General features: G+C 42.6%; 3 protein-coding genes across 5 annotated transcripts in view; 2 read left to right on the forward strand and 1 right to left on the reverse strand.

Annotated features, from left to right (window-relative positions):
* Positions 1 to 9,667: 9,667 nt before the first annotated feature.
* Positions 9,668 to 34,616, forward strand: LOC112260919 (myosin heavy chain, fast skeletal muscle). The gene is made up of 40 exons (XM_042329150.1): positions 9,668 to 9,682; positions 9,815 to 10,042; positions 10,420 to 10,566; positions 11,847 to 12,003; positions 13,121 to 13,148; positions 13,351 to 13,459; positions 13,579 to 13,671; positions 13,819 to 13,879; positions 13,978 to 14,076; positions 14,786 to 14,889; positions 15,260 to 15,398; positions 17,234 to 17,352; positions 17,521 to 17,670; positions 17,765 to 17,935; positions 18,137 to 18,440; positions 21,188 to 21,252; positions 21,346 to 21,433; positions 21,545 to 21,662; positions 21,982 to 22,105; positions 22,355 to 22,491; positions 23,205 to 23,460; positions 23,662 to 23,904; positions 24,960 to 25,136; positions 25,229 to 25,374; positions 25,550 to 25,640; positions 25,892 to 26,281; positions 26,404 to 26,530; positions 26,740 to 26,858; positions 26,988 to 27,184; positions 27,281 to 27,464; positions 27,592 to 27,757; positions 28,064 to 28,188; positions 28,361 to 28,669; positions 28,876 to 29,079; positions 29,182 to 29,307; positions 29,456 to 29,626; positions 31,582 to 31,686; positions 31,892 to 31,987; positions 33,720 to 33,851; positions 34,503 to 34,616. The coding sequence occupies exons 2-40, from the start codon at positions 9,827 to 9,829 to the stop codon at positions 34,521 to 34,523; spliced, it is 5,814 nt and encodes a 1,937-aa protein (XP_042185084.1). The 5' UTR covers positions 9,668 to 9,682; positions 9,815 to 9,826; the 3' UTR covers positions 34,524 to 34,616.
* Positions 34,617 to 45,904: 11,288 nt separating this feature from the next.
* Positions 45,905 to 55,374, reverse strand: LOC112260918 (crystallin J1A). The gene is made up of 10 exons (XM_042329151.1): positions 55,216 to 55,374; positions 54,796 to 54,862; positions 54,154 to 54,330; positions 53,892 to 53,990; positions 53,495 to 53,587; positions 53,228 to 53,384; positions 47,906 to 48,021; positions 47,633 to 47,710; positions 47,280 to 47,419; positions 45,905 to 46,258 (listed from the first exon to the last, which is right to left on the reverse strand). The coding sequence occupies exons 2-10, from the start codon at positions 54,860 to 54,862 to the stop codon at positions 46,154 to 46,156; spliced, it is 1,032 nt and encodes a 343-aa protein (XP_042185085.1). The 5' UTR covers positions 55,216 to 55,374; the 3' UTR covers positions 45,905 to 46,153.
* A 2,426-nt stretch (positions 55,375 to 57,800) lies between these two features.
* LOC112259668 (guanine nucleotide exchange factor VAV3-like) overlaps positions 57,801 to 72,089 on the forward strand; it is a 120,034-nt gene continuing 105,745 nt past the window's right edge. For 2 of the 3 annotated variants that reach the window (XM_042329152.1, XM_042329153.1), the window contains exons 1-2: positions 57,801 to 58,221; positions 66,225 to 66,341. In XM_042329152.1, coding sequence (XP_042185086.1) covers positions 58,018 to 58,221; positions 66,225 to 66,341 — 321 coding nt within the window. In that variant the 5' untranslated portion in view covers positions 57,801 to 58,017. Of the gene's footprint in view, positions 58,222 to 66,224; positions 66,342 to 68,113; positions 69,802 to 72,089 lie in introns of those variants that run through there. The other variant, XM_042329154.1, reaches the window with a different exon arrangement.

The raw sequence follows: 72,089 nt of genomic DNA on the forward strand, positions 1-72,089 counted from the left end.
TACGGCCTCTGATCTGGAGGACTCACTAAACAGAGAACATCCCTGGTCATCCCTTCTAGCCTCTGATCTGGAGGACTCACTAAAGAGAGAACATCCCTGGTCATCCCTTCTAGCCTCTGATCTGGAGGACTCACTAAACAGAGAACATCCCTGGTCATCCCTACGGCCTCTGATCTGGAGGACTCACTAAACAGAGAACATCCCTGGTCATCCCTACTGCCTCTGATCTGGAGGACTCACTAAAAACAAATGCGTTGTTTTTAAATTAATGTCAGAGTGTTGTAGTGTGCCTCTGGCTATCTGTAAATTACAAAAAAACAAGAAATTGTGCTGTCTGGCTTGAATAATACAATGATTTTTTAATTATTAATATTTGTACTTTTACTTTTGATACTTAAGTACATTTTAGCAATTCCATTTACTTTTTATACTTAAGTTTATTTAAAACCAAATACTTTTAGACATTTACTCAAGTAGTATTTAACTGGGTGACTTTCACTTTTACTTGAGTCATTTTCTAGTAAGGTATCTCTACTTTTACAACAGTATGACTTTTGACTACTTTTCCCACCACTGCCTAATATTGGCACCCGGCCGCAGGACCCACTAATTTGTACAGTTTGTAACACTCATCTCCTGTCCGAATGCTTGAAAAAAACCAATACCACAAGGTAACAAAATATGATATAACTTCACATTAAAGTGAAATACTTAGGCTTTAGGAAATGCAACCAACTACAGAGATTGATGGGGAGGGGAGCGGGAATGCAAGGGGGCCCATGTACCCCACTTCAATCAAGCAGACTTCACTCACCCACTTGGCCTCAGTCAGCCACTTGGCCTCAGTCACCCACTTGGCCTCAGTCAGCCACTTGGCCTCAGTCACCCACTTGGCTTCAGTCACCCACTTGGCCTCAGTCAGCCACTTGGCCTCAGTCACCCACTTGGCTTCAGTCAAATCGAATCAAATCAAATGGTATTTGTCACATGCGCCTTACAGTGAAATGCTTACTTACAAGCCCTTAACCAACAATGCAGTTTCAACAAAAATAAGAGTTACGAAAATATTTACTAAATAAACTCAAGTAAGAAAAGAAAAAAGTAAAAACAAATAATTTAAAATAACGAGGATTCATTAAGGGGGTACCAGTACCGAGTCAATGTGTGGGGGTACAGGTTGGTCGAGGTAATTGAGGTAGTATGTACGTAAATGTAGGCACAGTATGGGTGAATAGAGTGAATAGATAATAAACAGCGAGTAGCAGCAGTGTAAAAAAGGGGGGGGGGTCAATGCAAATAGTCCGTTTGATTAACGTTCAGAAGTCTTATGGCTTGTTAAGGAGCCTTCTGGACCTAGACTTGGTGCTCCGGTACCATTTGCCATGTGGTAGCAGACAGAACAGTTGGGGGGAGCCTTCTGGACCTAGACTTGGTGCTCCGGTACCATTTGCCATGCGGTAGCAGACAGAACAGTTGCTAGGATTGCTGGAGTCATTGACAATTTTTAGGGACTTCCTCTGACACCGCTTGGTACAGAGGTCCTGGGTGGCAGGAAGCTTGACCGCAGTGATGCACTGGGCCGTACGCACTACCCTCTCTTGTGCCTTGCGGTCAAACGCCGAGTAGTTGCCATACCAGGCGGTGATACAACCAGTCACGATGGTGCATCTATAGGACTTTTTGAGGATCTGAGTACCCATGCCAAATATTTCAGTCTCCTGGGGGGATTAGGCGTTATCGTGCCCTCTTCATGAATGTCTTGGTGTGCTTGGACCATGTTAGTTTGTTGGTGATGTGGACACCAAGGAACTTGAAGCTCTCAAATTGCTCCACTACAGCCCTGTTGATGTGAATGGTGCTGTGCTCTGCCCTCCTTTTACTGTAGTCCACGATTTGCTCCTTTGTCTTGATCACGTTGAGAGAGAGGTTGTTGTCCTGACACTACACTGCTAGGTCTCTGACCTCCTATGGTCAGCGTTTACAAGATCCACTAACCCACTGTCAATGATGGTACATCATCCTTATTCAGGATTAGCCTCCTGGCAACACCTATCGAATGTTCTCCCTAATTGACAAAGCAACTTCACTTGAAATGTGCACTGCACACTGCACAATTTTCGGTGCACCCTGTCCACCCAAAATGAGAAGCAGCCACTTCTGTCAGATGTCTTCATTCTTCGTAAAATAGTATAAAGTTAATATTACACTTTGACATCCAGGCACAACACAGTGTGCTTTTGCCAGCATGCTGGTAAGTAGCTTGCTAGCTAACAGTCAAACCACAGATGAAAGGTTACCAGTGTCTTTGGTCGTAGGCACACATGTGATGATGGTTTTAAGGTGGTACATATTTCAATTAATTAAAATGATAAGACGCTACCGTTGGTGTATAACATTTCTGGCTTTATGTGACATTGCTTAAACCAGGAAGTAAATCCTTGGTAATGACTTCCTCCTGAATCCACAAGGGGGAGGGGCACCACTAACTTTATGATCAAACTTTATCAATGTAGCAGCTACAGTCATTTTTCATACCTGGATCACCCCACAGTACTTTGAACTGGTTTCATACAAATATCATCCAATTTTGATTTACAAGGTGTTATAACCATATCATAATGCATATAACCACTTAATTATAACCACTTCATAATAAATTATACGTCAGCTTCAAGTGTTTGAAAAACTGTGATGTCATATTTTCAGATTCAGCTAATATGGAGTGTTCAGCTTGGAAATATGAGGTAAAAAAATTATATACGTTTAAAAAAAAAGGAAGTATATAATCGATAACTTGAACTGCTTAACAAAGGATGTAGATAGTCATAGTGCATTGTAACCCACAGTATTATAGCCACTACACTATGACAACCTTACAGTGATGCCAAGCCAAATAATGCAGCAAATCTGATTCCAACCCAACAAAATGAACATTACTTCAATTTCACAGTCAATTCCATACAGCATTATTAACATGATCACTAAATTACGTTGACGGATATTATGACAGTTTTGACAGCTATTACAGTGAGTCTCTCAGAATATGTCACTGTTCATGGGGTGGATGTCAGGGCCAGATAGATCCTTTCATCACGTCTTCAGTCAGACTGCTATCCTCAGTGTCCAACAGAAACAACAGCTGCCATAGAGGTCAGGGCTATGAAGCAAGTGCTACAGACACTAAACAGTCAGGGACAACTTTATTTTCTCATTCATGCACAGACAGGAACACAATCAGTCAAGTGTGCGACTGGTGGGGAAATTGCAAATGACTGGACTGTGCTGTACCTTACTCTTACTTAGATCAGACTGGACCCCTGCTCCTCTAGTTACTGGTCCTCTAAACCCTAACCATTGGAACTGACCGGACCCCTGCTCCTCTTGTCCTTGTTACTCCAAACCATAACCCTAACCCTTAGAGCTGACTGGACCCCTGCACCTCTACTTCCTGGCCCTCCAAACCCTAACCCTTAGAGCTGACTGGACCCCTGCACCTCTACTTCCTGGTACTCCAAACCCTAACCCTAACACTTAGAACCTACTGGTTCCCTGTTCCTCTAAACCCTAACCGTTAGAGCTGACTGGACGCCTGCTCCTCCAGTTCCTGGTCCTCTAAACCCTAACCCTTAGAGCTCACTGGACCCCTGCTCTCTAGTCCCTGGTCCACGTTACAAACGGCATATCACATTCAACAAACCAAACATTCAAATACCTGTTATGGAAGGTAAAGTAAAACACAAACTGGTTTGTGCATCAATACCGGTATATTGTAAAATACGCTATACCACCCAGCCCTGGTTTCAATGCTCCAGCACCCTCCCCTTGCGAGGATAACGGCGCTGAGCCTTTTTATAAAATGTTTTCTGAGATGGGAGAACACATTGGAAAGGATCTTAGACAATTCCTCCATACAGAATCTTTCCCAGATCCTTGATATCATTTGTCTGCGCTTGTGGACTACTCTCATCAATTCAAACCACATGATTTCATTGGGATTCAAGTCCGGAGACTGAGATGGCCATTGCAAAAATGTTCATGATGCCGTTGTGCTTAACAAAGGACCCAGGACCAGTGGAAGCCAAATAGTCCCATAACATTAAAGATCCACCACCATATTTTACAGTAGGTACAAGGTTCGTTTCTGCATATGCATCCATTTTTCGACACCAAACCCTCTACTGGTGTGCGTGGCTGAAAATGTAGCTCAGTATTTGTATAATTTATTTTATACAGTCTTTTCTGCTCATCTTTATCAAAGGGTGCCAATAATTTTGTCTGACTGTATATTTCTCCCATCTGCAACACAGCAAAGCAGAGATAGACGACAGACATTTACGTTAACGGTCTGTCACAAGAGACTATACTCTAGAGGACTGTGATGTCACTCTTTCCTAAGGCTGGTCTGGATGAGTCGCCCCTGCTACCCAAGATGCTTGTTCTGCCAACAGCTGCAGGACAAGCGACCTTGAAGGAAGGGAGGGGGTGGGATTACCGCTTTCATCAATGTCCTCTTTTGTATTTCACACTGGTCTGTATTTGGCCTTGTCTGGTCTGTATTTGGACATAACACGCTGGAGCGCAGCTCAAATTGCAGCAGATGTGGTTTGATACTCATTACTATGGCGGGGGGGTAATAAAGCCATCGTGCTATGGTGGCTGCATTTACTTCTAACACCCAGTTTGTGAACATGTTGAAGACAAGGTCATTGATAAGGCTTGTAAATAATGCTGTTTTGGTCTACTGTGTGTACCTCTGTCTTTGACTTCCTGACATTGAACCTTATTAAGTCCAAAGGTTTAACAGATCTGTTTGATTGGGTGGTTATGGGGGATGTAAATCTTGCTAAAAGACACAATAACTCACCTTTGGATTCATTTATTTATACTTTTAAGAAATATGTTAAATTATACATTTCAGACTTGCTGTAAAAGTAAAGCCAAGGACAACCTACACTGTAGAGCAGAGGGATCCGGTGCAGGACAGCACAATATTTTGACCATATTAGTAGACCCTGTCTTCACATTGCTGACATTGGGTACTGTAATAGATTTTACCACGGAGATATGGCCTGGAAAAAAACAAGCTCTGAATGAGCTGAGCCTTGCACTGGCCTCTCCAAGTCTTTCAAAGGGGACCAGGAGTGTTATGTGGATCCCTGCCACCGCATGTGACATTACACATCCCAAAATAGACCTTTTACCGTGGGGACATTGTTATGGATTAAATCATGTTATAAAAGAAATTCTGCTGTTGTGAGCCAACGGCTCATGTCTGTTGTAATGAAAACTACTTTGTGAGTGTAGATGTAGTTTAAAAACACCATTAAAGTGTACTGGATCAAGAGTTTACTTAGCAACCACATAAAGGCTCCGCAGTCAAAAAAGATCAGACTTTTAGAATGACAGTAATGACAGTTTAGCATACTTATCGACAGCTGACGGTCAACAATACCATCGGGGTTTGGCAATGGTTCTGACAGCTGCAAGGTGTGCAGACTTATGTTCCATCCCAGCCGTATCCCAGCAACACCCTATCACAGCTTATTGCGAAATAGACAAATTAGCCTACTCATTCCAAATTCATTGTTTGTTGTGTATTATACACCATTTTTTTCATAACATAATCGTGTACATTACACCATTTTCTTACGAATTCCAATTTATTGTAGCTAAAATAAGCTAGGTCAACTCTGTGGCTAACGTTACCTAGGCTAAAATAAGCTAGGTCAACTAAGTGGCTAACGTTAGCTAGGCTAAAATAACCATTTGCTAGCATGTTAAGGTTAGGGTTTAGTTAACATGCTAGCTAATTAGTAAGTAGTTGCACAGTTGCTAATTAGCTAAAGTTGTCAATGATGTGATTCTAACACGCAACATTTGGTTTGCTAGACCTTTGCGTTATCCGTCCTGACCACCACCCTCCTATTGTTTCTGTCTTAAGTAACCTACTGTCTTTATCTGATTGAAATGCACTGTATATTAGTGTACTGTACACACACAAAAAAAACGAATTTCCAATAAATAATTTGGATGTTTTTCACAATAATCTGTGATAGTGGGTTGATCACAGCTCATAGTTTTCATTTAGATGAGCCAGGTGTGTTGATGCTGGGACTGGTTTAATAAAGCATGTGCACAGCAGCTCTCCAGTCAGGTGGATCGAATCCTGAGCTGACAAGGTCAAAATCTGTTGTTCTTCCCCTGAGCAAGGCAGTTAACCCACTGTTTCCCCGGGCACCGATGACATGGATGTCGATTAAGGCAGCCCCCCTCCCCCCGCATCTCTCCGATTTAATTCTACTTTCTTTTTTTATGCGGAAGACACATTTCAGTTGCATGCATTCAGTTGTACAGACTAGGTATCCACCTTTCCCCTTCCTGTCCAGGGCTTTGGTCCACAGCATTCATCGTCAGCACACCTTTACTCCTTCCTGTCCAGGGCATTCATCGTCAGCACACCTTTACCCCTTCCTGTCCACAGCATTCATCGTCAGCACACCTTTACCCCATCCTGTCCACAGCATTCATCGTCAGCACACCTTTACCCCTTCCTGTCCACAGCATTCATCGTCAGCACACCTTTACCCCTTCCTGTCCACAGCATTCATCGTCAGCACACCTTTACTCCTTCCTGTCCACAGCATTCATCGTCAGCACACCTTTACCCCTTCCTGTCCACAGCATTCATCGTCAGCACACCTTTACTCCTTCCTGTCCAGGTACCGTTTTAACACTCCTTTACACTGCTCATTCCATTATGAGAGTCCTCCCTTGGCTGTGAAGTCAGTTTTGACCTTTGTGGCCTACTGTACAGGTGTGCCCTCTGGCTTGGAGTGAAATGTAGATAATTACTTTTACATTGATCTTTGTAAATCCCCCTCCACCTGTAATGGTTAAATTGAAGATTTGGTAAACTGATGTTAAGGGAAGCTTCTAACCAACTGTTTACCTTAGAGAAACATGCCCCTCAGGTGTCAAATATCAAGTATGCTACATCTCTTCCCATTCAAATATCTTTCATGTCATGAACTCCATTGAAATAATCTTCACGTGCGAAGGCTCTCGCTATCCACAAACGAGTCCAAGAAAATATGTTGTGTCTCTGTGTGGCATCAGTGGCCAAACTTAGCTGTGTGCAAGTGTTGGCTGATAATCACTTCAAAGGTGTTAAACAATAAGCCTTGAATGCAGAGATGAGAATAGCATAGCCCAAGAAATGTAAAGATTGTTTGCCTTGCCTACTCAACATATGTCCTCCTGCAACGCCCCCAATGGCGTTTCCAACTTTATTAACATTGTGACATTGTCACATCGTTGCACAGGTTTGGAGAATGTTGTTATCAGTTTACTAGTAGGGGATAGGATGAGACATCTAACATAAACAGAATGCCACATTAATTTAGCTGAACCAATTGGAAATAACTCCCTTTTATTGAACAACAGCTGATTGCAGAAGTTTGACAGAAAAGATTCACTGGATATTAAAAGCTGTGAAATTATTGACTTAAACATTTAAAAAATAAAATAAAAATTATACCATGAACAAACACATCTCTTAAGAACTACATACCGCAGCGGTAGTATATCAAATCTTAAGGATCTCAGATCTCCAATTTGGAAAAACAAATGAATTGTTTTGACCACAGGATCGGTGGTTTCTTTTGGTATCATTTGAAAAGGTTACACATGAAGCTTCGACCATACCTTGGTGAAACAATTTAAACAAGTGTTGTTAGTACCATTCATAGCAGCGTTCAAAACACATGTTCAACATCATTCATATTTATCAATTTCACAATGAAAATGTGTATTTTTACTGTCGCAATCCCTAAGCACCCTGACACACTGTTCACTCAAAAGGCTAGTGGGCAGTGTAACAGGGGTGTTTATGCCAATTCAGTAATCTAATGTTTATGATCGGTTGGTTGAATTTGCATGCCAATGAGACGTATTGCCGTTTGCCACGCTTGTTGATAGCGGGAGATCGAATGTCAATTCTTCCCAGTCTAATATTTACATACAAGCGGTAGGCCATGTTCTAAACTAAATCTCTGTATTCTATTCATGTAAATTAACATGTGTAGAAGTTTAGTACGTACAGCAGCAGAGGGTCAGTCACAGCGCTTTACTCTTGTCGCACGTTAGGGGTGTAATCCCTTGCTCAAGGTCGACCTAGGTTTAAATTGTACATTTCACATTTTTGAGCTAGATTAGCTTGATTTCACTTTCCAGACGCAATGAAACCAACGGAATAGTCCCAAAAGTGCAAACCCACTCAAGGCAGGTTCAAGCAAATTCGATTTGAACACAGGTGTGGAAGGCACCTGAGCAATTTGATGCTATTGTAACGTGTTAATTAAACTTACCGGAGACTAGCATTACTGCCACAACCCTATGGATATAGGCTTTCGTAAAGGATGAATTGACATGAAATGTAAATTAATAGGAATAAATGACTTTATTGTAACTATTCCGTATAAATGTTATGTCAGTTTTATTGAAGGCAGCTCAGCTGCTATGCGGTTTACCGCAGAGTGTAAAAAGTTTGAGGCAGCTATATTGCAGTCAGCAATATGAGTGGATAACATTATTGGGTATCATTTTACAATAACACCTTATAATAAAGCACATATAATGGATTATAAATAGTTTACCTATCATTTATTAATCATTACTCCCACATTTGTACATGTTAATAAGCTACTTGTTCACGCATTTATAAACACTTAACTTTTACAGTATGTCATAATGATTCGTAAGATGTTTAATATAGGTCCTTATAAAACCATTTACTAATCATTAGTTAAGAATTTTTTGCATAACCTAAAGTGAGGGCTATTTATACTTTACAAACGTTTCGAATGACCAGTGTAATTGCGCGCAAAAAGACATTCCATTTGTGGACATTCCTGCAGTAGGCTACCTGACGCTCCTTAATGTATGTCTCAGAATAGCCTAGAACATATCAATGGTAAAAGAATAAGGAGTGTGATGCTCCTTGGTGTGGGAGGGGCTAGTGAAACACAGACACACAGAGATCTCTCATCCAATCCATTTCCTTCACCATGGTGGTCCATAATTAACTTTTGCTTGGTTGGCACTTTCAACCAGATATAAGGAGGCTGAGGCCCTAGCATCTATAAGTCAGATACCTTCTTCTTCTGTGGTAAGACTCTCTCTCTGTACCTCCTAAGATTGGTTTATTTGTCTCATCTTTGCGCTCATCGTCTGAGGTAGTAGCTAACTGCACTGTCTGAATTGAGTTTTACATAAAGAAATGTTTTGCCTGTCTCTTGTAATATTGACAAAATGCAAAAAAATATGTTTTACTTAAAATCTGGTACTTTAATTCACAGTCAAAAGTGGTGCTTCTGCACTTGTTTGTAAATTGAGGGGGTGGTCTCGAATGTAACTGGGTTTTCAGAGGTATTTATTTAAATTCTTGACAGAATGTCTAGTAACGTAAGTTGCTAAAAAATTTTAAATAATAAGTTAAAAAGTTACCAGTTGAACCTGTAGTTGAATTGGACATGGCTGTAATGATTTGGGTTGAATGTTGGCATTCAAAATGTTTTCTAGACCTTCGGGGGCTAAATGATAAGGCTTCAGAATTCACAACACCCTAATGTTTCACAGGCTCAACCAAGAAGTACAACTTCATCTGTAGGAGGGGAAAAAGAAGGTGAGACATTGTTTGAGTCTTCATAAAAAAACGATGAAAATATACTGTGAGGGATATCGTTCATCTAACTCTGTTGAATGTGGAGGAAGCACCACAGAGTCACTCTAGTTTCTTGTTTCATCTCTTTCCTAGTAATCCGGCACCATGAGTACGGACGCGGAGATGCAAATCTACGGCAAGGCTGCCTTGTACCTTCGTAAGCCTGAGAGGGAGAGGATGGAGGCACAAGCAGCTCCTTTTGATTCAAAGAACGCCTGCTATGTGACAGATGTCAAGGAGCTGTATCTAAAGGGTTTGGTCACTGCCAGGGCCGATGGCAAGTGTACTGTGACAGTCACCAAACCTGACGGCAGTAAGGAGGTAAGTCTGATCTGAAAAGTATTCAAGTTCAAGTTTGTGCCATTACTCTATTTCTTGAAAAAAAAAAAAAATATCATAAAAATGATAAAAAAACAAACGATATGAAAATCAGTAACAAAAGACAGATTAGTATTGTTTTTGTATAAACAGAATATAACCTTCAAGCACACCATTTTTCTTACTGCTATTTAAAAATGGCATGAATTATTGATATTGATTAGTCAAGAATAACCATGTATGTGTCAATGGGTGATAACAGAGTAGTTGGATTCAACTGGGGTATGCATTTAAAAAAAGATTGAACTAAATATTGAGCAAAACGCATTCAGTCATGTCCAGTTTGATCTGTGTGTAATGTAGATTTCTGACTGTTTCAGGAAGGAAAAGAGTTCAAAGAAGCAGACATCTATCAGATGAACCCCCCTAAGTACGACAAGATTGAGGACATGGCCATGATGACCTACCTGAATGAAGCCTCTGTGTTGTATAACCTCAAAGAGCGTTATGCAGCATGGATGATCTATGTAAGAAACCTGCATAAACATACACACACATACGTCAACATAAGAAATACACACTTCCAGTACTACACATACATCAACATAAGAAATACACACTTCCAGGACTACACATACGTCAACATAAGAAATACACACTTCCAGGACTACACATACGTCAACATAAGAAATACACACTTCCAGTACTACACATACGTCAACATAAGAAATACACACTTCCAGTACTACACATACGTCAACATAAGAAATACACACTTCCAGTACTACACATACGTCAACATAAGAAATACACACTTCCAGTACTACACATACATGAGCAGTGAGCTCCAAAAGTATTGACACATTTTGGGGATTTGAAATGATACAATGACTATGACGTTAAAGTGCAGACTGTCCGCTTTAATTTGAGGGTATTTTCATGAATATTACCATTTGGAAATTACAGCACTTTTTTCGACATAGTCCTCCCATTTTAGTGGACCAAAAGTATTGGGATACTTATGTATATTAAAGTAGTAAAAAAGTTAAGTATCTGGTCCCATATTCTTAGCGTGCTATGATTAAATCAACATTGTTGTTGTTTATTTTGTATTTTGTGTATTTTGTGGCCCAAGAAAATGAATGGTAAATAATGTATTGTATCATTTTGGAGTCACCTATTGTAAATAAGATTTGAATATGTTTCTAAATACTTATACATTAACGTGGCTCCTACTATAATTACGGATAATCTTGAATAAATCGTGAAAAATGATGAGTGAGAAAGTTACAGACGCACAAATATCACCCCCAAAAATGCTAACCTCCCCTGTTATTGTAATGGTGAGAGGTTAGCATGTCTTGGGGGTATGATATAAAATGCTAACCTCCCCTGTTATTGTAATGGTGAGAGGTTAGCATGTCTTGGGGGTATGATATAAAATGCTATCCTCCCGTTATTGTAATGGTGAGAGGTTAGCATGTCTTGGGGGTATGATATAAAATGCTAACCTCCCCTGTTATTGTAATGGTGAGAGGTTAGCATGTCTTGGGGGTATGATAAATTGACAGTCTGCTCTTTAACCTCATTGTCATTGTATCATTTCAAATCCAGTGCTGGAGTACAGAGACAAAACAACTAAATATTTGTCCCAATACTTTTGGAACTGTAAATTAAATGGTAGAATACATGCCAATACAGTAGACCAACATAAGTATACCAAAGTACACCCACATCCTCACATAAAATCCAGGTAAAAGTCATTCTGATTTACTAATCCCCGAACTCAAATGAATCCTTCATCCAGACCTACTCTGGGCTCTTCTGTGCCACGGTGAACCCCTACAAGTGGCTCCCCGTGTACGACGAAGAGGTTGTCAACGCCTACAGAGGGAAGAAGAGGATGGAGGCTCCACCCCATATCTTCTCCGTCTCTGACAACGCCTTTCAGTTCATGATGATTGGTAAGAGCTCTCATGGATGGATGGATGGATGGATGGATGGATGGATGGATGGATGGTTGGATGGAACGATGGATGGATGAATAGACGGATGGATGGACAGATGGGGGTAGGGAGGGAATCTACTGTTTTCTCATGTATGTTAGTTTCATTAGTCTCCAATTGTAAAATATTGCTGTTACATTGTACAACCTTCAATGTTATGTCATAATTATGTGCAATTCTGGCAAATGATTTACGGTCTTTGTTAGGAAGAAATGGTCTTCACACAGTTCGCAACGAGCCAGGTGGCCCAAACTGCTGCATATACTGATTGCACGGAACGCAAGTGACAAAATTTCACTCGTTAAAAGAAAGTCATGTTAGCAGGAAATATTAACTAAATATACAGGTTTAAAAATATATACTTCTATATTGATTTTAAAGAAAGGCATTGATGTTTATGGTTAGGTACACATTGGTGCAATGACAGTGCATTTCGCGAACGTGCTTGTTAAATCATCACCCGTTTTTGAGAAGTAGGCTGTGATTCGATGAGAAATCAACAAGCACCCCATCGATTATATGCAACGCAGGTCACGCTAGATAATATCATCAACCATGTGTAGTTTACTAGGGATTATGTTAAGGTTGATTGTTTTTTTATAAGATAAGTTTTATGCTAGCTAGCAACTTACCTTGGCTTCTTGCTGCACTCGCGTAACAGGTAGTCAGCCTGCCACGCAGGCTCCTCGTGGAGTGCAATGTAAGGCAGGTGGTTAGAGCGTTGGACTAGTAGCCGGAAGGTTGCAAGATCGAATCCCCGAGCTGACAAGGTAAAAATCTGTCGTTCTGCCCCTGAACAAGGCAGTTAACCCACTGTTCCCAGGCCGACATTGAAAATAAGAATTTGTTCTTAACTGACTTGCCTTGTTAAATAAAGGTAAACAAAATAAATTATGATGAATAAATAAAAATCGTCCACAATCGGTGTCCAAAAATGCCAGCTAATATGAAAACTTGAAATCGGCCCTAATTAATCGGCCATTCCGATTAATCGGTCGACCTCTACTATGAATGCAATAATGTACCCATAATGTTGCAGGAGTATGATAAGCAAAATGTTTTTTTTGGGTTACAGATAAGGAGAACCAGTCTGTCCTGATTACGTAAGTTTTTATAAAATACATGACATTAAGAATGACCCATGGATCAATGTGCAATAATACATCAATGAGTGGGAATATTTGTTAATTATTTACTTGTGTTAGAAAACAGGTCAACAGTGTATATTCTAATGCTATTTCTTAGTGAAAGCCAATCTGACGCAATCTGTGACTAAAGCCCCTCTTTCTCTGTCATATTAACCAGTGGAGAATCCGGTGCAGGAAAGACTGTCAATACCAAGCGTGTCATCCAGTACTTCGCCACCATTGCGGTATCTGGTGCCAAGAAGGAAGTAGACCCCAGCAAAATGCAGGTAGGTTGTGCCTTTTTAACACATTTCAGTTTGGTGTAAACGTTTTTCTCCAGCAGTGAATCTTGTTTCAAGAAAGGGTTTACCAGTTTCTAAGCAACTTGTGTGTTTTTCTCAATCAGGGGTCTCTTGAGGATCAGATCATTGCAGCTAACCCTCTGCTGGAGTCTTACGGTAATGCCAAGACAGTGAGGAACGACAACTCGTCTCGCTTTGTAAGTTTGAAGGACATACTGTGGAAGTGATATTATATGTGGGAAAAAAACATTTCAGTAGTTCCTTATAGTTATAACAGTCCAACAAACTAACATGTCAAGGGGTCCTATCAAATACCTATTTCTAACCCCCATGCTCTACTACAGGGTAAATTCATCAGGATTCACTTCCAAGCAGGCAAACTGGCTAAAGCTGACATTGAGACCTGTGAGTTGGATTTGATTGTTTCTCAATGCTTTCTTTTATTCACATGGAATATTTTAGGAGATACATTCATCACATGTAATTCTCTCTCTCTCTCTCAGACCTGCTGGAGAAGTCCAGAGTGTCCTTCCAGCTGCCCGATGAGAGAGGCTACCACATCTTCTACCAGATGATGACAGGCCACAAACCTGAGCTAGTTGGTAAGGAAAAGTAGAGGTTAGGGGGAAACTATCCCCAGCTGGGAAATTTTCTCTAGCATCACCCCAACATCAACATTATGTGAAAATGGTGCATTTCTGTGTTTTGTAGTAAAAAATATAGAGGAAGTGTTTCCAATGACATCATCAACCAATTAGTAGACAAGTAGTAGATTCAAATCACTTGATGCACATTGATGATGTCATTGGAGACGCTTGTCTTCCTCCTTTTTAACTACAAAACAAACACGCCAATTTCATTTTTGTTGATGTTGTGGTGGTGCTTTATTTTATGTTGAGATGATGAGGAAGGAAGATACTGAGATGATGAATATTTTAGACATTTTTGTATTAAAATAATCATAGTCCATCTATTATTAATACTATTACAATGAGAACATCCAAGATAACAAGGCATCTAGACATGTTTCAGGTCTTGATAGATCTTTCATTGGAAAGACCTATCAAGTAATGCACTGTGATGCACTACTCTAGGAGCCTCAGGAGCCTCAGTCCAGTTTTTTAATGCTATTTATTATGTACAACAAATATCTTTGAGGTCCTGAAAAGGGGACGTTTCTTTTTTTGCTGAGTTTATCCTTGAGTTCATCCTTGAGTCCATCTACTGACTAAAGGAGGGTGAGATACTGTAAAGGTGGGACAGTGGAATTCTACGAGATTTAACTGAGAAGCCGTTTTCCGTTGTCCACAGAAATGACGCTCATCACTACCAACCCCTACGACTATCCCATGATCAGCCAGGGTCAGATCACTGTGGCCAGCATCAACGACAAGGAAGAGCTAGATGCCACAGACGTGAGTTATACAAAGGGCTAACCAAACTCTAGACATGGAACGGGTAGGAACATTGTGCAATTCCAACTTGGTGTCAGATGGGCACCTTTGTGTTAGTTGACATGTGTCTCAAACCACTTGTCATGCCTCCACACTTCACCTTTAAGTACATGTAAGACAAGAGAGTGCCACTAAATGTCCTGTGGAACTGTGTAAAACTGCTCTTGTGCTGCCACATAATAGTGTTGGCCACAAGTAATCATGTGAAACAGAGAAGCCAGTCAATTCTATCCATCCCGTTTGTTCTGGAGTGAGCACAGAACTGTAGTGTTCTGTAACAGAGCAACCTACTGTTGAGTTCATCACTGTTGTACTTCCTCTCTAATTCCAGGATGCCATTACGATCCTGGGCTTCACTAATGATGAGAAGATGGCCATCTACAAGTTGACAGGTGCTGTAATGCATCATGGCAACTTGAAATTCAAGCAGAAGCAGCGTGAGGAGCAGGCCGAGCCAGAAGGCACAGAGGGTGAGTCCCACTCATAGATATACAGTTTGATTTTATTTTATTAGTTGAAGTCGGAAGTTTACATACACTTAGGGTGGAGTCATTAAAACCTGTTTTTCAACCACTCCACAAATTTCTTGTTAACAAATTATAGTTTTGGCAAGTCGGTTAGGACATCTACTTTGTGCATGACACAAGTCATTTTTCCAACAATTGTTTACAGACAGATTATTTCACTTATAATTCACTGTATCACAATTCCAGTGGGTCAGAAGTTTACATACACTAAGTTGACTGTGCCTTTAAACAGCTTGGAAAATTCCAGAACATGATGTCATGGCTTTAGAAGCTTCTGATTGGCAAATTGACATCATTTGAGTCAATTGGAGTTGTACCTGTGGATGTATTTCAAGGCCTACCTTCAAACTCAGTGCCTCTTTGCTTGACATCATAGGAAAATCAAAACAAATGTAGACCTCCACAAGTCTGGTTTATCCTTGGGAGCAATTTCCAAATGCCTGAAGGTACCACGTTCATCTGAACAAACAATAGTGGGTATTAACACCATGGGACCACGCAGCCGTCATACCGCTCAGCAAGGAGACGCTTTCTGTCTCCTAGAGATGACCGTACTTTGGTGCGAAAAGTGCAAATCAATCCCAGAACAATAACAAATGACCTTGTGAAAATTCTGAAGGAAACAGGTACAAAAGTATCTATATCCACAGTAAAACAAGTCTTATATCGACATAACCTGAAAGGCCGCTCAGCAAGGAAGAAGCCACTGCTCCAAAACCGCCATAAAAAAGCCAGACTACGGTTTGCAACTGCACATAGGGACAAAGATCAAACTTTTTAGAGAAATGTCCTCTGGTCTGATGAAACAGAAATAAAACTGTTTGGCCATAATGACCATTGTTATGTTAGGAGGAAAAGGGGGAGGCTTGCAAGCCGAAGAACACCATCCCAGCTGTGAAGCATGGGGGTGGCAGCATCATGTTGTGGGGGTGCTTTGCTGCAGGAGGGACTTGTGTACTTCACAAAATAGATAGCATCGTGAGGATGGAAAATTATGTGGATATATTGAAGCAACATCTCAAGACATCAGTCAGGAAGTTAAAGCTTGGTCGCAAATGGGTCTTCTAAATGGACAATGACCCCAAGCATACTTCCAAGTTGTGGCAAAATGGCTTAAGGGCAATGAAGTCAAGGTATTGGAGTGGCCATCACAAAGCCCTGACCTCAATCCAATAGAAAATGTATGGGCAGAACTGAAAAAGCATGTTCGAGCAAGGAGGCCTACAAATCTGACCCAGTTACACCAGCTCTGTCGGGAGGAATGGGCCAAAATTCACCCAACATATTGTGGGAAGCATTTGGAAGGCTACCCGAAACATTTGACCCAAGTTAAACAATTTAAAGGCAATGCTACCAAATACTAATTGAGTGTATGTAAACTTCTGACCCACTGGGAATGTGATGAAGGAATTAAGAGCTGAAATAAATCATTCTCTCTACTATTATTCTGACATTTCACATTCTGAAAATAAAGTGGTGATCCTAACTGACCTAAAACAGGGAATTTTTCCATGGATTAAATGTCAGGAAATGTGAAAAACTGAGTTTAAATGTATTTGGAAATAGAAACGGTAAGACAGACAGTACCGCATGAAAGTCAGTTAGGAGATAAACGATGCAGACTAAATTCCAACCTCCACAAATGATTTGAAGCAATGGTTGAGGATGAAATTCAAAACTTATCCCACAAAAGAGTTTGATAAACTATGTTGTCAGTGTAACATCAGAAACAAGCGATGTTGAGTGCCTGAGTCTGTTGATGTTGGTTCTCTCTCCAGTGGCTGATAAAATCGGTTACCTGCTGGGCCTGAACTCAGCGGAGTTGCTGAAATGTTTGTGCTACCCCAGAGTGAAGGTTGGCAATGAGTATGTGACCAAGGGACAGACTGTGCCTCAGGTAAGGTGGTCAAACCAGTGTCAAACACTTTCTGAGCACCGTAATTCTGTTGGGGACGAGTGCATAGCTTTTTTGTTTTACAGTACTTTGGTTTTTCCAAACGCTTATCACTTAATCACTAGACATGGTCAATATCTCCTGTATTAATTTGAGGTATTATCTTTGCAGGTTTATAATGCAGTCATGGCTCTGGCCAAGTCCATCTATGAGAGGATGTTCTTGTGGATGGTCATCCGTATCAACGAGATGTTGGACACCAAGAATCCAAGGCAGTTCTATATCGGTGTGCTCGACATTGCCGGATTTGAGATCTTTGATGTGAGTATGAGACCAGAACAAGACAATTAGTTGTGATTGAGAGGGATTACAGCCTTTTACAATGAAATGGTCCCTTTTGAAATTGCTTCAACAGTACAACAGTATGGAGCAACTGTGCATCAACTTCACCAATGAGAAACTGCAACAGTTTTTTAACCACACCATGTTCGTCCTGGAGCAAGAGGAGTACAAGAAGGAGGGAATTGTCTGGGCCTTCATTGACTTCGGCATGGACTTGGCTGCCTGCATTGAGCTTATTGAGAAGGTAAACTGTCTGTGAAGATTATAATGGACCACAACAGCAAAGCTCATAGCGAGTGATGTGTGTTATATTATCACAGAGGTACAATGTATCTGACGGTTGAGAACTCAATATGTCTCCATATATGTGACCCTAAAGGAATAGAATCCTATAATAGCATGTTTACTAAAGGAATAAATGTTTCTTAAATCTGTTTTCTTAAAGCCATTGGGCATCTTCTCCATCCTTGAAGAGGAGTGCATGTTCCCCAAGGCTTCAGACACTACCTTCAAGAACAAGTTGAACGACCAGCATCTTGGCAAAACCAAGGCATATGAGAAGCCCAAACCTGCCAAAGGCAAGGCAGAGGCCCACTTCTCTCTGGTACACTACGCCGGCACTGTGGACTACAACATCACTGGCTGGCTGGAGAAGAACAAGGACCCCCTGAACGAATCAGTTCTTCTGATGTATGGGAAGGCCTCAGTCAAACTGTTGGCTGCCCTGTACCCTGCTGCCCCACCTGAGGGTAAGACTAGCATCACATCAAAAGATTTAACTAAGCACCAGTTAAAACTCAGACCCACATTTTCCTTAAAGGAATATTTCAGGATTTTGGCAATGATACCCTTTATATACTTCCCCAAAGTCAGATGAACTTGTGGATACCATTTCTATGTCTCTGTGTCCAGTAAGAAGGAAGTTAGTTATGTTTATTATCTATCCTGCTGCCATAACTATAGACCCAGACGGTATTAGATAGAACGTCACCACCCTACCCGCCTGTGGGGAAAACAGCATATGGTTACCTAGGTTACCCCATTGGCTCAGAGTAAATACTTGGCCTTTTTCAAACAAAATGTACTTTTTGTCTGCTTATTTTAGTCAATTACAAAATGACATTTATGCAAAGTACAACATGTGTAAAGATTTATTTTCAACATTGTGTTCTCACTACTTAAAATAATATAATATTGTAGGGCTTCCCTCATGCCCCTTTTCATGACGTTGCTAGCAGCCACATGAGTGAGTGGATGCTAGTTAGCTATCAACCTAGACCAACAATACAAACAGACTATACAGCCTTTGGTAGTGAGTGGATGCTAGTTAGCTATCAACCTAGACCAACAATACAAACAGACTATACAGCCTCTGGTAGTGAGTGGATGCTAGTTAGCTATCAACCTAGACCAACAATACAAACAGACTATACAGCCTCTGGTAGTGAGTGGATGCTAGTTAGCTATCAACCTAGACCAACAATACAAACAGACTATACAGCCTCTGGTAGTGAGTGGATGCTAGTTAGCTATCAACCTAGACCAACAATACAAACAGAATATACAGCCTTTGGTAGTGAGTGGATGCTAGTTAGCTATCAACCTAGACCAACAATACAAACAGACTATACAGCCTCTGGTAGTGAGTGGATGCTAGTTAGCTATCAACCTAGACCAACAATACAAACAGACTATACAGCCTCTGGTAGTGAGTGGATGCTAGTTAGCTATCAACCTAGACCAACAATACAAACAGACTATACAGCCTTTGGTAGTGAGTGGATGCTAGTTAGCTATCAACCTAGACCAACAATACAAACAGACTATACAGCATCTGGTAGTGAGTGGATGCTAGTTAGCTATCAACCTAGACCAACAATACAAACAGAATATACAGCCTTTGGTAGTGAGTGGATGCTAGTTAGCTATCAACCTAGACCAACAATACAAACAGACTATACAGCCTCTGGTAGTGAGTGGATGCTAGTTAGCTATCAACCTAGACCAACAATACAAACAGACTATACAGCCTCTGGTAGTGAGTGGATGCTAGTTAGCTATCAACCTAGACCAACAATACAAACAGACTATACAGCCTCTGGTAGTGAGTGGATGCTAGTTAGCTATCAACCTAGACCAACAATACAAACAGACTATACAGCCTCTGGTAGTGAGTGGATGCTAGTTAGCTATCAACCTAGACCAACAATACAAACAGACTATACAGCCTCTGGTAGTGAGTGGATGCTAGTTAGCTATCAACCTAGACCAACAATACAAACAGACTATACAGCCTCTGGTAGTGAGTGGATGCTAGTTAGCTATCAACCTAGACCAAGAATACAAACAGACTATACAGCCTTTGGTAGTGAGTGGATGCTAGTTAGCTATCAACCTAGACCAACAATACAAACAGACTATACAGCCTCTGTTAGTGAGTGGATGCTAGTTAGCTATCAACCTAGACCAACAATACAAACAGACTATACAGCCTCTGGTAGTGAGTGGATGCTAGTTAGCTATCAACCTAGACCAACAATACAAACAGACTATACAGCCTCTGGTAGTGAGTGGATGCTAGTTAGCTATCAACCTAGACCAACAATACAAACAGAATATACAGCCTCTGGTAGTGAGTGGATGCTAGTTAGCTATCAACCTAGACCAACAATACAAACAGAATATACAGCCTCTGGTAGTGAGTGGATGCTAGTTAGCTATCAACCTAGACCAACAATACAAACAGAATATACAGCCTTTGGTAGTGAGTGGATGCTAGTTAGCTATCAACCTAGACCAACAATACAAACAGACTATACAGCCTCTGGTAGTGAGTGGAAATACAAAACAGACTTTACTAGTGAAATGTCTTATGGGTGATGAAATGTTTTCCACACATAAATGCTACGTGTAGCCTAATTGGACACCAGGTCCCCACATTTCCGTACAGCCAGAAACAACAAAGGCTCTCCTTGCAGGATCTATTTCCCTATGGGAGCATTGTGAACTGGGTCTGGATTTTTGACCTGGTTACAACACGGGAAGCTTTTTGGGATGTTTTGTTATTTCTGTTTAACAAAAGATTTTACACCAGATTATTATTATTATTATTATTATTTATTTTTTTTTTAAATCTCCACAATTTGTGAGTGTGGTCGAGGGGGAATTCAGTATTATTACGTTTATATTGACTGACTATATGTGCATATCTACCTCAATGACCTTGTACCCCTGCACATGGACTCAGTACTGGAACCCCGTGTATATAGCCAAGTTATTGTTACTCATTGTGTATTTTTACACGCTATTTTTTTTCTATATTTTTCTCTCTGCATTGTTGGGAAGGGTTCACTGTTGGTCTACAACTGTTGTTTAAGAAGCATGTGACAAATACAATTTGATTTGACTTTGAATGTATCACTATTTCTCAGGGTTATTCAGATAAGAGTGTTTATGGAGTTTATAGTTATATTTTACTTTCCCCTCATTTGAACAGATACAACCAAGAAAGGAGGCAAGAAGAAGGGTGGCTCCATGCAGACTGTGTCGTCCCAGTTCAGGGTGAGCTTCTGAAATGTGTCTATTCAGTCCTTCAAAAGGAGCCTTGACGATGATCAATTATTTCTGAGAAAATGGTTTGTAACCCTCTTACAGGAGAACTTGGGCAAGCTGATGACCAACTTGAGGAGCACTCATCCTCACTTTGTGCGCTGCCTGATCCCCAACGAGTCAAAGACTCCAGGTGTATATTGAGTTAAATAGGACATCTTATCAGTACAATTTCACCACCCTTAACCATCTGAATCTTTAACCTGTTTATGAGTATTAAAAGAGACTTGGTTTGTGTTTCCAGGTCTGATGGAGAACTTCCTGGTTATCCACCAGCTCAGGTGTAATGGTGTTCTGGAGGGGATCAGGATCTGCAGAAAGGGCTTCCCCAGCAGAATCATCTATGCTGACTTCAAGCAGAGGTACATGCATATAAACACTAATGTACACACAGAATTTCTGCTCCAAGGGTTTCCCGGCATCAGAATAGGCTCAGGGATTGACATAAGTTTTTAGCAACTTATCCGCACCCGGAGGACACTTCAATCTAATTCTTCTGAGTAGTCTAAATGCTTGATATTGTGATATTTTTTAATTCTCCATTCTGACAACTTAAATCTATAATCTGCTTGTCCCCCAAAAAATGTACTTGCCCCGGACAAGTGCCCTGAGGCTTACCTTTTACGTCATTTAACCAAGCTATTGCAACTTGGCATATGTTAAAAATGTCTCCTCATTCAGGTATAAAGTACTGAATGCCAGTGTCATCCCCGAGGGCCAGTTCATGGACAACAAGAAGGCTTCTGAGAAGCTACTTGGGTCCATTGATATAAATCACGAGGATTATAAATTTGGACACACCAAGGTCAGTCAAATACAACTCAGCCATGGCTGACAACAAAACACAACTACAAAAATGTTAACCACAATGTAACTAATGGAGTATAAAGTTGGAAAAACATTGTACTGTTTTTGTTTTGTTTTTCAAAGTCAAACATTACTAATAATATAGAAGATAAACTCAATCAGTCTACTGGTGTTGTTCCCCTCTTTTGATTCAACCCTTTCTATGTGTTACCACTGTGCATCCATTGACCATGTTAACCTGTGTCAGGTGTTCTTCAAAGCCGGTCTGCTGGGTGTCCTGGAGGAGATGAGAGATGAGAAGCTAGCAGCTCTGGTCGGCATGGTCCAGGCTCTCAGCCGTGGATTCCTCATGAGGAAAGAGTTCACCAAGATGATGGAGAGGAGGTGAGAAAGAGTAGACATCTTGGCAAAGCGTTCTGTCAACCACCTGTATGTAATTCATCATGATTATATACTGTATATGATGCGAGTTGATCATAATGAGAAAGTAAGTTTGGAAAGCTGTTCAGATTTCCTTTAAATTTGTGCCTCATGAACTTAGCATAACCTGTCAGTCCTTGCATCAAGAACGCTGTCTATGAATTTACGAGGGGGGTTGGGCAATTCCATGGAAACGGAAACACCCGACTTTTCACTTTAAAATGTATGCCAAACAAAGAAACGTTCTCAACATTTAACAAGCCATTCAAATCTAAGCACAATGATGTCACAATGCTTTCAATAATGTAAATACAGCAAATACAAAATGTAAAATGTGCTGGAAAAACTGTGCCTTTGCAAATTTTGGTAATAGAACTATGGTAAAATCTCCTTTCGATTGATTCTGTTAACTAACTTTGTATTTGCACAGTTCTTCCTGTGAAAGTGTTTTTGTAAAATATGTCCTTGTGCATAGAGTTGTATGGTTTGTTCAACTTTGAAATCAATGGTTTTTGTTTAGTAAATATTTTAAAGTGAAAAACCTTTCATTATCATGCCTGGTTACAACTGTATACCAAAAGTGGGACAGGGCTCCAAATTGTTATTCTTTGACTCCCAGAATGTAGGTTTATTAAGCATGTCACTCAACATGCCACTCTATCCTTTCTGTCGACCAGAGAGGCCATCTTCTCCATCCAGTACAACATCCGCTCATTCATGAATGTGAAAACTTGGCCATGGATGAAGTTGTACTTTAAGATCAAGCCCCTGCTGAAGAGTGCTGAGACTGAGAAGGAGCTGGCCAACATGAAGGAGAACTATGAGAAGATGAAGACAGACCTGGCCAAGGCTCTGGCCAAGAAGAAGGAGTTGGAGGAGAAGATGGTGTCCCTGCTGCAAGAGAAAAACGACCTGACACTCCAAGTCACATCTGTGAGTGAGCAACAACCCTCAAAGGGAACATTTACAAACACACACACTGTGAAAGAAGTATGTGGCTAACTCACACATTTTAATAGCCCATGAATATATTTAATCCATTTATATTGATTTGCTCTGATCTATAACTAAATTATGTCTATATTTTAATATACAAAGTGAGGCCTCTGATTTTTTCTTCCGTTCTGAAACCAGGAATCAGAGAATCTGAACGATGCTGAGGAAAGGTGTGAGGGGCTCATCAAGAGCAAGATCCAGCTGGAGGCCAAACTCAAAGAGACGACTGAGAGGCTGGAGGATGAGGAGGAGATGAATGCTGAGTTGACTGCCAAGAAGAGGAAGCTGGAGGACGAGTGCTCTGAGCTAAAGAAGGACATTGATGACCTGGAGCTCACCCTAGCCAAAGTGGAGAAGGAGAAGCACGCCACTGAAAACAAGGTCTCGTGTTTTTACCAGTGACAGTATAACCACCAAACAATAATCAACTCGAAACATAGCTTAACAGAAATGGAATTCAAGTCGTATTGTGGGTGCAGGAAAAATGAAAAATTGTTGATTTTCAGTTGCGGAGTACTTCCCACACTCATTGCACGTTCCCCCCTCGTTTATGAGTTCCATTCAGTACACTGGCATGGTGTACACCGGTTGAATATATAACTACAGTACTTGTTGACATTTCTAATCTGAATGAAACTAATGCAGGTAATTAACAAAATAAAACACTTGAGTGAATGAGGGATACAAAGTATATTGAAAGCAGGTGCTTCAACACGGTTGGTTCATGAAAAAAAATGAAGCAATTAACATTCCATCATGCTTAGTGTATAAAAATGCCCAGGAGTCAATTATTTTGTCTACCATGGTTAGAGGATATCTCAGTAACTTTGAAAGAGGAGTACAGGGGTTTTAAAGGGTGTGTATGTGTTTGAATATCTCAGTGCCCAGATCTCATCCGGATTTTTATTATTTATTTTTTTATTAGGCAAGTCAGTTAAGAACAAATTCTTATTTTCAATGACGGCCTAGGAACAGTGGGTTAACTGCCTGTTCAAGGGCAGAACGACAGATTTTGTACCTTGTCAGCTCGGGGATTTGAACTTGCAACCTTTCGGTTACTAGTCCAATGCTCTAACCACTAGGCTACACTGCCGATTGAACACTTACAGGAGATTCTGGTGTAGTGCCTGAGACATTTTCCACAACCATCAACAAAACACCAAATTAGGACATTTCTTGTGGAAGAATGTTGTTACATCCCTCCAATAGAGTTATAGATACTTGTAGAATCTGTCAAAGAGCATAGAAGATGATTTGGCAGGTCGTGGTGGCCAAACACACTAAGAGCATTGAAGCTGATTTGGCAGCTCGTGGTGGTCAAACACACTATGTTGGTGTTTAATTTTTTTTTAGCAGTTACCTGTACATCAAACCACTGTAAATGTCCCCTTCATGGTGAAGAGACCAAAGACAAATTTTGTTGTGGCGGTTTTCAGGTTAAAAACCTGACAGAGGAGATGGCGTCTATGGATGAGAGTGTTGCCAAGCTGACCAAGGAGAAGAAAGCCCTCCAAGAGGCCCACCAGCAGACACTGGACGACCTGCAGTCAGAGGAGGACAAAGTCAACACTCTGACCAAGGCCAAGACAAAGCTGGAACAGCAAGTGGACGACGTGAGAGGAGTTTGACATTTTGGCCATGATAGTATGTGAGATGATATTATCTTCAGTTGTTAAAATTTGAACATTGTGGTTATATCTTATAGCTTGAGGGTTCTCTGGAGCAAGAGAAGAAGCTCCGTATGGACCTTGAGAGAGCCAAGAGAAAGCTGGAGGGAGATCTGAAACTGGCCCAGGAGTCCATAATGGACCTGGAGAATGACAAGCAGCAAGCCGATGAGAAAATCAAGAAGTAAACACACAGTACTACCTGCCATATTGATCAAAACAATAGTTGTTCTTGACTAATTCTTGTAATTATGAATGACCATTTGCACGTGATTCTTGAAAGAAAACTGAATGCTATGATACTCTCTCTTTACAATATCAAACCAAAACAATGCAATCTACGTGTTCGTGTTTCTTAGAAAGGAGTTTGAGACCAGCCAGCTCCTCAGCAAGGTTGAGGATGAACAGTCTCTGGGAGCTCAGTTGCAGAAGAAGATCAAGGAACTCCAGGTACAGAACAGGATCTCAGATCCAGTACAGGAAAGCCAACACCTGAATCATTTCCTTCATTTCCTAAAAACAATTAGTAGCATACATTTTTCCTGGTGCTTCTTACTGGTCCTTCTTACCATTGTGGTTTTGGTTCCTGCGTGGGAAAGTTTTGACTGAATATATTAGTGGAACTGGCTTTGTGTGAACACATTCAATTGTTTCAACTGCATTGTAGTGTTCATTCCTCCTGCTCCTGCCCCCTGTTCTAGGCCCGTATTGAGGAGCTGGAGGAGGAAATTGAGGCTGAGCGTGCTGCCAGGGCTAAGGTTGAGAAGCAGAGGGCCGATCTCTCCAGGGAACTTGAGGAGATCAGCGAGAGGCTGGAGGAGGCCGGAGGCGCCACTGCTGCTCAGATTGAGATGAACAAGAAGCGTGAGGCTGAGTTCCAGAAGCTGCGTCGTGATCTTGAAGAGTCCACTTTGCAGCATGAGGCCACAGCCGCCGCTCTGCGCAAGAAGCAGGCCGACAGTGTGGCTGAGCTCGGGGAGCAGATCGACAACCTGCAACGCGTCAAGCAGAAGCTAGAGAAGGAGAAGAGCGAGTACAAGATGGAGATTGATGACCTCTCCAGCAACATGGAGGCCGTCGCCAAGGCTAAGGTGAGTAGTGATATTTTGATCAAGCAGCGTTGAGGAGGGTCAAAATACATTACCATTCAAGAGAACTGCAGCTGACAGGAGTCCCATATATAAAGTAATGATGGAACATATTTCACTAACAGGGCAATCTGGAGAAGATGTGCCGTACTCTTGAGGACCAGCTGAGTGAGCTCAAGACTAAGAATGATGAGAATGTTCGCCAGGTCAACGACATCAGCGGACAGAGGGCCAGACTCCTGACAGAAAATGGTACCATCATCAACAATTAACAACAAGCAAATGGTTTCCTTCAGTAAAACACAAGAACATGTATTGGGGGCTATATCCTGATAGTCCAGTCCACAATAGTTTCTAGCATCATATTCACAACATAACATTGCCCTACGATACCTAAAAATACATTTTCAATCTTAGGAGGTCAGAGACCCCATTAACAAGGTAATCCTCTATCCCTGCAGGTGAGTTTGGACGGCAGTTGGAGGAGAAGGAAGCCCTGGTGTCTCAGCTGACCAGAGGAAAACAGGCCTTCATCCAGCAGGTGGAGGAGCTGAAGAGGCAGATTGAGGAGGAGGTCAAGGTAAGGGACATAAAACGGACACTACCGACCACAGAGTTAATAGCCATATCTTCATATAGGTGACTACGCCACCCTCAGAGACTTCTACTGTCATTTGCTGTACTATCTCTTTGTCTTTCTCTTTCACAGGCTAAAAACGCCCTGGCCCACGGTGTCCAGTCTGCCCGCCATGACTGTGACCTCCTGAGAGAGCAGTTTGAGGAGGAACAGGAGGCCAAGGCAGAGCTGCAGCGCGGCATGTCCAAGGCCAACAGTGAGGTGGCTCAGTGGAGGACTAAGTATGAAACTGATGCCATCCAGCGTACAGAGGAGCTGGAGGAGGCCAAGTGAGTCACACGCAACAGCAACAACTCAAATATAGGGTGTGGATGGTGAGGTTCCATATGTATTGTAACATTCCTACACCTTCTGTCGTCAAACAGGAAGAAGCTGGCCCAGCGTCTGCAGGACGCTGAGGAGACCATTGAGGCGACCAACTCCAAGTGCGCCTCCCTGGAGAAGACCAAGCAGAGGCTGCAGGGAGAGGTGGAGGACCTCATGATTGACGTTGAGAGAGCCAACGCAATGGCCGCCAACCTAGACAAGAAGCAGCGTAACTTTGACAAGGTGAAAATAAATAAACCTTACCCTAGGTTCTGCTATATGATTAATTGTAGTGTAATTGTAGCATATTTCTGATTCAAAAAACTCTTCATCAATCCATTCTAATGAAAATCCCATGGATTCGCCCTAGGTCCTGGCAGAGTGGAAGCAGAAGTATGAGGAGAGCCAGGCTGAGCTGGAAGGAGCTCAGAAGGAGGCTCGCTCTATGAGCACTGAACTCTTCAAGATGAAGAACTCCTACGAGGAGGCTCTGGATCATCTGGAGACTCTGAAGAGAGAGAACAAGAACCTGCAACGTGAGCATTTGACAGCAGTTTTACTTGGCTCATGTTTGACTGGGGTATTGAAGATGGAGAAAACTGTAACCATTAACATTTTGATAACACCATTTTAGAACGGTATAAAATATCCTTTTTTGAACTTGTAATCGGTATTCCTTTGAAAAACCCAAGGAAGCAGGAGCAATTAGAATTGCAAGACCATATGAAATACTGAGTAAATAATGAATTAATCATTATGATTCAATGTCAACTGGAGTGCATTGGAGATATCCACTGAAAATCTCTACCAAGTCTAAACTGCTCCTGTGCTTGTGTGTGCAGAGGAGATCTCTGACCTGACTGAGCAGATCGGAGAGACTGGCAAGAGCATCCATGAGTTGGAGAAGGCCAAGAAGACCGTGGAGACAGAGAAGTCTGAGATCCAGACCGCTCTGGAGGAGGCTGAGGTACAAACTGCAGCTGTTTGATGGGAAAAGCAGTGTAACAATAGCCAATGCCAGCTACAGTTCAATGCTCCCTGTATTTGTGTTTATTGTAGTTATACATATTTAATTCCTTGAGTTATACACAAACTAAAGGAAGTGAAAACAATATACCCGACTGCTTCTCCTTGTCCAGGGAACACTGGAGCACGAGGAATCCAAGATTCTGCGTGTGCAGCTGGAGCTGAACCAGATCAAGGGTGAGGTGGACAGGAAGCTGGCTGAGAAGGACGAGGAGATGGAGCAGATCAAGAGGAGCAGCCAGAGGATGGTTGACTCCATGCAGAGCACCCTGGACTCTGAGATCAGGAGCAGGAATGACGCCCTGAGGGTGAAGAAGAAGATGGAGGGAGACCTGAATGAGATGGAGATCCAGCTGAGCCACTCCAACAGGCAGGCCGCTGAGGCCCAGAAACAGCTGAGGAATGTCCAGGGACTGCTCAAGGTAAAGGGACCGGGATATCAGGCTCAAACATCTGAACATGGGGAGGGATTTGTTTATGAATCTGTAGAAAAGAATAGAACAGAGGAATTGAATAGTGTTGACTAATATACAGTAGAAAGGTAGGGATATTGGGGAAATTCTTACACCAATCCTATCGCCTCTACTTCAACAAGTCCTAATTGAACCTATGTCATTTTCAACCCCAGGATGCCCAATTGCACCTTGATGACGCTGTCCGTGCCTCAGAGGACATGAAGGAGCAGGTAGCCATGGTGGAGCGCAGGAACGGTCTGATGGTGGCTGAAATTGAGGAGCTGAGAGTTGCTCTGGAGCAGACTGAGAGAGGCCGCAAAGTGGCTGAGACTGAGCTGGTAGATGCCAGCGAGCGCGTTGGACTGCTGCACTCCCAGGTACGGCTCTAAGCCATTTCTCAATAAACTCAACCAAGCATACATTTTCTGCCTTGTAAGTTCTCTTGAGATTCAAACAAATGGTTTTGTTTCATCTTCCAGAACACCAGCCTTCTGAACACCAAGAAAAAGCTGGAGACTGACCTGGTGCAGGTGCAGGGAGAGGTGGAGGACATTGTCCAGGAGGCCAGGAACGCAGAGGAGAAGGCCAAGAAGGCCATCACTGACGTGAGTCCTTATGATCTATTGAATTACATCCACATGATTTGTCACCAAGGGCCAATGGTAGCTGAGCTGGTTTACAACAACAAAGATCTCAGAGGGACGTTATGATTGGTGCCAATTGGTGCATAAATTAAACAAACTACCATTCCAGGCGGCCATGATGGCTGAGGAGCTGAAGAAGGAGCAGGACACCAGCTCTCACCTGGAGAGGATGAAGAAGAACCTGGAGATCACAGTCAAGGACCTGCAGCACCGACTGGATGAGGCTGAGAATCTGGCCATGAAGGGAGGCAAGAAGCAGCTCCAGAAACTGGAGTCCAGGGTGAGTTAACAGCAGGGTGTGTTAGGGTGAATTATGTCTTGCATAGCCATACTTCAGAATCACATCGTCGCCACACCTCCTTTGGAGGTCTGGATAATTTTGTATTAGCCAAAACGCCTAGAATGGTCCGCTGGAAGCTCCATTTTTATTGGATGTTACATTTCCAGAACCCCCCCCAAATGAAGGCATTACAACTCCTTTGAACACTCTCTGCCCAAGCAAGTCATTTGATTGTTTTGGTGTGTTGTGAGGCGTCAATGATTTACACCAGATTTACACCCTTTTTTTATAGCAAATTCATGCCATTTTCATCAGGCTTCCGATTCGGGAAGTCTGGTTCTCAATGAGGCTAGGGTGGACTGATTGCTGGGAATGTATTTGATCATATACAGTGCATCCGGGAAAGTTTTTCAGAACCCTTTACTTCAACATGTTGTTACGTTATTCCAAAAGGGATTAAATCTTTTTTTTCATCATCAATCTACACACGATACCCCATAATGACAAAGAAATAACAGGTTTTCAGAAATGTTTGCTAATTTATTATAAATAAAAAAGTTGAAATATAACATTTACATAATTATTCAGACCCTTTACTCAGTACTTTGTTGAAGCACCTTTGGCAGCGATTACAGCATTGAGTCTTCTTGGATATGACGCTACAAGCTTGGCAAGTGTGTATTTGGGGAGTTTCTCCAATTCTTCTCTGCAGATCCTCTCAAGCTCTGTCAGGTTGGATGGGGAGCATCGCTGTACAGCTATTTTCAGGTCTCTCCAGAGATGTTCGATCGGGTTCAAGTCCGTGCTCTGGCTGGGCCACTCAAGGACATTCAGAGACTTGTCCCGAAGCCACTCCTGCATTGTCTTGGCTGTGTGCTTAGGGTTGTTGTCCTTTTGGAAATCCTGAGTGCTCTGGAGAAGGTTTTCATCAAGGATCTCTCTGTACTTTGCTCCCTTCATCTTTCCCTGACTAGTCTCCCTGCAGCTGAAAAACCTCTCCACATCATCATGCTTCCACCACCATGCTTCACCGTAGGGATGGTGCCAGGTTTCCTCCAGATGTTACGCTTGGCATTCAGGCCAAAGAGTTCAATCTTGGTTTCTTCAGACCAGAGAATCTCATGGCACTGCCAACTTTTGGACCTTATATAGACAGGTGTATGACTCTCCAAATCATGTCCAATCAATTGATTTTACCACAGGTGGATTCCAATCAAGATGTAGAAACATCTCAAGGATGATCAATGGAAAGAGGATACAAGTGCTCAATTTCGAGTCTCATAGCAAAGCGTCTGAATACTTATGTAAATAAGGTATTTGTGTTTAGTTTTATAATATATTTGCGAACATTAAAAAAAATGTTTTCGCTTTGTCATTATGGGGTATTGTGATGTCATTATGGGTATTGTGATGTCATTGTGGGGTATTGTGATGTCATTATGGGGTATTGTGATGTCATTATGGGGTATTGTGATGTCATTGTGGGGTATTGTGATGTCATTATGGGGTATTGTGATGTCATTGTGGGGTATTGTAATGTCATTATGGGGTATTGTGATGTCATTGTGGGGTATTGTGATGTCATTATGGGGTATTGTGATGTCATTGTGGGGTATTGTAATGTCATTATGGGGTATTGTGATGTCAGATTGATGAGGATTAAATAAGGCTGTAATTTAACTAAATGTGGAAAAAAGGGAAAGGGTCTGAATACTTTCTGAATGCACTGTAACAATACACAGGAGCGGAATGACTTTCTGTCAATAACCAAACTACATAATGAAAAGATTTTATCAATACAGACCCCTTCAATGAAAATTGTAAAAGTACATAGGAACAGACAACAATTTTGCCTCCTTGACTGAGTAGAAGAATATACATCTGTTTTACAAAGATTTGTTATGTCTGATTTCACCCCCTCAAACAAATGCCTACGTTCATTTCTTCCAAACAAGGTTCGTGAGCTTGAGACTGAGGTGGAGGCCGAGCAGAGAAGAGGTGCAGACGCAGTCAAGGGAGTCCGCAAGTATGAGCGCAGAGTCAAGGAGCTCACTTATCAGGTAAGAGAAAGCACCTTCTTCAAACACTTCCCACTGAGCACACTGGTTAAATCAACATCGTTTCCACGTCATTTCATTGAAAATACGTTGAACCAATGTGAAATAGATGTTGAATTGATGCCTTTGCCCAGTGGGTAGACACAAACACAGACAGGTTTGTGTATAAAAAACTACTGGGCTTTGATTCTTTGATCTTCTCCCACAGACTGAGGAGGACAAGAAGAATGTTGTCAGACTTCAGGACCTGGTAGATAAGCTGCAGATGAAAGTGAAGGCCTACAAGAGACAGGCTGAGGAAGCGGTGAGCACCCTTCATTAGTCAAATACTCTGAAAGCATACATTCAAAAACATATTTCTTCCCTAGGAGACATTACTACTGCACATCAGCCAACAATGACTCAATTGAGAGTGCAAGTAATTGCTGAAGAAATGATGCACATGTTTTGAGTTACTCCCATGTCTACATTTGACCAACTTGAAGGAGGGGGGACTAGTCTAGTGGTCGAGCTGGATCACGTACAGCCTTCTATAAGTATTCACCCCCATTGGATGTTTTTCACATTTTGTTGTGTTACAAAGTGGGATTGAAATAGTTATTTTTTTTTAGGGGAGGTCACAAACTCTACATAATGTCAAAGTGAAAAGAAAAGATGTAATTGAGCTGAGCCCGATTTTTTTTTTAAACTTTAAAATGCCAAACAAAAAAACATTGTTTTATACATTTTAACATAGCAACCAACTCTATGCACAATTACTATTACTATGGGCAAATCAAACCCAACACATCACTGAGTACCACTCTCCATATTTTCAAGCATGATGGTGGCTGCATCATGTTACTGGTATGCTTGTCATCGACAAGGGCGAGGGAGTTTTTCAGGGGGGAAAAATGGAATGGAGCTAAGCACAGGCACAATCATAGAGGGAAAACCTGATTCATTCATGTTTTCCACCAGACACTGGGAGATGAATTTACCTTTCAGCAAGACAACCTAAAACACAAGGTCAAATCTACACCGCAGTCGCCTACCAAGTAAACAGTGAACATTCCTGAGTGGCCTAGTTACAGTTTTGACATATAATTGCTTAGACATATATTGTGAGACTAGAAAATGGCTGTCTAGCGATGATCAACAACCAAATTGACTGAGCTTGAATAATGTTTTGAAGAATAATAGGCAAGTATTGCACAATTCAGATGTGCAAAGCTCCTATAGACTTAGGATAGCCAAAAAAGACTAATTGTTGCTAAATTAATTTGTTTATAGCATGTGTTGACTCAGGGGAGTGAATACTTATCTAGTCAAAATATAGTGTTTTATTTTTCAATAATTCTTAAAAGATGTTCCATCACATATATAATAAAATATATAATCACGAGTTAATTTAAAAAATATACCCCAAAACGCAATTGTGTCATTCATTTGGAATGGATAACATTGCTTAGTTTATCATCAACAATAATTCATATTTGCCAGTTTTATGTACAATTGATTAACACTTTGCGTGATGATCCCTTCCAAGACAGTTTGAAGAATATTTCTCCAGAAATAATGTAATTAGAAATCATACCACATAATGAAAACAAATCAAAACGTTACCAGTTCAACTGAAAAAAAAACATACTCCATATGTTCCAGACAATTATGTGTAGCTCATAAAAAAATTTAAAACCATTTTAATATCACTTTGTAACACAAAATGTGAAGAGGGGTGAAGAGGGGACTAGTAACCGGAAGGTTGCAAGTTCAAACCCCCGAGCTGACAAGGTACAAATCTGTCATTCTGCCCCTGAACAGGCAGTTAACCCACTGTTCCTAGGCCGTCATTGAAAATAAGAATTTGTTCTTAACTGACTTGCCTAGTTAAAAAGGTAAAATAAAAAATATCAAAAATATATACAGTGCAATCCTAAATCTGTCAATAAAAATAAAATTAAAATACCTTAAAGAAAAAATCATATTAATTTGCTACCTGAAGCTTCAAACTTTGAATGCTGATGTTGTGCTCTCCCTCTCTGTTCCTCACACAGGAGGAACAAGCCAACGGCCACATGTCTAAGTTCCGGAAGGTTCAGCATGAACTGGAGGAGGCTGAAGAGCGGGCTGACATCGCTGAGACTCAAGTCAACAAGCTCAGAGCCAAGACCCGCGACACTGGAAAGGTACAGAGCTGCTACTAATTCTACACCTGACTCATGCTCAAATATGACCACATCAACACCACCTATGATTCAGTCTTCACAGAAGTCAATAAATCCTCTTACACTCAATAAAACATATTTAAGATACACTATATACACAAAAGTATGTGGACACCCCTTCAAAATAGTGGATTTGGTTATTCAGCCACACCAGTTGCCACACCAGTTGCTGCCAGGTGTATAGAATCCGTGCACAAAGTCATGCAATCTCCATAGACAAACATTGGCAAAACTGAGGAGCTCAGTGACTTTCAACGTGGCACCGTCATAGGATGCCACTTTTCCAACAAGTCATTTCTAAAATGTCTGCCCTGCTAGAGCTGCCCGGTCAACTGTAAGTGCTGTTATTGTGAAGTGGAAACGTCTAAGAGCAACAACGGCTCAGCCGCGAAGTGGTAGGCCACAAGCTCGCAAGGAGCGTGAAAAAAATATTCTGTCTTCAGGTTGCAACACTCACTACCAAGTTCCAAACTGCCTCTGGAAGAAATGTCAGAACAAGAACTGTTCGTCGGGAGCTTTATGAAATGGAGTGTCCACATACTTTTGAATACATAGAGTATATATTGCATGTTCATTGTTAATACTGCTCCATTCTTTTCTTTCTTCTTACAGGGAAAAGAAATTGCTGAATAAACAAGACCGAAGTCTTATATCATTTTCCTGTGTTGCATAAAATATGATTTTCATGGTGAAAATGATTGTTGATTAAAAACATGTAGGCCTACATACCCCTTGTGTCGGTGGACTTATTACTCAGCACAGTTTTTTCATACCATAAAAATACTGTACTTTAATTAAAGGAGCAATCTGGTATTCCAACAACAACAAAGTGAGCACCCCAACAAAGGGGTCATTTTTTGGGGGGGTTAAACAGCTGTGGGATGAGGCTGGAGAAATGCAACCACTTTCAAATTCATAGACAGCTATGGATTCAAGGACTTACGATCCATAAATCTAAATTATTGTTTGACAGTGAGAGTAATTTGCCTATTCCTATTTGCTATAAATATGTTAAATACAGAACTTAAGAGGAATGTGGACCAGAATGAGCTGGAGAATTCCACCAAAGCAGAGCTAAATGTCCAGTTAGTAACCATGGTTTCTCTCTGTCGGATGCATGGGCCTTAGACTATATTTTTCATAACGGATACACCTTAACTATCTTGTATATCTATCTATATTCCCTTCTCTCTCCATTCGATAGAGAGCCAATAACCGATCCTCCTACTAGGCCAATCATAAAAGCTTTAAGAAAAGTTAAAGCAGTTATATGTAATATTTTTGCATTGAACATTTCTGAAATGTTCCTTAATATAGGTTCACAATATTTGTTTCCACACAAAATTGCATTCTAATGATGCAGTCTTCTTATTGGTCAACAAAATACTTCTCAAATTGACTGGGGTGAGCAAAGGGTAAGCATCAAACATGTAAAAACCTCTCTGCCCCAGTTCATTTGACAACAAGAGAATTTCTGCCCCAGTCAATTTGACAACAACAGATTTGCTGGTCCCAGTCAATTTGACAACAACAGATTTGCTGGTCCCAGTCAATTTGACAACAACAGATTTGCTGGCCCCAGTCAATTGGACAAAAAGACGTGGTCTGTTGTTGAATTGTTCCATGTACTACCTTTAAAGGTAAAGTGAACCTTTAAAGTTATGAACAGTAGCTTACTTCCCAAATGCTCTAGCATAAGAAGGTGCTATCCTAAAGTGCTATTATCCATCTCTGAGGATGGTAGACTGCTTCTATCCAGCCCATGTTGTATAACCTAAAGGCCAATTTATGCTTGATCAGAAAATGGGGTTGGAGGGTGTGATGCAATTGCAGAGCCTCCGGATGTATGCAGAGGTCAAAATGTGCTCCATACCGCATCACCTTGCGATTCCCAATTTTTTTAACAATGCAGAAGGGCTCTGTAAAGCTCCGCATTGACGTGATTGGTTGACGGTAGCTGGGACGACAGGTCCTGTATAAACACAAACACACCTCCTTGACAACTTCCTTCACAACAGCTCTGCGCTGCTCCGCGAAGCACAATAAGTATGAATGTCCTGACTTCTGCAGAGGCCGTATCACCATAAATGCTGCATGGCCAATGCAGACGTCAGATTGACCACGCAGCGGTCCTTTTATTCACTGCTGTCAGACCGTTTCTCATCACTGTCACTGATCCATCGTGTGTACGCCACACAGGCATTGGGAGAATCTCAATGGCATACTTCTCGCGTCCCTCTCACTTCGGCTTCCTTCTCAAAACCCATTGGAGGAGGTCAGAGTAGAGGGACCGCTGGCTTTCTCATCCAATGGGTTTTGAGAAGGAGACCGAAGTGAGAGGGCGTGAGGAGAAGGCAATTGAGATTCTCCCAGACACACACACACACACACACACAACCCTGTTCCATAAAGCCCCTCCACCAGATAGGAGTACTAGAAATATTTGCCTGAACCTAGCCTCTGCCCAGGCTTTTAACAACATCACATTTCGTCATGATTCATCCAGCTGTAGCATTCTAGTTCGCTGTTTGTATTTATTATTATTGGCCAATAGGGGGCGATACCATCATATCACAATGTTTAAATGGTACATAATCATGATAGGACAAAGGTTGACATCGCCCTAACCCATATATGAAATAACTTTACATAAATAGGAAATTAATCTCTGAATGATATTCACTGAATAACAGAAACACTGCCAAATACAACAAAATTCAGTATTTCAATCTCACCCATGAACACACTAAGAACATTCACATAATGTTCCAGTCTAGTATAGAAAGCCCCTTCATTTCATGACGACAGAATCAGCAAGACACCAGTTCAAAAGGTTTATAATAGAACCATGACAGTGATTTACAGTAAAACCAGCACAACTACATTCTGCATCTCCCTTTAAAACATGAGATAACATATTCTCCCTTTTATACAATTATACAGTCTGATAAATTGACTGCAATATGTATTACAAAATAGTTGTTTGAATATGGAAACGCATACCTGAGATTCACTGGCGGCACCCCTCTAAAACTAGCTAGCAGTCCCTCTTCATAGCTAGATATCTTAGCTCCAGAGCTTATTAGCTTCATTGCATTCTGGTCAAATTTATTCATTTGTTACCGATAAACATCTTAAAGAATGTCACACCGTGTTCCTTATAAATTCTCAACACTCTCGGTTTGGACAAATAAAGGAATCTTTACCTGAAACGCAGTGGGAAAAGTAAGCACATGATTCAACTACATCTAGTGACAGTTCAAAAGTCATTTGCCTTGATCGCTAGTCCAACAAAATAGTAAGAGCGCCCTCTTGTGTCCTGACTCCTTATTGTAATTCAATCTACTGCATAACACGCCTGACCGTGAAGGAATGAATATACTCAGACCAGCAAAATAAGAAAAGGTATCACCTGAATATCATTTACTTTGAGTTATACCGCAAATACCCCACTACACATATGCATAACCATGATAGCAATTGAAAGGGAACACTTTGGAGAATGTGAGAATTCTCAGAACAAAGTTCTCAGGAAACAACAGACCGGATTTTTGCATTTCCCATGGCCAGATTTCATCCAACCTTTTCATGCGAGTAAAGTACATGTCGGATAAGAAAATGTCATGTAAAGCAGGATGGAAACCATTTTTTTCTCAAATGTAGACAAAGCTAAATATGATAGACATGGTGGGATCTTTTTGTGTCAGTAAAATGAATTATGTGAGAAATGTTTGAATCACTCGATGACATGTGGTGCGATCCTTCCGCTACGACTCACCGGGAAAGCGTGCAGTTTATTAGGCTACAGATTATATAAATGATCAAAATTCACAGGCTGGTAAAAGTGCAAAGTGATGAAGCGTGATGCACCTTTCCGATGCTTGGCTGCCATTTGACAAATACAAAGAATCTCGCTCTTTTGTCCATACTAGTCTCATCATTTAGGCCAGTAGTTCCCAACCAGGGGCAGGGGGTACTTTGGAAGACTCGTGAGACCATAGGCCTAACAGTAAAATGTACATAAAGAGGCACTTCAGGGGTACTGGTGGTACAGTAACCGAAAAGGTCGGGGAACCACTGATGTAGGCTATACCCGCACTGTATCTGCGAGCTGCTGGCTGGAGCGCAGGTGTCCACACCAGAGTGGGCACACGCTATATAATGCTACATTTTCTGTGAGAGAACAACCAGCAGTGTTGAAAATGATAGGGAAACCCATGTTTTAACGGCAAAATGTATTTGTATGTGCACTACCTCATCACGCACATATTTTTTTCCCGCAACAACTCAATTTGATGTAAACATCTCTGGTGGGAAAATGCGCATGATGTTTTTCTGAATATTTTTTTTGAATATTACCATGAAAATGTATTGCCAATTGGATGAAAACCTGGCTCATTTTGTTACAGATTATGCACACAATAATATATTGCGGACAGACCATGACAGGGTTCCCAACAAAGGATTTAAAAAATAATAGTAAATAATTTGTTGGACATAAACGACTGTACAAACACCAGCAAATGAGCTCCATGTGATTTTAATGTTGGAAATATGTTCTAAAGTACTCCCACACATATTAGAGAACTATACAGCGCCTTCAATTTGTATTCATACCCGTTGTCACCTTGGTAAGTATATATTTTGGTGTATAGTGTGTATTTGACCTTGTCTTGTTGAAAGGTGAATTGTTCCCCTAGTGTGTGTTGGAAAGCAGTCTGAACCAGGTTTTCCTCTAGGATTTTGACTGTGCTCAGCTCTATTCCGTTTCATCATAAAAATAGAAAAATAAACTCCCTAGTGCCCTTTTGGAGGGTGTTATAAAATTAAAACAAATTGTATAGCCTACGCTCTGGGTGAAAAGGGACCATATCAGATATCTTTACATGACAAGTGTTTGATATTCTAGACCAGTGTTTAGGCTATACACACCATTTCCAATGCATCTTTGGAGTTTTGTGGATATGCATCTGTAACAGTATAACTTTAGACCGTCCCCTCGCCCATACCCGGGCGTGAACCATGGACCCTCTGCACACATCAACAACAGTCACCCACAAAGCATCGTTACCCATCGCTCCACAAAAGCCGTGGCCCTTGCAGAGCAAGGGGAACCAGAGCAAGGGGAACCAGAGCAAGGGGAACCAGAGCAAGGGAAACCACTACTTCAAGGTCTCAGAGCGAGTGACGTCACAGATTGAAACGCTAGATATATGTAAATGGCTGTACGTGCTTCAGGTGTGTGTTTTGAACATACTGTATCTCACCCCAGATATCTCCCTGGTCTCATATGGGAGCAGGGAGATTTCTGGGCTCTAGAAACTGTCTCAAAACGGAGAATATCCTAGCTCCATATATGAAATTAAGGACATGCATATCTGGAGTATGTCTACTCCTTGTATCTAATAAAATGTCAGATATCCGGAAATATATAGATAAAGATATCCCCTGATATTCACCCTTTTTTTGCGACAGTGACAGTTGCCCAGTGACAGTTGTTGTCGTTGTTGTTCTGAACCCACTGCAAGTTGTCGCGATGTTGTCAAGTTCACCACCCCCGTAACTATTCCTTAACTGAATTTACAAATCAATCATTGCACATAATGGCCATGGATGTCTTATTAAACTGAATCAGATAAACTTCTGATATAAAAGTTTTGTTCATGATAAAGATGGTATTTATGACCCCTAACTGTTCTATGTGTGCTTTATCTATTTTATTTTTAATTTGTATTAACAACAAATCAATACAGAAGGTACATGGGGAACACAAGTATATATAAATAATACACAAAGGACAATTAGGCTTGGGGTGGGGCAGCTGGGGGCGGAGCTGGGGGCGGGGCGGGGCTGGGGGGCGGGCGGGGCTAGGGGGTAAAATATCACATTAAACAAGGACCTTAAGGGACATACAGACACTTATAATTCCAACAGCTTTTTTGTTAGTAGAGTAAAAAAGATAGAATTACATTTCTAGTTGTAAGGCAAGAAAATGTGGTGTTTTGTTGGTAAATTTGAAAACAGCAGGTCTGGAACAGGTAGCACGTCAGAGTTCCATAGCCGCAGGCAGAACAGTTGAAACTGGAGCAGCAGCACGGCCAGGTGGACTGGGGACAGCAAGGAGTCATCAGGCCAGGTAGTCCTGAGGCATGGTCCTAGGGCTCAGGTCCTCTAAGAGAGAGAAAGAAAGAAAGAAAAAGAGAGAGAGAGCGTACTTAAATTCACACAGGACACCGGATAAGACAGGAGAAATACTCCAGAAATAACAGACTGACCCTAGCCCCCCGAAACATAAACTATTGCAGCATATATACTGGAGGCAGGAAGGGTCAGGAGACACTGTGGCCCCATCCGACGATACCCCCGGACAGGACCAAACAGGCAGGATATAACTCCACCCACTTTGCCAAAGCACAGACCCCACACCACTAGAGGGATATCTTCAACCACCTACTTACTATCCTGAGACAAGGCCGAGTATAGCCCACAAAGATCTCCGCCACGGCACAACCCAAGGGGGGGTGCCAACCTGGACAGGAAGATCACGTCAGTGACTCAACCCACTCAAGTGACGCACCCCTGCTAGGGACGGTATGGAAGAGCACCAGTAAGAAAGTTACTCAGCCCCCGTAATAGGGTTAGAGGCAGAGAATTCCAGTGGAGAGAGGGGAACCCGCCAGACAGAGACAGCAAGGGCGGTTCGTTGCTCCAGAGCCTTTCCATTCACCTTCACACTCCTGGGCCAGACTACACTCAATCATAGGACCTACTGAAGAGATTAGTCTTCAACAAAGACTTAAAGGTTCAGACCGAGTCTGCGCCTATCACATGGGTAGGCAGATCATTTCATAAAAACGGAGCTCGATAGGAGAAAGCCCTGCCTCCAGCTGTTTGCTTAGAAAGTCTAGGGAAGAATAATGAAAAATAATAATTAAATTAATTAAATTAAAAATGTTCAACTTATTTCTATCATGGGTAAAGAATACAAGCAGTACATCTCTCCCCAATAGTGTAAAATCCTCCTAAACGTGTTTAATTATACATTTACTGATGTCTTGCCACAGTTTCCTTACATGAATACAATGCCCAAAAAAATATGCAACACACGTTTCTGGGTGGTCATTACAAAAGGCACAATTTAAGTTTATATTTTTCTTAAACTTCTTCATTTAGTGATTGGCAGGATAACAAGTAGGTACTGTGTGTGCTTTATCTTCTATTGGTTGCCCTCCACAGATGATGTCATGAAAAGGTTCCCAGCGTGCAACAAAAGGGGAGGCTTAAAACAGTAAAATGGCTGAACTGAGAAGTAAATGAGAGAAAAAAATGTTATGCATAATATTGAATTCCGTTTTTTTTGGTGTTTTGTGTTCGAATGTTTCATTACCATGACTGAAATAATACTCCCATAATGCAGTCGGCATTCCAATTTATCCCAAAGGTGTTCTTTGGGGTTGAGGTCAGGGCTCTGTGCAGGCCAGCCAAGTTCTTCCACACAAATCTCGACAAACCATTTCTTTATGGACCTCGCTTTGTGCACGGGGGCATGCTGAAACAGGAAAGGGTCTTCCCCAAACTGTTGCCAAAACATTTGGAAGCACAGAATCATCTAGAATTTCATTGTATGCTGTAGTGTTAAGATTTACCTTCACTGGAACTAGGGGGTCTAGCCCGAAACATGAAAAACAGCCCCAGACCATTATTCCTCTTCCACCAAACTTTACAGTTGGCACTATGGATTCAGGCAGGTAGCGTTCTCCTGGCATCCATCAAACCCAGATTTGTCCGTCGGACTGACAGATGGTGAAGCGTAATCCAACACTCCAGAGAACACGTTTCCACTGCTCCAGAGTCCAATGGCAGCAAGCTTTACACCACTCCCGCTGATGCTTGGCATTGTGCATGGTGATCTTAGGCTCTTGTGCATCTGCTCAGCCATGGAAACCCATTTCATGAAGCTCCTGATGAACAATTCTTGTGCTGACGTTGCTTCCAGAGGCAGTTTGGAACTTGTGTTGCAACCGAGGAGATACAATTTTTATGCGCTTCAGCTCTCTGTGGTCCTATTTTGTGAGCTTCTGTGGCCTACTGAAGTTGAGCCGTTGTTGCTCCTAGATATTTCCACTTCAAAATAACACCTCTTACAGTTGATCGGGGCAGCTCCAGCAGGGCAGAAATTTGACAAACTGACTCCTTGGAAAGGTGGCATCCTATGACGGTGCCACGTTGAAAGTCACTTAGCTCTTCAGTACAGGCCATTCTACTGCCAATGTTTGTCTATGGAGATTGCATGGCTGTGTGCTCGATTTTATACATCTGTCAGCAACGGGTGGGGCTGAAATAGCTGAATCCACTAATTTGAAAGGGGTGTCCACATACTTTTGTATATATAGTGCATTGTCATGACGTTGGCCTCTCTCTCTGACTCTACTGAAGGACTCTTGAATAGCCTTTGTTAAACATAGAGAGTCTGGGAACATCAAACAAGTGGGGGGAAAGGAACCATATTTCGGTAATAGAACCAGTTGAAAATATGCGTTGGTGCTTAATGAATATGATGTCAGTTCAGTTGTCATCTGAGACATTATGACTGATGACAGGACGACAAACTGTATCTGGGAAAGTCTACACATTCTAGTTATCAGATTCACATGGAATTGTTGTGCAATATGTGGACAATTTCAGCCAGATGATAGGCTAGAAAGACTCTCTCGGTGAGGGTGTGTGTGTGTGAGGGTGTGTAGGAATGTGTTATTATCAGGGTCAGAGAATGATAGTTTTACTTTATTCTAGTCCACTCTGATGGGAAAGTCTGGCACTAATGGGGAGGTGCTCTGTGTTTACCTTCATTGTAATATACCCTCCACCTTTTAATGCTCCTCCTTCCCGTCCTCTGACCAGACTGGTCAGACACCCATGAACCATTATGTCCCCAGCCTCAACGTCCCGGCTGTCTGTCTGTCCCTGAGTTAAAGCCCTCAGAGCCCAGGACCAATCCCCAGGTATCAAACCTCTGGGTTGTCAGGAAGCTGCTGTCTCTCTTCATAACATTTCATGCTGGTCAGATCTTCCACACTGGGTCAGACAGGATGAGATGTGGGTTGACTTTGTTTTGGGTCCAGAATCACAGGTCCTGAACAGACAGAACTAGAGATTAGAACTGGTCGTGACGTCAGGACTGACCAGGACAGAAGGAAAACAAAACAACAACACTTTAAATGCTTTTAAACAATATACATCTTGTTGATCTATAAAAATATATGTTTTTTACAGCAACATATTTTTGTTTGTTTTTATTTTTTTATTTAACCTTTTTTTTTTAACTAGGCAAGTCCACCATTTCCTGGTTGCAAAAATTCTAATAGTTTGCCTAATTTCACTTTATGTGACAAATCAAGCATGTATAGTGTGCAGAATCATTATACCATCTAAACCTCTGTGAATATATTTTCTCAAACCAAAAATCTTGAATTTTCAGCTGTTTGAAGCTGGTGTACAAAACTGAAAGTAAAAAGACAAAGTTTAAGAACGGGAATCATAGAAACTGTGATCTACCGCTTCTTTGATTTGCTTTCAATGAGAATGACAGATCTATTGAACCTTTATTTAACATGGCAAGTCAGTTAAGAACCAATTCTTATTTTTCAATGACGGCCTAGGAACAGGTGGGTTAACTGCCTTGTTCAGGGGCAGAATGACTGATTTGTACCTTGTCAGCCCGGGGATTCAATCTTGCAACCTTGCGGTTATTAGTCCAACACTCTAACCACTAGGCTACGCTGCCACCCCAACAGTTGTGTTAAATAGATAAATAAAGGAAATTGTTCATCTAGGTAAGTAAAATGACTCGCTGTATTTCACAATCCTGAGACCAGCTGTGGATCCGGCAGTGTGAAATGGGCTCTGAAATAAGCATTAAGGAGTCAGTGCTGCTGTGGGGGTTGGGTTCAGAACCACAGAGTCAAGTCAGTGCTGCTGTGTGGGTTGGGTTCAGAACCACAGAGTCAAGTCAGTGCTGCTGTAGGGGTTGGGTTCAGAACCACAGAGTGAAGTCAGTGCTGCTGTGGAGGTTGGGTTCAGAACCACAGAGTCAAGTCAGTGCTAGTGTGGGGGTTGGGTTCAGAACCACAGAGTCAAGTCAGTGCTAGTGTAGGGGTTGGGTTCAGAACCACAGAGTGAAGTCAGTGCTGCTGTGGAGGTTGGGTTCAGAACCACAGAGTCAAGTCAGTGCTAGTGTGGGGGTTGGGTTCAGAACCACAGAGTCAAGTCAGTGCTAGTGTAGGGGTTGGGTTCAGAACCACAGAGTCAAGTCAGTGCTGCTGTGGAGGTTGGGTTCAGAACCACAGAGTCAAGTCAGTGCTAGTGTGGGGTTGGGTTCAGAACCACAGAGTCAAGTCAGTGCTGCTGTGGGGGTTGGGTTCAGAACCACAGAGTCAAGTCAGTGCTGCTGTGGGGGTTGGGTTCAGAACCACAGAGTCAAGTCAGTGCTGCTGTGGGGGTTGGGTTCAGAACCACAGAGTCAAGTCAGTGCTGCTGTGGGGGTTGGGTTCAGAACCACAGAGTCAAGTCAGTGCTGCTGTGGGGGTTGGGTTCAGAACCACAGAGTCAAGTCAGTGCTGCTGTGGGGGTTGGGTTCAGAACCACAGAGTCAAGTCAGTGCTGCTGTGGAGGTTGGGTTCAGAACCACAGAGTCAAGAGAGACAGGAGGCAGATCACTTACCTTTTCACTGTGGCCTTGTAGTTCTGCCGTGGGAAAAAATGGTAAATTAATACAAAATACTTTTCCTGAAATCAAATCAGTCACAATAATTCTTACTTATTACAGAGATAATAACATTTGTAAAGCGCTTTTAATTATACAAGTATAATCTCAAAGTGCATAAAATAAAAGATCTAGGAGAAAAATAAACATCTAGGAGGAATGGTTGGCCTGACAAAAAATCCTGCTTTAAAAGCCCCAACCGTCTCAGTCTCAAGGCCTGCTTTAATAAAAGCCCCAACCGTCTGAGTCTCAAGGCCTGCTTTAATAAAAGCCCCAACCGTCTGAGTCTCAAGGCCTGCTTTAATAAAAGCCCCAACCTTCTGAGTCTCAAGGCCTGCTTTAATAAAAGCCCCAACCTTCTGAGTCTCAAGGCCTGCTTTAAAAGCCCCAACTGTCTGAACAGCCCTGAGTTTGTCAGGAAGGGAGTTCCAACTGTGTGGTGCGTGGGAGGAGCCAGGTCCTGGGGCCATGGAGCAGTTTGACCTGAGTTGAACATAGCGTGAGTGGAGGTTCATGGGGGGAGAGTAGGTCTGACAGATAGGCAGGTTCAATTCCATTTAGGGATTCATAGACAAGGAAAATTGTTGAACACGGTTTTAGATGAGCTATAATTTGACCCCTAAATACTGCATTTCCATAATCGATTGGGGAGAAAATGAATGAATGAAAACGCTTTTCTGTGTCAGATGTGGTGAGAGAGGGTCTTAGGCGGGAGAAAAATAATCCCATGTTGAATAAAATACATTAAATGACATGAGAACATCCCATACTCATATCATTGCAATGGTGTTTTTATTTTAAACATTTTTTATTTAACCTTTGGCTGTCAGTGTGTGTGTGTGTGTGAGCGTGCGTGCAACCACGCGTGTTCGCAAGTTCAACTTGTGTGTATGAGTTCAGAGATTGGAATGGACAGTGTCCAGGAAGGGTGGTTCTGGCCAATATGTTCTTGTTCAAGAAATGTAGGAATGTTCTGGGAATGTTCTCTAAACATTAGGAAAAAGAACATGGTTTAATCTCAGACAGACTACAGTGTAATCCTGTGGTAAGGAGTTGTGGTCATAGACTGACTGAACAGAATGGGCTTTAGGCCAGCGCATATCTAATGGAGGGAGCATTTCAACCTACATTTCACCTCACGTTAAACCCACCTTTTACCAGATGTTTCTTTAGGCATCTGTGTCATCTTCACATTACTCCAGGAGCATATCTCCTAGCCATGGTGGGCTTTACCAACATCAAGTCACAGAGGAAGTGTTTATAAGGATGGCTTTATTATAGAAATGCCTTCATTGAAAATAACAAGTAGAATCATCTTCATACAACATACTGCGAGTCAACAGAATAAAGAGCATCCAGTCCCAACCCACTCGTTTAGGCTGGGACCTTCATTTAATGTTCTGTCAAAGTACCAGTCAGTGAAGATAGTGGGAACGGGTGGTAATAAGGTTACATACGTGGTCATCTAGAATGTGAATATAAACGGTCAGAAGTAGTTGGATTACATTTGGTGATAACGTTCAGTCACTTTTTTGCCGAGTTCCAGGAGAGAGTTGTACCGTAGTGTCTTGGTCTTCCATGAGTTAGGGATGCCTTGAAGCCCAATCTGTACGGATAAAACATTGAATAAAAACGTTAGTATTATTATTTTTGGAGTTCATTAAAAAAAAAAAAATCTAACCATAATGAAATGTATATTTAATATGGAGACCCGAGTTTTTCATGACCATACGTGACTTGAACAGTCTTAGTAGTAGTCTTTCCCAGCCAAGTCATAAACATGGCCAGGAAACTGCTGACCCTAGAACATCAGATTATACAGAAGAGATCCATTAAAGGTATGTCCCCGAGTTGACCAGGTAAAGCCCTGTTTGATAGTGCCCATAGTTACCTGACCAGCTAAAGCCCTGTTTAATAGTGTCCATAGTTACCTGACCAGCTAAAGCCCTGTTTAATAGTGTCCATAGTTACCTGACCAAGTAAAGCCCTGTTTAATAGTGTCCATAGTTACCTGACCAAGTAAAGCCCTGTTTAATAGTGTCCATAGTTACCTGACCAAGTAAAGCCCTGTTTGATAGTGTCCATAGTTACCTGACCAAGTAAAGCCCTGTTTAATAGTGTCCATAGTTACCTGACCAAGTAAAGCCCTGTTTGATAGTGTCCATAGTTACCTGACCTGCTAAAGCCCTGTTTAATAGTGTCCATAGTTACCTGACCAGCTAAAGCCCTGTTTAATAGTGCCCATAGTTACCTGACCAGGTACAGCCCTGTTTGATAGTGTCCATAGTTACCTGACCAGGTACAGCCCTGTTTGATAGTGTCCATAGTTACCCGAGTCATATCAGTAAGTCACCAGAACATCCAGAAGAGATCCACAGTTAGTTCGGTCCTAGTTAGGTCCTAGTTCGGTCCTAGTTCGGTCCTAGTTCGGTCCTAGTTATACAGTGTTCCATACCAGAGCCCTGATACATTTTTACATTGTAGTCATTTAGCAGATGCTCTTGCCCAGAGCGACGTACACGTTGGGCATTCATCTTAAAAGGGAAACTAAGCATTTTCTTCAGTAAGTAACTATTAGCAAAGTCAGTGGTAAATAAGAAAAGACTAGTGTTAAGTGTCCATGGTACCTGAGCCCCCAGACAGGCACCGATGAATGAGCTCCTGCTGCAGGTGCATCCTCCGCACACCATGGTGTCCCTGATAGCTTGATCAAACTCCTTAGCCGTCAGGACCCCATGCAGCGCCGCTTGGAACGAACCAGGCAAACCTAAGAGATCGAGACCATACAGTAGAATAGAAAACATCAGCCACAGTACCCAACCCGATCACTTAAAACCCACTCAAACACAACTGACAGACTGAGACCAAGACGAGGACGGACAACCATAATTTAATTCGGTTTATATTTCATATCCCCACAAAAAAGTAACATCAAACAGGTTCAATTAAAAGTGAATGAGTGTTAAACGACATAGCTGACCACAGCTGTTGGGGAACACACTGGGGATCAGATCCTGGTGAGCCTTGGACAGATTCTCCCTCACCTGGTAAATGTGGCCTAAAACAGAGTAGAATTGATAAGAAATGTGTTAGATCATTACATATTTATTCTAATAGAATTACTTTTTTTTCATGGTAACTACTCATACAGGATGCATGAATAGTTAGTAGTGGACGATTGCATACTTTAAGAGAAAGGACAGATTATTGGGACACAGGCCAGGGTGGGCCTCCCAGTCAGTGAGTCACATACCAACCACAGCTTTGTCCAAGTCCTGTGGCTGTTTCCTGTTCGGGTCAGTGAGCTGATCAAGCACAGAATCTAGGACCTTCTCATCAGGACCATTCAGGATGAAATGCTCTAGGATCCTGGAACAGAAAGAAGGAAAAGCCATTTGGGTTTTAAATGAATAACCAGAGTTATTAGGTCTGTAATGTTGTCCTCTGTGTATAACCAGTTATTAGGTCTGTAATGTTGTCCTCTGTGTATAACCAGTTATTAGGTCTGTAATGTTGTCCTCTGTGTATAACCAGAGTTATTAGGTCTATAATGTTGTCCTCTGTGAATAACCAGAGTTATTAGGTCTGTAATGTTGTCCTCTGTGTATAACCAGTTATTAGGTCTGTAATGTTGTCCTCTGTGTATAACCAGTTATTAGGTCTGTAATGTTGTCCTCTGTGTATAACCAGAGTTATTAGGTCTATAATGTTGTCCTCTGTGTATAACCAGTTATTAGGTCTGTAATGTTGTCCTCTGTGTATAACCAGTTATTAGGTCTGTAATGTTGTCCTCTGTGTATAACCAGTTATTAGGTCTGTAATGTTGTCCTCTGTGTATAACCAGAGTTATTAGGTCTGTAATGTTGTCCTCTGTGTATAACCAGAGTTATTAGGTCTGTAATGTTGTCCTCTGTGTATAACCAGAGTTATTAGGTCTGTAATGTTGTCCTCTGTGTATAACCAGTTATTAGGTCTGTAATGTTGTCCTCTGTGTATAACCAGAGTTATTAGGTCTATAATGTTGTCCTCTGTGAATAACCAGAGTTATTAGGTCTGTAATGTTGTCCTCTGTGTATAACCAGTTATTAGGTCTGTAATGTTGTCCTCTGTGTATAACCAGTTATTAGGTCTGTAATGTTGTCCTCTGTGTATAACCAGTTATTAGGTCTGTAATGTTGTCCTCTGTGTATAACCAGTTATTAGGTCTGTAATGTTGTCCTCTGTGTATAACCAGAGTTATTAGGTCTATAATGTTGTCCTCTGTGTATAACCAGAGTTATTAGGTCTATAATGTTGTCCTCTGTGTATAACCAGAGTTATTAGGTCTATAATGATGTGTTGTCCTCTGTGTATAACCAGAGTTATTAGGTCTATAATGTTGTGGTTTGCTCTGTATATAACCAAAGTTATTAGGTCTATAATGTTGTCCTCTGTGTATAACCAGTTATTAGGTCTATAATGTTGTGGTTTGCTCTGTGTATAACCAGTTATTAGGTCTATAATGATGTGTTTTGCTCTGTGTATAACCAGAGTTATTAGGTCTATAATGATGTGTTTTGCTCTGTGTATAACCAGAGTTATTAGGTCTATAATGTTGTCCTCTGTGTATAACCAGAGTTATTAGGTCTATAATGTTGTCCTCTGTGTATAACCAGAGTTATTAGGTCTATAATGTTGTCCTCTGTGTATAACCAGAGTTATTAGGTCTATAATGTTGTCCTCTGTGTATAACCAGAGTTATTAGGTCTATAATGTTGTCCTCTGTGTATAACCAGAGTTATTAGGTCTATAATGTTGTCCTCTGTGTATAACCAGAGTTATTAGGTCTATAATGATGTGTTTTGCTCTGTGTATAACCAGAGTTATTAGGTCTATAATGTTGTGTTTTGCTCTGTATATAACCAGAGTTATTAGGTCTATAATGTTGTGTTTTGCTCTGTGTATAACCAGAGTTATTAGGTCTATAATGATGTGTTTTGCTCTGTGTATAACCAGTTATTAGGTCTATAATGTTGTGTTTTGCTCTGTGTATAACCAGAGTTATTAGGTCTAAAATGATGTGTTTTGCTCTGTGTATAACCAGTTATTAGGTCTATAATGTTGTGTTTTGCTCTGTGTATAACCAGTTATTAGGTCTGTAATGTTGTCCTCTGTGTATAACCAGTTATTAGGTCTATAATGTTGTGTTTTGCTCTGTGTATAACCAGAGTTATTAGGTATATAATGATGTGTTTTGCTCTGTGTATAACCAGAGTTATTAGGTCTATAATGATGTGTTTTGCTCTGTGTATAACCAGAGTTATTAGGTCTATAATGTTGTCCTCTGTGTATAACCAGAGTTATTAGGTCTATAATGATGTGTTTTGCTCTGTGTATAACCAGTTATTAGGTCTGTAATGTTGTGGTTTGCTCTGTGTATAACCAGTTATTAGGTCTATAATGTTGTGTTTTCCTCTGTGAATAACCAGAGTTATTAGGTCTATAATGTTGTCCTCTGTGTATAACCAGAGTTATTAGGTCTATAATGTTGTCCTCTGTGTATAACCAGAGTTATTAGGTCTGTAATGTTGTCCTCTGTGTATAACCAGAGTTATTAGGTCTATAATGTTGTCCTCTGTGTATAACCAGAGTTATTAGGTCTATAATGTTGTCCTCTGTGTATAACCAGAGTTATTAGGTCTATAATGATGTGTTTTGCTCTGTGTATAACCAGAGTTATTAGGTCTATAATGTTGTCCTCTGTGAATAACCAGAGTTATTAGGTCTGTAATGTTGTCCTCTGTGTATAACCAGAGTTATTAGGTCTATAATGTTGTCCTCTGTGTATAACCAGTTATTAGGTCTATAATGTTGTCCTCTGTGTATAACCAGAGTTATTAGGTCTATAATGTTGTGGTTTGCTCTGTGTATAACCAGTTATTAGGTCTATAATGTTGTCCTCTGTGTATAACCAGAGTTATTAGGTCTATAATGATGTGTTGTCCTCTGTGTATAACCAGTTATTAGGTCTATAATGTTGTGTTTTGCTCTGTGTATAACCAGAGTTATTAGGTATATAATGATGTGTTTTGCTCTGTGTATAACCAGAGTTATTAGGTCTATAATGATGTGTTTTGCTCTGTGTATAACCAGAGTTATTAGGTCTATAATGTTGTGTTTTGCTCTGTGTATAACCAGTTATTAGGTCTATAATGATGTGTTTTGCAATGTCGAAACGTCAGTCATCTGTTCGCATCCTGTACAATGGATTAAAGTCAGCAAATGTTTTTATCTGCCTTTTTTTGTGGAGTACTTCAACTCCTTTCTACCTCCAACTAGTCTGTTTGGCTGTTTGTGTGGAGTACTTCAACTCCTTTCTACCTCTACCTAGTCTGTTTGGCTGTTTGTGTGGAGTACTCCCAACTCCTTTCTACCTCTACCTAGTCTGTTTGGCTGTTTGTGTGGAGTACTCCAACTCCTTTCTACCTAGTCTGTTTGGCTGTTTGTGTGGAGTACTCCAACTCCTTTCTACCTAGTCTGTTTGGCTGTTTGTGTGGAGGACTCCCAACTCCTTTCTACCTCTACCTAGTCTGTTTGGCTGTTTGTGTGGAGGACTCCCAACTCCTTTCTACCTCTACCTAGTCTGTTTGGCTGTTTGTGTGGAGTACTCCAACTCCTTTCTACCTAGTCTGTTTGGCTGTTTGTGTGGAGTACTCCAACTCCTTTCTACCTAGTCTGTTTGGCTGTTTGTGTGGAGGACTCCCAACTCCTTTCTACCTCTACCTAGGACTCCCAACTCCTTTCTACCTAGTCTGTTTGGCTGTTTGTGTGGAGGACTCCCAACTCCTTTCTACCTAGTCTGTTTGGCTGTTTGTGTGGAGGACTCCCAACTCCTTTCTACCTCTACCTAGTCTGTTTGGCTGTTTGTGTGGAGGACTCCCAACTCCTTTCTACCTCTACCTAGTCTGTTTGGCTGTTTGTGTGGAGTACTCCCAACTCCTTTCTACCTAGTCTGTTTGGCTGTTTGTGTGGAGTACTCCAACTCCTTTCTACCTAGTCTGTTTGGCTGTTTGTGTGGAGGACTCCCAACTCCTTTCTACCTAGTCTGTTTGGCTGTTTGTGTGGAGTACTCCCAACTCCTTTCTACCTCTACCTAGTCTGTTTGGCTGTTTGTGTGGAGGACTCCCAACTCCTTTCTACCTCTACCTAGTCTGTTTGGCTGTTTGTGTGGAGGACTCCCAACTCCTTTCTACCTCTACCTAGTCTGTTTGGGTGGAGGACTCCCAACTCCTTTCTACCTCTACCTAGTCTGTTTGGCTGTTTGTGTGGAGTACTCCAACTCCTTTACTACCTGTTTGTGTGGAGTCTGTTTGGCTGTTTGTGTGGAGGACTCCCAACTCCTTTCTACCTCTACCTAGTCTGTTTGGCTGTTTGTGTGGAGGACTCCCAACTCCTTTCTACCTCTACCTAGTCTGTTTGGCTGTTTGTGTGGAGGACTCCCAACTCCTTTCTACCTAGTCTGTTTGGCTGTTTGTGTGGAGGACTCCAACTCCTTTCTACCTAGTCTGTTTGGCTGTTTGTGTGGAGGACTCCCAACTCTTTCTACCTAGTCTGTTTGGCTGTTTGTGTGGAGGACTCCCAACTCCTTTCTACCTCTACCTAGTCTGTTTGGCTGTTTGTGTGGAGGACTCCCAACTCCTTTCTACCTCTACCTAGTCTGTTTGGCTGTTTGTGTGGAGGACTCCCAACTCCTTTCTACCTCTACCTAGTCTGTTTGGCTGTTTGTGTGGAGGACTCCCAACTCCTTTCTACCTCTACCTAGTCTGTTTGGCTGTTTGTGTGGAGGACTCCCAACTCCTTTCTACCTCTACCTAGTCTGTTTGGCTGTTTGTGTGGAGGACTCCCAACTCCTTTCTACCTAGTCTGTTTGGCTGTTTGTGTGGAGGACTCCCAACTCCTTTCTACCTCTACCTAGTCTGTTTGGCTGTTTGTGTGGAGGACTCCCAACTCCTTTCTACCTAGTCTGTTTGGCTGTTTGTGTGGAGTACTCCCAACTCCTTTCTACCTAGTCTGTTTGGCTGTTTGTGTGGAGGACTCCCAACTCCTTTCTACCTAGTCTGTTTGGCTGTTTGTGTGGAGGACTCCCAACTCCTTTCTACCTCTACCTAGTCTGTTTGGCTGTTTGTGTGGAGTACTCCCAACTCCTTTCTACCTAGTCTGTTTGGCTGTTTGTGTGGAGTACTCCAACTCCTTTCTACCTAGTCTGTTTGGCTGTTTGTGTGGAGGACTCCCAACTCCTTTCTACCTCTACCTAGTCTGTTTGGCTGTTTGTGTGGAGGACTCCCAACTCCTTTCTACCTAGTCTGTTTGGCTGTTTGTGTGGAGGACTCCCAACTCCTTTCTACCTCTACCTAGTCTGTTTGGAAGTTTTTCTTGGTAAGTCCTCCACATGATTTCTGTCATTGTTGTTGAGTACCCCTCCGTTCCTTTATTTACTGAAGCTCGAAGGCCCGCCTGAACTCAGAGCTCTCGTGATCACCATGTCCTGATACCTGTACATGCTTTACAGTATGTTTCCTTCACACAGGAAACTGACCTTGCTGCTGCCAGTGTCTCAGCCACACACGCGTCATTGTTCTGCGTGACTCGGACAGCCTCCTCTACCTTCTCCAACATGTCAGGCTTCCCAGCATACAACGCAACGATCGGAGCCAGCTTTGCTATGCCATCCGGCTGAAAGTCCGTCTCACATCCTAGAAGAAGACCAGAGAGACATTACGCAACATTAGAGCTGGTAAGGCTTTATTTTACATCTATCACGTACGTATAGTATACACATAATGTTGTTTTTATTATTGTTTACCTGTTTCTTCCTTGCCTGCGTCCATGTTTTTCATGAAGCTCTTTATACTTCCATGTCGCCATGGTCCCTCAATGGGCAGCTGGGGTCTGGGTCCTTACGCGACACACAATACAACACATTCAGCTTTTTGACAATCATTAACATGCATGGTTGGGGGCCAGTTTCCCCTGACATAGAGGAAGTGGTGAGGTTAGGGTAAAGTTCAATTTAAGGCTAGGGATCTGCTGGTCGTATATATCCACAGCCTAAAATATATATATATATATATATATATATATATATATATATACAGTCCTGTCATGTTTGTTTTATTTTAGATGCAACTATATTGATCCACTACGTGATCCTGAATGGAGTGTATTCATTCCTTTCAGCCTTCATCATCAGGTTTCCTTACCACTCCTATCCCTGTACGGGTCATTGACAGGGGTGTCATACTCGGACCTGGGCCCAAAGAAGTTATACGTCCTCTTCCTCAGATCATTGACGTTCAGACCTGAACAAATGGGAGAGAAAAAAACAAAACAAAAAAACAACAAGGTCTGAATCTATGAAGATGCTGTGTAGCTAAAGGAATAGTTTTGAGGTTAATCTTAAGAGAACAGTTAGTTTAAAAAAAAGTTGCATACTGTGCCACACTATAATAGAACAGACTATACCTCCACATTCAGACAGTGATTCCAGCAACACGAAGGCCTGGTCCCCGTAGCAGCTCTGGTTACCCGTGTCACGGCGGTAGAAAGGGTTGGCTGACTTGGGCCTGAACTCAGGTGTAGGGGCCTCATTCAGGAAGCCATCCAGTTTATCCAGGTCGTACACCCAGTGCAGGGGCTGGGCTGGGATGGGATTGACAGTCAAATTGACCTCATGTCATGAGGGGAAGCTGATGGCCAAAGTAAATACCTGTTTATTATGTGTATGTTCTTTTTTTTTTTATCCTTAACATTAAAATTGCTGGGCTAGAAGGGATGGTGCAGGTTTTTCAACATTATTTCACAGAGTTATTAATACACACTGATGCTGAATACAATGATGCCATTTTATGTTCTAAATCATACTCGTGAGCACTATCTATGTTTGCCTCTGAGAAGAGACCATGTGATGGGAGCTCTATAAACCAAATTCCAACAACATTATAGAAAATCTGTAAAAAATCCCCCGCAAAAAACACAAAAAAACTGCGCCCTATTTACAGGCAGAAACTATAGCACCTAGAGTTGGTCAAGAAAAACTCCCTATTTATACAAAAAAAAGTCCAAACTATTTATACAGTAACGCCAACGATTTGTATTAGTCATTACCTGCTGCGTCGGCTACAGCTGATCCAATGATGGCTCCTAGAGCTCTGTCAGCCAGAGACATGGCCATCTGGGGGGGAAAACACACACGTCAACCCAGGATCAATCCACTCTGGCGTTATTCATGTCTATTGGACATATGACGGTGGAATCTATGCCTGTAGGACATTTACTTTAGATCTACTATAGCACTGTGACTAGAATAGTGACAGTGCTATAATAGCCTATCTACCATTATGCTAAAGACGATTCAATGGGACAGAAATAGATACAGGCAACAGTCTACAGACGATTCAGGGGGGCAGAACGAGATACAGGCTACAGTCGCTGGATACATTTTGGTTTGCTGAAGACGCGCTACAACAATGATTGTCATAGAATATATATATATATATATATATATATATATTTTAAATGTCTTACCGTGGAAAACCTCCTCAGATTGTTCTAGATACAGGGCCTATTTACACCATGCAGCTGTCTGGCGTTATAAAATAATAACTTCAGCCGTTCTCTCATTGGACAGACTCAATGAGAATCTACATTTGCGTAAAAGCCGCTCCTCCTTACGCCATGCGGCTCCAGACTTTACATTAAGTGCGCGCATGACGCATACACTTTCATTGATCTAGACAACAAATTCCTAGCCCAAATTATAACATCATCATGTGTCTGACTATCTAGATGATTTGTAGATTCATACATTCACGCAGCAGAACAACGACCCGGTGAAGCGAAAAGGAAACCCGAATAACACCGCCATTGCTCCAGATTCCAGAGTACATTATTCAGTGATTGGTCCTTCTGTGTGAGCTAAACGCTTTCATTGGTCAGCTGTGTGTGGAGGCGGGACAGAGATATTATAGGAGGCGGGCGAGACAAAGGGTGTAGCCCCCACCCAAAATGGTATATATATATATATATATATATATATACATTTTTTTTAAACGTAGGCTGTTGCCAGAAAAGAAAAAATATATCAGTTTCAAATACATTACATTGCAAATTGAAAACCAAAACACACACACACACACACACACACACACACACACACACACACACACACACGCAGGTGAAAGTAAAGAACTCCATTCAGACAGATCTTATTTGATATTATTTCTCTCTCTCAGTCATTTGTTGCTCTTGCAAATTATTTTATGACTCAAAACTCCTGTTTGTGCATGTTTGTGTATGTGTACAGTAAACTGAGCTTACAAAACATTATGAACACCTGATCTTTCAATTACATAGATAGACTGACCAGGTTAATACAGATGAAAGCTATGATCCCTTATTGATGTCACTTGTTATGATTCCCCAATCCAGTCTGTTCCTATGAATTTAATAACAATATACTGGAAATCACATGAAGCTTATTGTTTCTACAGAAAAGTATTTGCAACCCCCAGACACACGTGTTTGGTGTTAAGGATGAACAAAATTTCAGGAGAACAGACCAGACTTGAACGCAACACTTAACTAGTTGCCTTGAACGCAACTCAACAAGAACCGGGCTGCTAACCATTGCCAATCAGCCTCCACTACTGTTTGCAACACTTAACTAGTTGTCTTGAACGCAACTCAACAAGCACTGGGCTGCTAACCATTGCCAATCAGCCTCCACTACTGTTTGCAACACTTAACTAGTTGCCTTGAACGCAACTCAACAAGAACCGGGCTGCTAACCATTGCCAATCAGCCTCCACTACTGTTTGCAAGACTTAACTAGTTGCCTTGAACGCAACTCAACAAGCACCGGGCTGCTAACCATTGCCAATCAGCCTCCACTACTGTTTGCAAGACTTAACTAGTTGCCTTGAACGCAACTCAACAAGAACCGGGCTGCTAACCATTGCCAATCAGCCTCCACTACTGTTTGCAAGACTTAACTAGTTGCCTTGAACGCAACTCAACAAGCACCGGGCTGCTAACCATTGCCAATCAGCCTGTAACTCCTCAAACAAGCTCCAGCTGCTACTAACTGCTAATCAGCCTCAACACCTGTTCTCACTCTCATTACTCACCACCACCTCCCTACTTAACCCTGACCAAACAGTCATTCCTTCTCTCTGTTTTGCATCACATCCCTCCTCCCCCGTTTTTCTCTTTTTTTCATCTTTTTATTTTATTACTTAGGCTGCTGTGGTGAAGGAAATCCCCCACAGAAGATTATTAATAAAACTTAACTACCATAGACATCCCCATCAGGCCATCTGAGACTCCAAGCCAAAACGTAGAGAGTCAATGTCTCCGGATCCTTCATCTGCAGCCCTTGGCTTCATCCGGCCCATTCTCATTCTCCCACTGAATCCTCATTCGCACACCTATTCCATCTCCTCAATAAATATTCTAAACCCATTTCATGTCTGGTCCTTAAATGTATGAATTTTCTTTATAGCAGGCCTATTCCAGTATTGTCTCAGACTGTAGTTTTATGAAACAAAAATATATTTCTGGTTCCTTTCACCAAATCCCTTACTTTAAAGTGAACAACCACCATGTAAAGCCATTTACAGTGTAATCCAGAAGGAATGTCTGCTTTAAAACAAGGTTGTGTCTTCTTTCACAATGTTTCACTGCTTTACCTTTGATTTTTTTTTATATAGCAATGAAGTGTTTCTAGAAATACAGTTGTCACAATCTGTATGTATGCCTTAATGATATTGTACAGTCAATGACATCACTCTAATGGATCCAATAAACTTTCACATTGATTGTCTAAGTAATTCGGTGATTATGTATCATATAGTGTATTATGGTGTGGTAATCCATTAAATTCCACTCACTAAGTGCATTTCAGTGAACTGACCACAATAATATTTGGCCATTTGTCAATTGCCATTTTTTTTATGAATGAATGACATGTCCAAATATGTCACTTAGTATTTAGAAGCATTTAGTATTTGTCATACGAATTCAACAAAAAAAAAAATGTAGACGGAAGAGGAAGTGAAATAGAGTTTGACGTTTCGGAGATCGAATTCATGTGCAAAAGTATCACGCTCCATAAACACACTGCAACCAGTTCAGTATCGCGCACCTCGCGATTCTGCTGGAGTGGAGCAGAAAGTAGCGTCACTTTCTTCATCGTCACAAGGAACAGAACCAGAGTGACAGCTTTCAAACGTCTAGTTCTTCGTTTACAATGTCGTTTCAAACACTTATTGAATAGACATAACTATTTTTAGTTATTCTTCTACTTTGTTTCGACTCTCGAATGCGGAGATGAAGTACTGGCGGCAGTGCGCATTGTGGCTGATAAACTGCAAGGTGCTTCCTCCGACCCATCGGGTAACCGGGGACAGTGCCCAGGTATTTGACTTGGCTCAGACGCTCCGGGACGGGGTGCTGCTCTGTCAGCTGCTCAACAACTTGAAACCACACACCATCAACCTGAAGGAGATTAACCTTAGACCACAGATGTCTCAGGTAAAGACAACTGTTATTTTGCTTGGTGTGTATCCTAGTAGGCTAGCTACAGGGAAAAGTCTTAAAAGTGTGATAAATTCAATGGCTACTAAACCATTTATTTTTATTCAAGGATTCTTTGGTGCGAGCAACATTTTTTTTTGTAAATGATGAAATACATTAATTTATTTCATGATTGATTGAAATTGATAGTCCTGGATGTCATACACACATTTTAAATAATTGTCATTAGTTTAAACTATTTTATGCGATTTCTGGTTTGGCTAGTTCATTCATCATCACAGATAAATACCATCTGCCACTGTAACTATATTAAACATATAGGCCTATTTCATCCCCAACTTGTGAAACTGGTGCCTGAGTCAGTGAGAGGTAAACCATCTCATGGATTTCTGTTTCTTCTTGGCCCTGTGTCAAACAATATTATTATGTTGACACAAAGCCAAGTAGGTTTGCTAATTGCTATTCTAAAATCCTCAGCGCTCTTCTTAGTAATGACAGTCAGTATACTCAACTTTCTTATGGACATGTTTGTTACATAATTAATTATTTAATTAATTTAATTAATTAATTCCATACTACCCAGCTACAACTAATACTTAAAATAAAGACATGTATTTCCTAGCTGTTCATGAATAATGTTGACTTTATTGGCCTACAGTCTTATAAACCTTGTTGGTTTTCAACCTCGGGTTCCTCTTAACTACTTCAACTCATCATGTTGAGGAAGTTTGTAAAAAGCTTCAGCCCCATGGGGACACAGGAATGCTGTCCAGAGTGTGCATCCCAACTGGCACCCTATTACCATAGGGGCTCTGGTCAAAAGTAGTGCACTACATAAGACATAGGGTAGATCGCTGCTCTCTACCCAGAATCCTCCATCCTCTCCACCACAACACTCATTCCAGGGGACAGATAACATCCCAGCTTTGATCCACCCTTTAGTTACAGCCACACACACACACACACACACACACACGTGTGTCGGCTGCATGATTTATACTACATCTGTCAGTAGCCTTTTACTAGTTGTAGACTTTATTGAAATGACCACTAGGCCTTGTAGTTTTTTGCCAGATTCTCTTAAAATCAAAATGGCAGATTTACAGTGAGTGTACAAAACATTAGGAACACCTGCTCTTTCCATGACATGGACTGACCAGGTAAATCCAGGTGAAAGCTATGATCCCTTATCGATGTCACTTGTTAAATCCACTTCAATCGGTGTAGATGAAGGGGAGGAGACGGGTTAAAGAAGGATTTTTAAACCTTGAGACAATTGAGACATGGATTGTGTATGTGTGCAATTCAGAGGGCGAATGGGCAAGACAACAGATTGCAGTGCCTTTGAACAGGGGTATGGTAGTAGGTGCCAGGAGCACCAGTTTCAGTGTGTTAAGAACCGCAACACTGCTGAGTTCTTCACACGCAACAGTTTCCTGTGTGTATCTAGAATGGTCCACCACCCAAAGGACATCCAGCCAACTTGACACAACTGATGAGAATCATTGGAGTCAACATGGGGCCAGCATCCTTGTGGAATGTTTTTGACACCTTGTAAAGTCCATGCGCCCGACAAATTGAGTCTGTTCTGAGGGAAAAACGGCAATGCAACTCAATATACTAGGAAGGTGTTCTTAATGTTTTGGTGTACTCTGTGTAGAACTTATTGAACAACTTTATTGTTCCCGAAACAGTGAACGCACACAAAATGTTATATGTGGTGCCATTGCCATGTGCTAAAACCATATTATAACCTTCTGTGAATCTGGCCCTGCCTGTGGCCTTGGTCATAGAGAACGCTGTTTTAAAAGTGTATGTTTAGCTGTGAATCTGGCCCTGCCTGTGGCCTTGGTCATAGAGAACGCTGTTTTAAAAGTGTATGTTTAGCTGTGAATCTGGCCCTGCCTGTGGCCTTGGTCATAGAGAAAGCTTGCTCTTCTCAAACAAAAGCAATGGTATTTGTTCTCTGTAATAGCTATTTTAAATCGGAAAACTAAGTTTGATTACCAAGATCCTAATCTTTTGAAGGATGTAAGACACTTGCGTTTTCAAGAATGCTTAATGTTTCGACGTTGTATTTTTAGTTAGTCACTCTGACATTTCCCCTGATGTTGATCCCTGTACGGGGATCGCAGCCATAAGAGGTTTTAAAGGTGTATGTTTCGCTCACTGCATTGAGCAACCGACAATTTCTGCAGAAAACACCCACAGTCAGAACACCCACTATAGATTAGGATGTGTTTTAATCTTTCCGTTTCTGTTACACGTCACAACGTCATCGTCAACGTTGACATCTTTCCCCCGAATGGACAATCAATTCATTTATTATCAGTGTTGTCTTTATCTCACAACATGGCTGTTTCATTGATCTGCGTGGGTTTGTATTGGATTTGTAAGCTTTTCCCATTGTGTGTTCATCCATTCTGCACTATAGAATAGAATAGAGCTCCGGTCCAGGCATATCTTACTGGACAATGCAGAAAGCTGTAGCCTACAGCAGTAGGTCATCTGATGCAGTAGGTCATCTGTGTAGTAAGTCCAGATAGGAAATGGCTTTGTCATAGTGCGCTACCACTGTTCTAGCCATACGATGTTTAATACACGCAGGAGTCTATCATAATGGATGGAGGGATGGAGGGAGATAGAGGGGGAGGGAGGGAGGGATAGAGGGGGAGAGAGATAGAGGGGGAGGGAGGGGAGGGGGGGAGGGAGGGAGAGAGGGGGGGAGGGAGGGAGAGAGAGAGGGGAGGGAGGGAGAGAGATAGAGGGGAGGGAGGGAGGAGATAGAGGGGAGGGAGGGAGAGATAGAGGGGGAGGGAGGGAGAGAGAGAGGGGGAGAGAGGGAGAGAGATAGGGAGGGGAGGGAGGGAGAGAGAGAGGGGGAGGGAGAGGGAGAGAGATAGAGGGGGGGGAGGGAGAGAGAGGGGGAGGGAGAGAGATAGAGGGAGGGAGAGGAGGAGAGAGAGGGAGAGATAGAGGGGGAGGGAGGGAGGGATGGAGATAGAGGGGAGGGATGGAGAGAGATAGAGGGGGAGGGAGGGAGGAGATGGGGGGAGGGAGAGAGATAGGGGGAGGGAGGGAGGGATGGAGATAGGGGGAGGGATGGAGAGAGATAGAGGGGGAGGAGGGAGAGAGATAGAGGGAGGGAGGAGAGAGAGAGAGAGATAGAGGGGAGGGAGGGAGGGAGAGAGAGATAGAGGGGGAGGGAGAGAGAGGAGATAGAGGGGGAGGGAGGGATGGAGAGAGAGAGATAGGGAGGGATGGAGGGAGGGAGGGAGAGAGATAGGGGGAGGGGGAGGGGGGAGGGAGGGAGAGAGGGAGAGAGAGAGGGGGGGAGGGATGGAGAGAGAGAGATAGAGGGGGGAGGGAGGGAGGGGGGAGGGAGGGAGAGATAGAGGGGAGGGAGGAGAGATAGAGGGGGAGGGAGGGAGAGAGATAGAGGGGAGGGGGATAGAGGGGGAGGGAGGGAGGAGAGAGGGGGAGGGAGGGAGAGGGGAGGGGAGGGAGGGAGAGAGATAGAGGGGGAGGGAGAGGGAGGGAGGGAGAGAGATAGAGGGGGGGAGGGAGGGAGAGAGGGGGAGGGAGGGAGAGGGGGAGGGAGGGATGGGGGGAGGGAGGGAGAGATAGGGAGGGAGGGATAGAGGGGGAGGGAGGGAGAGAGATAGAGGGGGGGAGGGAGGGAGGAGGGAGAGGATAGAGGGGGAGGGGAGGGAGAGGGGGGGAGGGATGGAGAGGGGAGGGAGGGAGGGATAGAGGGGGAGGGAGAGATAGAGGGGAGGGAGGGAGAGAGAGGGGGAGGGAGGGAGAGGGGAGATAGAGGGGGATAGAGGGGGAGGGAGAGAGATAGAGGGGGAGGAGAGATGGAGGGAGAGGAGGGGAGGGAGGGAGAGAGATAGAGAGAGGGAGGGAGGAGAGAGATGGGGGAGGAGATAGAGGGGAGGGAGGGAGAGAGAGAGAGAGAGAGGGAGGGGGGAGAGAGAGAGAGGGAGGGGAGGGAGAGAGATAGGGAGGGAGGGAGAGAGATAGAGGGGGAGGGAGGGAGAGAGATAGAGGGAGGGAGGGATAGAGGGAGGGAGGGAGAGAGATAGAGGGGGAGGGAGGGAGAGAGATAGAGGGAGGGAGGATAGGGAGGGAGAGAGAGATAGAGGGATGGGAGGATAGGGAGGGAGAGAGAGATAGAGGGGAGGGATGGGGAGAGAGATAGAGGGGGGAGGGAGGGAGAGATGGAGAGAGAGGGAGGGAGATGGAGAGAGATAGAGGGGAGGGAGGGATGGGAGGGAGGGAGATGGAGAGGGGAGGGAGGGAGAGAGATAGAGGGGAGGGAGGGATGATGGAGAGAGATAGGGGGGGAGGGAGGAGAGAGATAGGGGGGAGAGAGATGGAGAGGGGGGGGAGGGAGGGATTGATGGAGAGAGATAGAGGGGAGGGAGGGATTGATGGAGGGATAGAGAGGGAGGGAGGGAGGAGGGAGAGGAGATGGAGAGAGGGGGGAGGGAGGGAGGGAGAGAGATAGAGGGGAGGGAGGGAGGGAGAGAGATAGAGGGGAGGGAGGGAGAGAGATAGAGGGGAGGGAGGGAGATGGAGAGGGAGGGGAGGGAGGGAGAGAGAGATGGAGAGAGATAGAGGGGGAGGGAGGGAGAGAGAGAGGGGAGGGATTGATGGAGAGAGATAGGGGGGAGGGAGGGAGAGAGATAGGGGGGAGGGAGATGGAGAGAGATAGAGGGGGGGGAGGGAGGGAGAGAGATGGAGGGAGGGAGATAGAGGGGGAGGGAGGGAGATGGAGAGAGATAGAGGGGGAGGGAGAGAGATAGAGGGGGGGAGGGATTGATGGAGAGAGATAGAGGAGGGAGGGATGATGGAGAGAGATAGAGGGGAGGGAGGGATGGAGAGGATGGAGAGGGAGGGGGAGGGAGGGATGGAGAGAGATAGAGGGGGAGGGAGGGATGGAGAGAGATAGAGGGGGAGGGAGGGAGGGAGAGAGATAGAGGGGGGAGGGATGGAGGGAGAGAGATAGAGGGGGAGGGAGGGAGAGAGATAGAGGGGGGGGAGGGATGGAGATGGAGAGAGATAGAGGGGGGGGAGGGATTGATGGAGAGAGATAGAGGGGGAGGGGGAGGAGGGAGAGAGATAGAGGGGGAGGGAGGGATTGAGGAGAGAGAGGGAGGGATTGATGGAGAGATAGGGGGAGGGAGGGATTGATGGAGAGAGAGAGGGGGGGAGGGAGGGGAGAGAGATAGAGGGGGAGGGAGGGAGAGGAGAGAGAGGGAGAGGGGGAGGGAGGGAGAGATAGAGGGGGGGAGGAGAGATAGAGGGGGAGGGGGGAGGGAGAGAGATAGAGGGAGGGAGGAGAGAGATAGGGGGAGGGAGGGAGATGGAGAGAGATAGGAGAGAGATAGAGGGGAGGGATGGAGAGAGATAGAGGGGGAGGGAGGGAGGGAGAGAGATAGAGGGGGAGGGATTGGGAGGAGAGAGGGGGAGGGAGATAGAGGGGGAGGGAGGGAGAGGGAGAGAGAGATAGAGGGGGGGAGGGATTGATGGAGAGAGATAGAGGGGAGGGAGGGATGGAGAGAGATAGAGGGGGAGGGAGGGATTGATGGAGAGATAGAGGGGAGGGAGGGAGGGGGAGAGGAGAGAGAGGGGGGAGGGAGGGATTGATGGAGAGAGATAGAGGGGGGAGGGATGGAGAGAGATAGAGGGGGAGGGAGGGATTGATGGAGAGAGATAGAGGGGGATGGAGGGAGATAGAGGGATGGAGAGAGGGGGAGGGATTGATGGAGGAGATAGAGGGGAGGGAGGGATGGATGGAGAGAGATAGAGGGATGGAGGAGAGGGGGGGAGGGAGGGATTGATGGAGAGAGATAGAGGGGGGAGGGAGGGAGAGATAGAGAGGGGGAGGGGGGAGGATAGAGGGGGAGGGAGGGAGAGAGAGAGAGGGGGGGAGGGATGGAGAGAGATAGAGGGGGAGGGAGGGAGAGAGAGGGATAGAGGGGGAGGGAGGGATTGAGAGATAGAGGGGGAGGGAGGGAGATGGAGAGAGATAGAGGGGGAGGGAGGGAGAGAGAGATAGAGGGGAGGGAGGGATTGATGGAGAGAGATAGAGGGGGAGGGATAGGGAGGAGAGAGATAGAGGGGGAGGGAGGGATTGATGGAGAGAGATAGAGGGGGAGAGATAGAGGAGGGATGGAGAGAGAGATAGAGGGGGAGGGAGGGATGGAGAGAGATAGAGGGGGGGAGGAGGGAGGGGGAGAGATAGAGGGGGAGGGAGGGAGATGGAGAGAGATAGAGGGGAGGGAGGGAGATGGAGAGAGATAGAGGGGGAGGGAGGGATTGATGGAGAGAGATAGAGGGGAGAGGGAGGGGGATTGATGGAGAGAGGGAGGAATGGGGAGAGAGAGATGGATAAGCGGGCAGTGTACTGTGATTAAGTAGTTATAGCCTACTGAACTGCTATTTTTAGCCAAGTACTGCATCTAGGGGTAGGTAGTGTAAAATCTGCATTTTGTGGAGCAGGCAGTGGAATGTGTATGTGTGGGTGACGATATGCATTATCAACGTTGGTGCCAACCTATATTGTACCATTTTGATATATTTCACATTTAAAATGTGGAATACTCACAGTAGTTGAGACATGTCTTTGACAGAGCTGATTCTTCAACCAAAAACAGTGTATTCATACAGAGAGCGAGAGAATCAGAGACCGAGAAAAATAAATGAATGACTTGAAAGAGAAGAAGAAAGAAGAGAAGGAGAAAGTGGATTACTTTGCGCTGTGACGTTCAGATTGATCCTGTGGAGTAAAACCGAGACCTTTAGGCAGACACACTTTAAAACAGTACAATATAATCAAAAATATAGCGTGTCTACAGTACCTAAATTGATTAGGCCTACATATCGATTCCCCCCCAGTGTTGTTACATGGCAGAGTCTTGGCGTATTCTACATCTGAGGATGTGTCGCTAGTCTCCTCCTGGGTCTCCTTATCATAACAGTTGATCACAGAGATGCCTGTGATTTATCCTCTAACCCCAGGGGTCCTCTCTCTCTAGCTCTAGCTCTAGCTCTCTGTCGGTGGAGGAAGTGGAAGAGCGCTGCCCAACAGTCAAAGTCACAGCTATTTAACTCACAAAGGGCTTTATTAACTAAATGTCTAGTTGTACTGTGTTACCAGCTCTGAGCAGCTCTGGGCATGTTGAGAATGAATGTTGTGTAGTATTCCTGTTCCAACTTCCTGCCACACTGTAATAAGACTGGATTTCCTGACCCCCCAACTGAGCGTGATAATTGGTCAAAATGTATAAAGCCCAACCAAATAACCCCCCGTAGCCCCACATTTCTTATCCGGTCAATCACATTGCCATGATTGAATACATGTATATATTAAATCCCATTACAGTATATCATTTTTTTTTACACATAAAAATAAATAAATGGAAAGCTGAAAGTTAAAAAGTCATAAAAACCATAAAATCAGTGTTGATGTTGTCCTGGACTGGTCCTCGGACTAGTGTTCACAAGTGTGATGTGTCCTAATTTATCCTAATGGAATAGATTTGATGGAAAGCTCCACTTTGCTTAAAGTTTAACCTTCTCCTCCTCCAGCAATCAAATATTGATGGTTAATGTCATCATCTCTCAGTCATTAATGTTCAAGAAAGAGTATGTAGGAACTTAGAAGTCCCTCAAAAGATTTGAAGTACAGTGTGTGTTCTTTGAGTCTGTTTGATAAATTTGATGAGTTTTCAGAAATATGAACAGAGATAAATGTTAGAGTTCACCAGGAGGTTATTAATGTACTGTCTTATGTGTTATAAATGTCTTAACATCTAATGTATGTCTTATGAATGTGTTATGTCTTATTGTGCAAACCGGTCTCATTACAATATGTCTAAATACTGACGTTTAACAGTTATTCGTCACCTGTGCTGACGTATTAGTTATAGAACACTAACCAATATGTCTTAGTGTTCTATTTTGAACTATTTTTGTTCTTCTGTTCCCAGTTCCTCTGCTTGAAGAATATCCGGACCTTCCTGACATCCCTCTGTGAGGTGTTTGGGATGAAGAAAACTGATCTGTTCGAGGCCTTCGATCTGTTTGATGTCCGGGACTTTGGAAAGGTAACAAAGACATACCGCTGCCAACTCTCCTCTCTGTTTGTTCTTACCTTAACAAAAAAGTCGTACAGGAAGTCCTGCAGACAGATATATCACAGGATTATCGTGGCCACTTTCCTGTCGGACAATTCCTACAGGAATCCTGCAGAATCATGTAGGAATCTTGCAGGTAGACCTCAAATAAATCTTGCAGGATTGTTTCCTGAATGACTAGCTGCAGGAAATGTCCTACACCAAAATGGCCACCAAATCCTGTGGGATATCCTGCAGGTAAGAATCCTCCAGGTAATTCCAGAAGATTTCCAGGGCGGCCATTTTCCTGTAGGAACACCTGCTGGGTTCCTTCCTCATCTTTCAGAGAATTTCATGTAGGACAATTCACATTCTTTCAAAAGAATGGACAAATTGCAAAAGATATAAGGTTGCATGGCGATGTTATTATCCCATGAAGCAACAGCTGATGTGTTGGATTGTCCATTTCACCAGCACTGCATAAAATATAATTTTATGTCGATTTTGAATAAATATGGTAAAAGCATATTTTGTGACAAGAGTGAGAATAACGATGACATCACGTGAATAGCGTATGTGTATTGGTGTGTATTGTGTGTATTGGTGTGTATCGGTGTGTATCGGTGTGTGTTGGTGTGTATTGGTGTGTATTGTGTGTATTGGTGTGTATTGGTGTGTGTTATACACAGTGTGTATCGGTGTGTATCGGTGTGTATTGGTGTGTGTTGGTGTGTATCGGTGTGTATCGGTGTGTATCGGTGTGTATTGGTGTGTATTGGTGTGTGTGGCTGTGTATTGTGTGTATTGGTGTGTGTTGGTGTGTGTTGGTGTGTGTATCGGTGTGTATTGGTGTGTATTGGTGTATTGTGTGTATTGTGTGTATTGTGTGTATTTGTCTGTATTGTGTCCCATATTGGTGTATTGTGTGTATTGGTGTGTATTGTGTGTATTGGTGTGTGTCGGTGTGTGTGGTGTGTATTGTGTGTTTTTCGGTGTGTATCGGTGTGTATCGGTGTGTATCGGTGTGTATCGGTGTGTATCGGTGTGTATTGGTGTGTGTTGGTGTGTATTGGTGTGTATCGGTGTGTATCGGTGTGAAGTGAAACGGATATCTGCAATGGTAAACATGGTGAGAGTTGGTTTTAATATGGCTGGTACAACAACAACATCTGACAGTGAAGCATGTGTGTTAGGCTCCGTTTTAAAGGGAGAAATGAGAAGTTGAAACTGTGTGTGGTGTTTCCTTCGCCTGCATGGCTGTCCGGTGCTGCCTTCTGTGGTAGTCAGTCTCACTTTAACAGGCTCTGTCTTAACTGAGGAGGACAGGAGACAGATGACAGGGGCAGAGTTATCACTACAGAACATCAGAATATCACTACAGAACATCAGAATATCACTACAGAACATCAGAATATCACTACAGAACATCAGAATATCACTACAGAACATCAGAATATCACTACAGAACATCAGAATATCACTACAGAACATCAGAATATCACTACAGAACATCAGAATATCACTACAGAACATCAGAATATCACTACAGAACATCAGAATATCACTACAGAACATCTGTGTTACATGAAAAACAGAGACAAAATAGTGCACATTTTTATTTTTTATTTTACCTTTATTTAACTAGGCAAGTCAGTTAAAGAACAAATTCTTATTTTCAGTGACGGCCTAGGAACAGTGGGTTAACTGCCTGTTCAGGGGCAGAATGACAGATTTGTACCTTGTCAACCTTCCGGTTACTAGTCCAACGCTCTAACCACTAGGCTACCCTGCCGCCCCATGATATACTGTAGTAGTGAAAGACAAGCTACTCACCTTTAACTGGTAGACCACTGGACTAATGGAACTTTAACTAGTGGACTAATGGAGCTTTAAATAGTAGGCCACTGGACTAAGGGAGCTTTAACTAGTAGGCCACTGGACTAAGGGAGCTTTAACTAGTGGACTAATGGAGCTTTAACTAGTAGGCCACTGGACCAAGGGAGCTTTAACTAGTACGCCACTGGACTAAGGGAGCTTTAAATAGTAGGCCACTAGATTAATGGAGCTTTAACTAGTGGACTAATGGAGCTTTAACTAGTAGGCCACTGGACTAAGGGAGCTTCAACTAGTAGGCTACTGGACTAAGGGAGCTTTAACTAGTGGACTAATGGAGCTTAACTAGTAGGCCACTGGACTAAGGGAGCTTTAACTAGTAGGCCACTGGACTAAGGGAGCTTTAAATAGTAGGCCACTAGATTAATGGAGCTTTAACTAGTGGACTAATGGAGCTTTAACTAGTAGGCCACTGGACCAAGGGAGCTTTAACTAGTAGGCCACTGGACTAATGGAACTTTAACTAGTAGGCCACTGGACTAATGGAGCTTTAACTAGTGGACTAATGGAGCTGCAAATTAGACAAGGAATCAGAGACAGATGAATTAGTAAATGTATTGTTTTTCATGCACTTCCCAACTCTAATGTGGTGTGGTGGCCTTCTGCTAAACGGTTAGAAAGACAAGGTAAAGGATTCCAGTGAAATACTAGGTGTGTGTTTTCTGTGCTTCCTGTAGTCTAAGCTGTAAGTGAGAAGAAGAGAATTCACATGGTGGAGGTGGGGAAACTGTCCAAGCAAGCTAAGAGTAAAACAGAGAGAAAGTCATGTTAAAATTAGCAATTTATATTTGTATTTTTAATTTGGACCTAATATATTTCAGTTCAAAATAATGTGATATTTCATAGATAAGTGTTTGTGTTCCAAATTGAATACTTGTGTTCTGTGTAGAGGGTACAGCGAGTATGGAAGTAAACTGTCATTATTCAAGTATGATTCCAAACCCAACAACGCGAAACGGCAAATATGTACTAGGTTTGCGGGAAGTTCTATAAGTTCTATAAGTTCTATAAGTTCTATAAGTTCTATAAGCTTCCTTGGGAGGTCTGGAAAACAAAGCACACATGGGAGCATACATTTTCATTCCCTTTGCCGGGAAGGCTATCCCATGACACCTTGCAACACAGTGAAAATCACCCCCCCCCCAAAAAAATCTGAATTAATGGTGGACTGAAGTCCCTGCTTGGGAGAATATGTTCCAGAGGAAAAAGGACTAACTTTGTAAAATGTAAGTATTATGTTTATTTATTCACAAAATTATGTTAAAATGTTCAACAAATTACTTTCATATGAATTTTGAATTCAGGCAATCTCATCCTGGTTATCAGCTGTTTTAGGGATGACAAACTAAACAAACTAATCGTAAAATCAACGGTGTCAATTGTGAAAACCCAGACAGTTTTTAAAAAATCCTGAATTAGTGAACGAGCTAGCCAGCTAATGAGAAATGTAGGAATTAGTTCGTTTCACATTTGTTTTCAAGGACAGATGGCAACTGATGTGTTAATTTCACTCCATGGCTTTGGCAGGACAAAATAGTCATGGCCGACTGGTTTGGAGGTAAGACATTTTAACATCTGATTAATGGCGTAGGAAATGCAACTAGCTGTGCTCTGTTCAATGTAGCTTGCTGAGCTAACAAAGCTATTTGTGCACTCTTACATGATCAGTCTATACTTACATGTAGTGTCTGTTTACCTAACGCTAGCTAGCTTTCTTCTTGTCACTTTCCCCTCATGTTTCACTATTGCATGCACAGAAAACACATTTAAATAATGAAATGATCAATTAAAAAGTGAAAATCAGTGACAACTTGATCAAGGCTATAAATATGCAGAACTGTCAATTTCCTGCGATTCTACATATTCTGCCATGAAGCTGAGAGAAAATGTTGTAGATTTAAATCTAATTTCCTGCTATTCGATGCACTTTGCCATGGCTAATGCTATCCTTTTGCTAAATCATTTTTTGTGGTTTATTTTCTATTCTCTCTGACTGTCCAGCTTTTATTTTGGTGATTGTTAGTTCTCAAAGATTATATTATATAACAAAAATATTGGTTCATTATCGGTTCTACATACTGTATATCTGGTTTTAGTCGTTTTAAGTTTACATTGAAAACATTTTTCCATTATGAACATTAGTGAAAAAATAAATAAATAGTTTTTGTACATTGTTTGGATTTCAATGGCAAAAAATGTTACTCTCTGCTCTGATGAGGTTATATACTGTATTACAGCCACACGTCTTGGGGATAGTGTTGATATGACTATAGTCAGACCAGTCAGCCACACATCTTGGAGATACTGTTGATATGACTATAGTCAGACCAGCCAGCCACACATCTTGGAGATACTGTTGATATGACTATAGTCAGACCAGCCAGCCACACATCTTGGGGATAGTGTTGATATGACTATAGTCAGACCAGCCAGCCACACATCTTGGAGATACTGTTGATATGACTATAGTCAGACCAGCCAGCCACACATCTTGGGGATAGTGTTGATATGACTATAGTCAGACCAGTCAGACCAGCCAGCCACACGTCTTGGGGATAGTGTTGATATGACTATAGTCAGACCAGCCAGCCACACATCTTGGAGATACTGTTGATATGACTATAGTCAGACCAGTCAGACCAGCCAGCCACACGTCTTGGGGATAGTGTTGATATGACTATAGTCAGACCAGCCAGCCACACATCTTGGAGATACTGTTGATATGACTATAGTCAGACCAGTCAGACCAGCCAGCCACACGTCTTGGGGATAGTGTTGATATGACTATACTCAGACCAGTCAGACCAGCCACACATCTTGGGGATAGTGTTGATATGACTATAGTCAGACCAGCCAGCCACACGTCTTGTGGATACTGTTGATATGACTATAGTCAGACCAGTCAGACCAGCCACACGTCTTGTGGATACTGTTGATATGACTATAGTCAGACCAGCCAGCCACACATCTTGGAGATAGTGTTAATATGACTATCGTCAGACCAGTCAGACCAGCCAGCCACACATCTTGGGGATAGTGTTGATATGTTTGTGTATGACTATCGTCAGACCAGTCAGACCAGCCAGCCACACATCTTGGGGATAGTGTTGATATGACTATCGTCAGACCAGTCAGACCAGCCAGCCACACGTCTTGGGGATAGTGTTGATATGACTATCGTCAGACCAGTCAGACCAGCCAGCCAACATCTTGTGGATACTGTTGATATGACTATAGTCAGACCAGTCAGACCAGCCAGCCACACGTCTTGGGGATAGTGTTGATATGACTATAGTCAGACCAGCCAGCCACACATCTAGGGGATACTGTTGATATGACTATAGTCAGACCAGTCAGCCACACATCTTGTGGATACTGTTGATATGACTATAGTCAGACCAGCCAGCCACACATCTTGGAGATACTGTTGATATGACTATAGTCAGACCAGCCAGCCACACATCTTGGGGATAGTGTTGATATGACTATAGTCAGACCAACCAGCCACACATCTTGGGGATAGTGTTGATATGACTATAGTCAGACCAGTCAGACACTCACAGCCACACATCTTGGGGATAGTGTTGATATGACTATAGTCAGACCAGCCAGCCACACGTCTTGTGGATACTGTTGATATGCCTATAGTCAGACCAGTCAGTCCAGCCAGCCACACGTCTTGGGGATAGTGTTGATATGACTATCGTCAGACCAGTCAGACCAGCCAGCCACACGTCTTGGGGATAGTGTTGATATGACTATAGTCAGACCAGTCAGACCAGCCAGCCACACATTTTGTGGATACTGTTCATATGACTATCGTCAGACCAGCCAGCCAGCCACACC

This window comes from Oncorhynchus tshawytscha, linkage group LG10 (genome assembly GCF_018296145.1).
Source record: "Oncorhynchus tshawytscha isolate Ot180627B linkage group LG10, Otsh_v2.0, whole genome shotgun sequence".
NCBI classification, from domain to species: domain Eukaryota; kingdom Metazoa; phylum Chordata; class Actinopteri; order Salmoniformes; family Salmonidae; genus Oncorhynchus; species Oncorhynchus tshawytscha.

Bases quoted from the DNA above. Each gene is read 5' to 3' on its own strand.
- LOC112260919 (XM_042329150.1), top strand. From the start codon at position 9,827: ATGAGTACGGACGCGGAGATGCAAATCTACGGCAAGGCTGCCTTGTAC. The intron at 13,880-13,977 runs GTGAGTTGGATT...TCTCTCTCTCAG, and splicing joins TAAAGCTGACATTGAGACCT to ACCTGCTGGAGAAGTCCAGA. The intron at 21,663-21,981 runs GTACATGCATAT...CTCCTCATTCAG, and splicing joins TATGCTGACTTCAAGCAGAG to GTATAAAGTACTGAATGCCA.
- LOC112260918 (XM_042329151.1), bottom strand. From the start codon at position 54,862: ATGGCCATGTCTCTGGCTGACAGAGCTCTAGGAGCCATCATTGGATCA. The intron at 54,331-54,795 runs GTAATGACTAAT...ATCCCATCCCAG, and splicing joins AGCTGTAGCCGACGCAGCAG to CCCAGCCCCTGCACTGGGTG. The intron at 46,259-47,279 runs GTACCATGGACA...TTATCCGTACAG, and splicing joins GTGCCTGTCTGGGGGCTCAG to ATTGGGCTTCAAGGCATCCC.